A 72089-nucleotide genomic window follows, 5' to 3' on the forward strand; every position below is an offset into this window, starting at 1 on the left:
GGCTCCCCTGGTGATGGTGATCACACATAATGTGTAAGGGGAGTGCTTGAATGCTAATTGGCATGTAAAACGCAGTGTAAGGTGAGGGATTGATTTCTTCTTTTTGGGGGAATACTTATATAGATGTTTCTGTTGTTTCAGCGACAAGCTGAGTTTCATATACCTTTAGGACTGAGGGTACAGTATTGTTGTGACAGGATTTCAGCCCCATTGAGTAAGGGAATAGTAAGTGGTAAGCAAAGAGTTGAGTCCCTAAAGCCTCAACCCCCTTCAGGGCAGAACAAATATTGGAGGCCCTGTCCAGAGTGAATTGATACACCCACAGTTCGAGTCCAGGATGGTGGACTGACACACCCATCGCAGCAGTAGGTAGCCCATGTGACGGCGGGTATTTTCTCTCTCTCTCTCTTGGGAAGACCCACAGGACAAGATAAGGAAAGTGCAGACGCTTGTAGAGTCAGGCAAACTTGAAGTTTTGAAGTGTTGTACCAAAGAGCAGTTGAAGCAGACAGCGGAGAAATGGGGCATCAAGGTGAAGTTATCTAAAGTAGCCGGAATGAAGGATGAGATCCTCAGACAGTTGAGAGTAAGGAACGAAGTGGCAGAACAAGGAACCCAGAATGGTGCTGGAAGTGGAATGGGAGATGATGGACAAGATGAATTGAGTCCCCAAGGATCAAGTAGGAGTAACCGCAGTAGCAGGAACAGGGGATTAGAAAGGTTTCAGCTAGAGCTCCAGATGCAGCGTGAGGACAAAGAGAGGCAGTTCCATCTGGAGAAGTTGAGATTAGAACTTCACATGAAAAATGAAACAGAGAAAGAAAAAACTAAACTAGAGGTAGAAAAAGAGAAAGCCCAAGTTAAAAAGAGAAAAAGAGAGACCAAAACAAATGGAAATAGAAGCAAACAGAGCTTTGGCAGAGCAAAGGACTGAACGTGGGTTGCCAGACAGCACCACTCATGTTTGTGGAGCTGTTTGATCACTCACACTATCCACAGCACATGTTTGCGGATAATGCAAAAATTATGAGAAGAATCAAGATGGATGAAGATAGACTACAGGATGACTTGGACAAACTGGAGGAATGGTCTAGAAAATGGCTGCTAAAGTTCAACTCAGGCAAGTGTAAGGTAATGAAATTAGGCGAAGGGAGCAGGAGGCTGAACACAAGGTACCATCTGGGAGGTGAAATCCTGCAAGAGTCAGATAGAGAGAAAGATCTGGGGGGTTGATATCAAACCGAACCTGTCCCCAGAGGCTCAAACAAAAAGGATATCATCAGCGGCATATGCTAGACTGGCCAACATAAGAACTGCCTTTAGAAATTTGTGTAAGGAATCGTTCAGGACCTTGTATACCACTTATGCCAGACCAATTCTGGAATATGCAGCTCCAGCCTGGAGTCCATAGCTAGTTAAACACAAGACAAGGTTAGAGAAGATTCAGAGGTATGCCACCAGGCTCGTTCCGGAATTGAGAGGTATGAGCTACGAGGAAAGGCTAAAGGAGCTGAACCTCACGTCCCCTGGAAAACAGAAGAGCATGAGGAGACATGATAACCACCTACAAAATTCTCAGGGGAATTGATAGGGTGGACAAAGACAAACTCTTCAGTACGGGTGGGACACAAACAAGAGGACACAGGTGGAAAGTTAGTACCCAGATGAGCCACAGAGACGTTAGAAAGAATTTTTTCAGTGTCAGAGTAGTTAACAAATGGAATGCATTAAGTAATGAAGTGGTTGAGGCTGACTCCATACACAGTTTCAAATGTAGATATGATAGAGTCCAGTAGGCTCAGGAATCTGTACACCAGTTGATTGACAGTTGAGAGGCGGGACCAAAGAGACAAAGCTGAACCCCGGCAAGCATAATTAGGTGAGTACACAAACACACACACACACACACACACACACACACACACACACACACACACACACACACACACACACACACACACACACTCTGGCTCTGGCGGGACCAAAGAGCCAGAGCTCAACCCCCGCAAACACAACTAGGTGAGTACAACTAGGTGAGTACACACACTGTTATGATCCCAGGTAGCCGAAAAACGAGTCTCCCCTTTGAGAATTATTCCATCAAGCCTGACCTAACCAGAAGGTCTAAGAAATATAGAGGTGATAACCCATATGTAAAATAGTTGCTTGGATATGTATAACAATTTGAGATTATGGGCAATGAAGAAGAAAACAGATAAATGACTGGCTAGGAGATGTGGATATTTTGCTGGAGGCGTGAGGCTCGCTTCTGGAGGGGCTTTGACCTCACTTGAGTGCCAGACATCGCAGGGGAAAGCCGCGCTCCGTTAAGCTCCTGTCAGAAGGGAACCCCTAGTGATATATCTCAAAGAGAAGAGAAGTGTGCAGACGTACCAGCTGTGGAATCGAGCTGGGGACGTTGTGGTCTCAAGTCTTGGTCGAAGAGGAGAGTATTAAACCGACCAGAGGCATTATTGTGGGCCGTGGAAGCGCCCTGACCAAGCTTCGTCAGAGGGCGGAGCGCCCTCGACCAGACAATCTGTGGTAAGCACGATATACGCCAGTTCATAGTGATTGCTTGTAGTTGGTCATGTGCCCAGCGACAGTAGCAATGTTTATTGATAAGTTAGACATGTTTTAATAAGGCAGAAGGCCTGAAATAAGAGAGTGGAGAGGGAGGAACACGGAGCGACGTCCGTCCCCTCTGAGCGCTGGCCGGCAACTGAGGGAGCCAGCTCCTGACGGTGAAGGACCCTCCATGAGTGAGGACCGCCGCCGGGCGAGGTGGAGTATGGACCCGCCCAAAACGGGGGAGTCCACTCTCACTGTATGTACAGGACAGATAGAGGTTGGAGGCAAACATATTGTGTGATTATTTTTGTTTATGTGTTAAAGGGAAAACAATTTTATTGGAGTGTCGATGGGTTGCAGGTTTGTCCTTTGGGGAAGAAGTTGCTGAGAACTTTGATGCCAGCACAAAGGGAGTAGTTGATGAGACTCCAAGGTAGTGGAGCAGAGGACCTCGAGCTGTGAGGAGAAGCAGTGAAGAGGAGTGTCACGTGCTTCTGTTGAGGTGGTGAAGCACCATAGTTGCTCGAGGGAACTTCATGGTGTAGCAGCCAAGAGAGCTGTGGAGGACCCTAGCAGAAGGGTGAAGCTCCGTAGTTGCTCAAGGAAACTTCATGATAGCAGCCTGGAGGAGCTGCAGAGGATCCTGGTAGTGAAGCCCGGAAGAACCTGAAGATATCAGGATAGTGAACTTCCAGAGGTGGAAGGGAAGTTCTGGTGGATCACTTGTAGGGAGTTGATAGTGTTTGGTTGTCATTAGCGTGCAAGACGCAGTGAGAGGTGAGTGATTGTTGGTATTCTGATGTCAAGGAGTGTTTTATACTGAAGTTTAGAGTTGCAGGCGTAGGCTGGATTACCTACAGATGTATGCGTTCTAGGACTGATAGAGTGATCGATTGATCATTGTTGTGTATCAAGGAACATTTATACTGATATATGTTATTGCATTCACATGCTGATTTTCTTTGTACACATTTATAGATACATATATATATATTCTCTTGCTGATGGTGCAACGGTGTATGCAGACTTGATCTACATGAGGAGGTTGAAAGTATCAGGTGATGAATCAGAAGATAGGATACCACTTGGTAAACCGATAATAGAGATCTGATGGTGTTGGAGAGCAACCTGATTGTAATAGTATAGAGTATAGGATTCATTATTATTATGTGTGTGTATGTATTGTGTATGTGCTCTGTCCAGTAAATGTATTCAAATTTGCTGGTATTTGACCTTATCCTAGTGAGGCTTCCCATGAAATAGTACAGAAGGAGAGAGAGAGAGAGAAAGAACCAAGAACCACTGCTGTGGACAGGGTAGAAGGTAATACTAATAAGTCAAAGGGGGATTGAGGAGATCATATCACCTAAGGAGAGAGTGGGGAGTCACAGCGGCTCGAGTGGGTGTGTGCACGCGACAACGAGGCTGAGTGTTGGAGCCGCATCCCCTAAAAGTGTGACATTGAGCCCCTCTCCAAGAGCCAGAAGCGCCTAGTGTGATCTCCTAGAGAGGTATAAGCACTCTACCGAGTTGTGGGTTGGGTTGTCCGTAGAGGAGGATCAACGACGACAACACCAACAACCCACAAGACTATAATAAATTGGGGGCCTGTGTCTGGGAGAGTGAACTGACACACCCACACCCTGTCCAAGACTGGATTTGTACACCCTTGCTGAAATAGATAAACTGTGTGACCGCAGGTGTTTACTCTCTCTCTTGGGAAGACTCACAGGACAAGATGGATAAGGTGCAAGCGTTTGTGGAGTCAGGCAAGCCTGAGGACTTAGAACGTTGCACGAGGGATCAATTGAAACAAATAGCAGAAAAATGTGGCATTAGGTTGAAAGCATCTAAAGTAGCTGGGATGAAGGATGAGATCCTTAGACAGTTGAGAGCCAGAAGTGAAGCGGCAGAGCAAGGAGCCCAGAAAGGAGCTGAAAGTGGAAAGGAGGATGATGGGCAGGATGAAGTGAGATCCCAAGGATCGAGTAGGAGCAGCAAGAGTAGCCGCAGTAGCAGGAGTAGCCGAAATAGGAGCTTGGAAAGATTCCAGTTAGAGCTCCAGATGCAGCGTGAGGAGAGACAGTTCCAGCTGGAAAAGATGAAATTAGAACTCCAGATGAAAAATGAAGCCGAGAAGGAAAAAGAAAAAACCATGCTGGAAGTAGAAAAAGAGAAAACCAGACTGGAAGTAGAAAAAGAGAAAACCAGAGTAAGAGAACTGGAGTTGGAACAGGAGAAAGAAAAAGAAAAAGCCCAGGTCGAAAAAGAAAAAGAGAGAACAAAACAAATGCAGATAGAAGCGAATAGAACCTTGGCTGAGCAAAGGATTGAACATGGGTTGCCAGAGAGCACCACCCAGGTATCACACTCACCAGATGTTAGGGTTAGGGAGAAGGACATTCCCTTGTTTGTTCCCGAAGAGGCAGAGAGCTTCTTCGAGCATTTTGAAAAAGTAGCCAGTATCAAGGAGTGGCCACAGGAGGAATGGGCCCAGCTGGTCCAGTTAAGATTGACCTGTGCAGCCAGGGAGGCATACACCCAATTGTCACTAGAAGAGTGCCAGGATTATGCCACAGTAAAGAGCAGCATATTGCGCTCGTTTCAGTTAACCCCAGAAGCTTATAGGAAGCGCTTCAGAGAGATGATCAAAGTTGGAGCATGTACGTTTGCTGAGACAGCAAGGGATCTGGAAAGACGATTCCAGAAGTGGATTGAGGCTGCTGGAGTTGGATCTTACGCTGACCTGAAGCAACTGATGGTCATGGAGAAGTTCTTGGAGATGATGCATCCCGAAACAAAGTTCAAGATCCAAGAAGCAGGGATAAAGGAGGTGAAAGATGCCGCAGATAGGGCGGATATGATTACTGAAGCATACAAGAGCTTGAGGGAGAACAGAGTGAGAAGCAAGGCGAGACGCAGCAATAGCAGACCCAGTGGAGTCTGGGGAGGAAGACGTTTTGGGGGGCAGACAAGCAGACCAGCTAGTTTTAAGCCCCAGGAAGGAAAGTTGCCGAGTTCGCCTGCTGGAGGTAAGCAGGAAAATAAAAATGTGCAGAGGAGACAAGAGTCCAATGAAGCTCCACAGAGTATGAGTAGTACATCTGGCCCGAGGAACTCCAATACGAGTGGACAGAGTCAGAGCCACTCGGGGGCGTATAGGAGAGATTTCTCCCAAATGAGGTGCTACAAGTGCAGCAGATCAGGTCACATGATGCGGGATTGTCGGCAGGGCAAGAGAGTCGTGACCCTGACCACATGTGATCCCCGGAAGAAGTACGTTGATGTACAACAAGACAAACCACAGAAGGTAGATTTGATGAACGAGCGGTATAGGCCGTTCATTAGTAAAGGTTGGGTCGGCATAGAAGGTCAACCCGAGGTGGAGGTTAGTATCCTCAGGGATACTGGAGCCTATCAGAGCTTGATTCTGAGAGGCCTAATAAGAAATGATCGACTGTTAGCTGGCAGTAGGAGGATAAAGGTTCATGGGTTGTTGTCTAAGAGTGACATGCCCGTGTGTGCTGTCCAGTTGAAGTCAGATTATTTGTCGGCGGAGGTGATGATGGGAGTGTGCCCCAACATACCTGTTCCTGGAGTCCAAGTGATCCTGGGGAACGACTTGTGTGGGTCCAAGGTGCTGCCAGAGCTGATAGTAAAAGCTGTGCCGGAGGTGAACCAGAAGGACCGCGGTACAAGTGGAACGCCGGACAAGATAGATCTAGCCAGCATCCTTGAAGATGAGGCAGAGGACAGTCAAGTCATCGTATACCCGGCCTGTGTAGTAACAGAGTCGGACGTAGCCGCCGAGGAAGACATTGAAGATGATATAGCAGTGTCGACTCCACCAAGGGAGGAGGTCAACATGGACATGTCTTGGCTGTTCGATGAAGATCCAGCTCAGAAGAATGAGGATTCGAGGAGACAGGAAGTGAAGATGACCCTACCTGAAAAGTTCCGGGTGAACCGAGCGGACCTGATTAGGGCTCAGAAAGAGGAGTTTATAGATCTAATCAGGGAGGCAAAAGGGGGAAACTCTTGTCCGGAGTCCCCCGTGTATTACTACTTGGACGATGATGTACTAATGAGGAAGTGGCGACCGGACAAGGCCGGCGCAGATAAGGTATGGTTGGAGAAGCACCAAGTGTTAGTGCCGAAGGAGTTTAGGGCGGCCGTGTTAGAACTAGCCCACTCCGTAGATATGGCAGGGCACTTAGGGGTGAAGAAGACCTTAAATAAGGTGCAGGAGCACTTCTACTGGCCGAACGTGTGGAAGGAGGTAAAGAAGTATTGTAGGACATGTTTGGCGTGCCAACGTGCAGGTAAGCCGGCTCCGGCTATACCAAAGGCACCCTTAAAGCCCATACCGGCATTTAGCGAGCCTTTTGAGAGAGTCTTGATAGACTGTGTAGGTCCGTTGCCGAGGACCAGAAATGGCCACGAGTACTTACTGACCATAATGTGCACGGCCACCCGTTTCCCTGAAGCAATCCCCCTGAGAAGAGTGACGTCGAGAGCCGTTCTGGATAGACTACAGAACTACATTGCGTGGGTAGGAATGCCCAAGGTTATCCAGACGGACCAGGGGAGTGTCTTCCAGTCGAAGTTGTTTAGGGAAACTGTGAAAGGATGGAGGGTAGAGCAAGTGCGCTCGTCACCGTATCACCCTCAGTCGCAGGGAGCATTGGAGCGTTTCCATGGAACACGGAAGAGCTTGTTGAGGATATACTGCCCAGAGGAAGGGAGTAGTTGGGACGAGGCATTACCATCCGTGTTGTTCGCCATCAGGGATGCGGTAGTAGAATCACTCGGATTCACCCCATTTCAACTGGTGTACGGACACTCCGTGAGGAGCCCAGTGGGCGCGCTGAAGGAGCAGCTCACCTTGGATAGGCCTAAAGTGGACGTGGGACAATATGTGAAAACCTTTAAAGAGCGACTCTCTAGGGCCAGAGATTTGGCCAAGGAAAATTTGAGGACATCCCAGGCAGAGATGGTAAGGTACATGTGGGCATCGAAAAACAAAAGATCATCCACAAATAAAAATTCTAACAATGGAAAATAATTTTACTTTTCACCAAAACTCATTTAAGAAAAGCTTCTCTTTAGAGCAAAACTCATTTAAGAAAAGCTTCTCTTTAGAGCAAAACTCATTTAAGAAAAGCTTCTCTTTAAAGCAAAACTCATTTAAGAAAAGCTTTAAGAAAAGCATTTACTTCAATTTTTTTTAAAGAAAAGCATTTAAGTGAACTTCTCGTGCTCGGAAGAATATTATCACGTGTCATGATAAACACGAGTGTGGGGTATTTTCTTAGCAAGCAGTAATTTGCTTTTTATTCTGGATTTCTAGATATTACTTTCTTCAATATTGAATTACTTCAAAGTGGACTGTATATTAATAGTTATCCTGCTGGGTGTTTTACCTGATCACAAGTGGGGGAGGGAGGGTTAAATGTACATAGTTTATACCACAATTGGTGGTTATAAATAAGCTATATACATTTACTGTTTATATAGTTCATTAATTAAGTAATTGATAATTATAATAAGTTACTAATTAATGTTCTACTGTTTTAGTATTGTGTTAAAAATTATAGCTAAAATTGGGTTAATTATAATTGTTTATGTCTTAGCTGGGTTTGTTGTTATGGCCTGATTTGGCTGTGTGACAGAAAAGGTTCTTAAACATCAACTTTGGGGGTGCCACATGTGGTCCTGGACCAGGATTAATGGCATCTGTGGGTCTTTGTTAGAATAAGGAAGCGTCACAGGTTCATGTAGGTGATTAACAGCTTTCTGGGGGTTTCTTCTGTCACAAGCTTACCTGCCAAACGTTAGACTGTAAAGATTAACAATAACATATATAGTATACGTGTGACACATGAAATGAATGGTGTAATAATAATGAGGCTTACATATGTTGTTGCCTTGCCCCCTTGTCTTAACCGCAATGACTATCTAATATTATCAGGCCTTCTGATACTAGGCTAGTTAATGAAAACGGATACAAAGATTGCACCCAGTTGTTGGTGAGGTCGCTATGACAGTTTCACTGTTGGTCGATTTTTAATTTCGAGTCTTTGAAATGAATGCGTATCGCGAAAACCCCACCGGGAGAACACTCTCTGTTTACAATTTCTCAGTACAATGACTCGGCTGCCCTCCTTGTCGGAGCGGCGTCCCAAAAATTTGGTTCCTTCTCGGTCTTTATTTGACAATAAGAAGGAAGCCTTTGTGTTTATGGTATATTTCATTAAATTAAAGCATAGAAAACAGTTTTCTATTAATTCCTAATTTAAACTGGGGGTTTAAAGAAATGAGATGTGTTAAATATGTTTTTCATGGGCACCACACCAGAAACAAATACCTATTTGATATTCCAAGAGTGCGCCTTAACCAAACTAGAAATGCTCTACAAATCAAGGGACCCAGAATGTGCAGAATGAACCTTCCCAATCATGTTAAAGGCTGTACATCTCTCAACCAGTTTAAGAGGAAAACTAAGTTCTACCTAATAAACTCCATATAACCTACCTTACCCCCTAAATGTTAACCCATGCCTTGCTATTTTCAAACAATACTGTTTGTTGACCAAGTTGTATAATTGCTGATTTCTGCCATGCCCCCCCCCCTTTTTTTCTTTTTCTACACAATTTATACTTTAATCTCAATTAGTATTAAGCTTTAGTCTATGTGGGGTTTTGCCCCCCCCCCCCCCCCACACCTTGCCCGAAACGCTGTGCGTATTTGTGGCTTTAGATATTGTACGTACTAGCTCAATCGTTAAATCCAACATTATGTTTGTAAATCATCTTCCATGTACGTACTTTTACCTGAATAAAAATTTTTATTTTTTATTTTGGTGTTGTGAAGTGACGTCACGTACGTCCCATTCTCTATTCCCTTCAATACTAACTAATGTAAATTAACAACATCTTATGACGGTTACAAGTTAGTATATTAGTATGTTATCTGTCAGATTTCCGACAACGAGAATTTTCAATTTCTTTCTTTATTATGCACCCCATACCCATCCCGTGGGCTGTGGTGTAAAGGATTACAGAGGCACATAATCGGTTCAGGAACTGAACCCTCTAGTTCGTTTAGCTAAGCAAATAAATTTTTTTTACGATAGTTACAAAATTATTAATGTTATATACACATGAACACACTCTCATACATACATGTACATACATATATACGTATACATATATACATACACATACATATCTAATCACCCACACAAATACACACATCAATAATCTCGTGTCACAAGTGATCAACAAGAGGCTCACAACAGTCACTATACAAGGCACTTTACACCTATGATGAGTCACACAGTTACTAGTCTTGCTCCACACCCACCCAACTGGGCGGCAGCTTTACAGTCATGTGCTCCACACCCACCCAACTGGGCGGCAGCTTTACAGTCATGTGCTCCACACCCACCCAACTGGGTGGCAGCTTTACAGTCATGTGCTCCACACCCACCCAACTGGGCGGCAGCTTTACAGTCGTGTGCATGCATTACCTACAGTAAGCAAATTTTCGATACTTCGCTAAGATTTCGGGCAGCACATCATTATGAATGAAGTACTTACACATTTCTTGGACACTATTGATGGTGTTATCTCTAAATTCCGCGATTTTTTCACATTCCATTATATAATGACGCAAAGTATGCGAATAGTTCTGCTGACAGAGTTTACATTTAGTCAAATCTACATCAGCAAATGCTACAAACTCCCAGAGGTACTTGTAGCCGAGCCTAAGCCTAGCAGTGGTAACATCTAGAAGTCTGCTAACATTATTGGATGATCAATAGACGTGCGTTTCTTCCTGCATAATAAAATGATGATAGATGGAGGAACTGGTGTGAATTTCACTTTGCCTCAAGTCTCCGAAATTTAGTTGAAGTTCCTGGGATATTACTGCCCTCAGGCTGCTCAAAGGCAGTCCAAGTTGGTAATCAATTCCCTCTTTACGAGCAAAAGTCTTGGCTAATTCATCAGTTCTATTATGCATTCGGAGACCAATATGGGAAGGAATCCACAGGAGACAAACTCTGACTCCATCATTGATTATTTCACTATATCTGTGTCTAGCTTCAGAGATAAGCACGTCACAGTTATGCCTTGGGAAGCTGAGGGCAGTCAAGGATGACAAGGAGTCACTTACAATTAGCGTGTCAACTTTGGATTCATATACGCGCTCGAGTGCAAGGATTATGGCAACCAATTCTGTTTGAAGAGTGGAGGCCCAGTTACTGAGACGCGCTCCACACTCATGGGAGAAGGAACCATCTCTCCCTGTCACAACAACTGCACTTCCAGCTGCACCATGGGACTGATGCAAGGATCCATCAGTGTAGATAATCTGGGAAAGGGAGCGCTCTCTGACTAAAGCATCAATTTGGCTTAAGACATTGTACTTTGCTTCTTGTCGAAGCAAGGCTTGTTCTTTAATTAGCTTCTTGGGTGGGAAAGGGGGGACAGTAATTTGGAAAGGAGTGATATCCCATGGGGCAGGAAAGTGTTGTTGTTGTCTCTCTTGATAGAGGTGATGAATATTATACATTCTGAGCATAATGACAGTTTTGGTAATCCATTTGGAGGGATGCTGATCTTCAAGGAAGAAGGCTTGGAGGGCTTCAGTGCAGGGGTTAGGGTGGGCTAGCCTAAGCATCTTGATACCAATTAAAGCATTAATTTCAGTGATACGATCACATACACATGAAATATTGAGTTCCTTCCTCAAGTTTAGTAATTTAGTTGTACGGGGGCATCCGAGGATTATCCTCATGGCTTCGCTCTGCATCTTTTCCAGCCCTCCAAGCATTCTCTCAGGCACTAGAGCAAGCATGGGTGCAGCATAATCAATCAGAGACCTTATATATACATCATCATAGATGATGTATATATACATCATATATATATATATATATATATATATATATATATATATATATATATATATATATATATATATATATATATATATATATGAGATACATCATTTTGACAATTCTCACATTTGCGCCATAGCTTGGATGGTAGCCTGCCACAGCCTTGAGAGCACGGAGCCTCTCTCTACATTGGCGACCCAGTCTGGCTACAACATTGCGGTACAGTGGAACTTCAAGACCAAGGTATTTGTATCTGGTTACATAGTCGAGCAGAGAGCCATCATCCAACTTCATTTTACGAACGGCCCCACCCCGTCTGGGTGGGCGTCGGTTCAGGATCTTTGTGAACCGACGCCCACCCAACGAGGTGGGGCCGTTCGTAAAATGCAGTTGCATGATGGCTGACAACGAGAGAAAGACTTATTACTCACCCAAGATGTCTCATGGATATATACAAAAAAGGAGGTAATCAAGACATACACACCCAAGAGCGCAAAAAGTTACTGATTTGAACTACCATTAGTCTATAGGCGGACCTTAATTAAGAACAGATGCTTAACCTTGCAGGAACAACCTGCAAGGTTAAGCATCTGCAATCGGGTGAACACACTCGGGGTGTGTTCACCCGATTGCACCTGCATGGTTGAGCATCTGTGAGTATAGTGAATACATAACTAGGCGAGTACATATAAAATGATTTAAGAAGTAGATATGACAGCTCAATATGCTCCAGAACCTATATACCAGTAGATTAAAGAGTTCAGAGTCAGGAACTATCAGCAGATGCTCATTTACCCACAAGTACAAATAAGTAAGTAAAACTAGGTTAGCATACGTGCATAACTAACGAGACAGAACAAGCCACAATAACTTACAAGCCACCAGCAGCAGCAGCAGGAGGAGGAGGAGGGCGGAGGTGAAGGCCAGGGAACCCATCGTTGTCACAAGTCTTCACAAGGTGGCAGAACACAACCTTGGGAGAGAAAAGTAAGACATTGTTGACCCCCGCTGTTGCTACCACGACCTGAGACCCTTAGTGGCATGTTTGGTGGAGTGTCTACCACAACCACCATTACTGCTACCACGACCTGAGACCTTTACCCATGTTTGGTGGAGTGTCTACCACAACCACCATTACTGCTACCACGACCTGAGACCCTTACCCATGTTTGGTGGAGTGTCTACCACAACCACCATTACTGCTACCACGACCTGAGACCCTTACCCATGTCTGGTGGAGTGTCTACCACAACCACCATTACTGCTACCACGACCTGAGACCCTTACCCATGTCTGGTGGAGTGTCTACCACAACCACCATTACTGCTACCACGACCTGAGACCCTTACCCATGTTTGGTGAAGTGTCTACCACAACCACCATTACTGCTACCACGACCTGAGACCCTTAGAGGCATGTTAGGTGGAGTGTCTACCACCGTTACTGCTGCAGCTACCACTACCAGTATCGTCTTAACGCATGGGCACTCATGGTAGTTGGCCAAGCGCCACGTTATTCTAGGGGGCCCGATGCTGCCATAGTATTCATAAGAGATATTTTAGCAGAGTGGATAGTTATTCGACCTCTTGCTCGAAAGGCCTGGGATTCAAATCTTTTCAAATAACAAACATTCATAATATAGAGAATTTGTGCATAACTATCAGACCGTAATCCTGCATTTTTGCTGACGGGATAGGCCTAATCACCTGATGAGGGACCCCATTGGCCATCCCAGGGTATGTTAAGACTCTCCTGCCACCACCTCTACTAACTTGGACCAGTCACTCTTCTCTGTATACAAGTAAACAATTATCTTTAAAGTAGGCTAACGTTCGTGTTTTGTAGGGACAGGAAGCCTGTGGTTATAATATAAACATATTTACTCTGGGCTTGTATTGAGGTCCACCGCCCAAGGTCGAATTGCTGACCCTCCAAATGATTCAAATCCGCGACTGTTGACTAATTGTCGGGTACCTATTTATATCGATGTGAACAAACGCGTTCTTGATAATAAACGAGCCCAACCATTTCTATCGTGCCCTAAAATCTAATCCAGGAACCCCCTGTGAGTCGAGAACAAAGCCAACTGTACTAAGAGACCCTCAATGTTTAAACCCAAATGCAAGTCGGGGCCTCCTACGCTTGTGGACTACATCATTATCACAAAATTAAGTTCTCACCTTTTTTCTCCTCCAGTTGTGGCGGCACTGACGCTGGATAGCTGTTGTTGTTGTTGTTATAGATTCAGCTACTCGGAACAAATTCCAAGTAGCACGGGCTATGGTGAGCCCGTAACTTACCTGGTACAGGGGCGGGACAAGAAGCACGGGCTATGGTAAGCCTCGTGGACGGGAGATGTCTCCCGGGCGCTGGATAGGGGATTGCCCGCCTTTTATACCCACTCCTAATGCTGGGTTGTCAAGCCTCCAAACTAGCATTGATTGCAAATAGTGTTTAGGTTTAAGGCCCAACAACTTCTGGAGGGTTGTTGGGCCAGCACAAGAGTTACATTATAGTTGCTGTAAAATATTATAGGTTTCCTGATAGTTCACCGAGTGCAAAAGGCAGGATGTCATTTGCTTAAATTCTGCCAAGCACTTTTTCAGCTTATGTTTTTTTTATTTTTGTTTTTTAATTTGACTTGATGAACCGCCTGTGAAATCTTTCCTAGAATAACAGGTCTACAGGAGATTTTCCCGCGCAGTTCAGAGGGGACGAGAGCACACGAGTGTATGTGTGCTCACCTGAATGTGCTAAGAGGGACGAGCTGGGCTCCTAGGCCTGCCTTCCGTATACGCTTATATCAAATTGTGTATTAGTTAGCTACAGTGACTTCTTCGTTTTACCTAATCTTCTGATTGACGTCTCTTAATACTGTAAAAGAGTCTTTCTATCATGTGTCTCTAGGTTGCACCTATGACCAGGTGCAAAGCTTCTACAGTTTCCAGCTTTAAATAACACTTCCTTGTCTACTTTGTCAGTTCCCATTAGATCAGTTCAGTCCACTTTCTCGCTCCACCCATACTCAAGAATATTATTTTGATATAGATATATACCAAAGCACGTCGTACATATTATAACAATATATGCAGTGAGAAAATTCTCCCAAAGAATGTGTTATGTTTACCATATTTTTCTGGGTTTTAAAATAATGTCAAGGCCATGAAACTTTTTGATATACATGTATTGTTTAATTACGAAAATACTATTGGAAAACTATAAGTTAGAAACAGTCCACGTAGTGATAATTGTGTCATTTATAAAATACCTTGCAAAGATTGTAATAGATTCTACGTTGAGCAAACATCTAAAGATTTGAAATGTAGAATTTCGCAACATAAATACTCTGTATGAGATGGCCAATTATCTAATGCTATATATGTACATTTGTCAGAAAATTCTCACCAAATTGATTGAGAGATGGCTTCTTCAAAAACAAATTGTAAAATCACTTTCAATAGGAACATAATTGAATCTGCTTTAATACAGATTAAAAAATTATGTAATTTAAACATTAGCAGTGGTTTGTATAATTTCGATCCATTTTTGATTGATCAGTTAAAGGGCGATTTGAGTACAACCATTGATACACATTTGTCTCACTAATTTATTGTTAATATCCACTATCTTATGTGTTTAATATCAACGTATGGGCCTATTAGCCCATATTATGCAGCTCTTATTTATATCCACCCAATCCCATTAATATATTTATCATTGTACCTCACTACACTTCACCTCTCTCCTGCTTATATATGTCCAAATCTATTGACTTGTAAATCACCCTTCTGAAGATGTATTATTAAATACGAAAGTACTTAAGGAAATTACTGTTTCAATTCTTCCTTCGTGGTCTGACACTGTCACATTTTTCATCACGTGTTAATTTTCGTGATATTCACACATATAGATATATATATATATGTATATGGCTTGTATGAGTTGACACGTGTGACGCACTTCCTGTCTCTGTCATTTGTTGACCTTATCAATACCTGTAAGTATTTTGTATGTCGTATTTATATCCCTGGAAATCTCCACTTCTTTAGGTGTTAACTCTTATCTGATGCATCCTTTTTCTCTGCCCAGGTGTTTCCCTTTTTATAAATACCTTGCAGTAAAGTACCGCAATGGAGTTGAGTTGTGTGTTGTATATAAGAAAAATCCACATATATAAATGTGCAATGACTCTCCTTTAGAAACACTGCACATCGTGTGGCATCACGGCATGTGCATCAAGCTCAGCTGTTTGTTTCACCACATTTCTTCGTGATAAGTGTTTAAGAGTGAAAACTAACATTTCACAGCTTCTTCTTCGCAGATCTGATGATATATGTAAAGGTATCTAGCAATTGCAGGTTAACCGTTATGGATCAACAGATTTATTTTAAAACTAATTTTATTTATCTCTTGTCAAATGTCTTGGAAGCATCAAGAAACAGAGAACAGAGCTGTCATGTGTGTTGTTATACTAATTATATTCTCTTACAGCACAAACAGGATGGGCCCAAGGATTTTCTATTAAGAAACTCCACTTATTATATCATAATAATAATATTAATAATACAAATATTTGATAAAAAAATATGTATGTTTATTATTGGCTGTTTCACTACTCCCATCTGACATATCCGCTCTCAGTGTTAACTTCTTCTACAGGAAGATCTCCTTCAGCCAGTGAGTACCGCCCCTGACACTCCAGCCATTATCTTCACAGTGTACGTGAGCCCACAGTCAAGCACTGTATGGAAGGCCTTAGGAGTGTCAAGGAATATGCAGTCAAACCAACCTCTTCCACTTCATCTCTCTCACTCTATCATAGGAACCTGACAAGTTTTCCACCACCCAGCTTCCATGATGTGAGATTCAGTCTTGAGTAAATATTCCCAACATGGAACCCCAACTTGGAGAACCTCAACATTCCACAATACCAGTTCCTGAACCGAAGGGATTAAATTAAGTGGAATGACTGAAGGAACCGGGTGTTATAATATTGTATGAATGAATGCGCGTGAGAGGGAGGGAGGGAATCATCAGGGGAAAGCGCCAAGCCACCACGCCTATATAGCACTGGGAAGTCAGGTTAATCTTCTGCCAAACAGTCACAGAGAAACCACTACTTCACCATCTCCTGAAATGTGAAGCATCCAACGACCTTAGAAGAGCTTTAAGAATCTTGCAGGTGTCCAGCAGCTGGACAGCTGGACACCCTCATAAATACTGTCAAGCAGTATCCTTACCCGCAATAGAAGTCTGACGATTAAATGCGACCTCAGCCCACTGAATAGATTTACTGAACAAAAAATTGTACCACTTACGGGCTATTCATGCCCGTGCCACCTCTTGAGTGGCTTACTCTTTATCAATCAATCAATCAGGTTAAGGATTTGGAATAGGACGCGGGAAAGGAATGGTTCCCAACCACTTGGACGGTCGGGAATTGACCTGCATGACGCGAGACCGTCGCTCTACCGTAATGAGCGTAATAAACCACATGATCGTCACGTGACGATTTGATAAGGGTCCACGACGGACCGAAATGTCGTCACATAAGGGTCCAAGACGGACCGAAACGTCGTTACATAAGGGTCCAAGACGGACCGAAACGTCGTTACATAAGAGTCCACGACGGACTGAAACGTCGTCACATAATTGTCCACGACGGACTGAAACGTCGTCACATAAGAGTCCACGGCGGACTGAAACGTAGTCACATAAGGGTCCACGACGGACTGAAACGTTGTCACATAAGGGTCCACGACGGACTGAAACGTCGTCACATAAGGGTCCACGACGGACTGAAACGTCGTCACATAAGAGTCCACGACGGACTGAAAGTCGTCACATAAGGGTCCACGACGGACTGAAACGTCGTCACATAAGAGTTCACGACGGACTGAAACGTCGTCACATAAGAGTCCACGGCGGACTGAAACGTAGTCACATAAGGGTCCACGACGGACTGAAACGTCGTCACATAAGAGTCCACGACGGACTGAAACGTAGTCACATAAGGGTCCACGACGGACTGAAACGTCTTCACATAAGGGTCCACGACGGACTGAAAGTCGTCACATAAGAGTCCACAGCGGACTGAAACGTTGTCACATAAGGGTCCACGGCGGACTGAAACGTTACCTGGTTGGTTGATGGGGTTCTGGGAGTTCTTCTACTCCCTAAGCCCGGCCCGAGGCTAGACTTGACATGTGAGAGTTTGGTCCACCAGGCTGTTGCTTGGAGCGGCCCGCAGGCCCACATACTCACCACAGCCCGGTTGGTCCGGGACTCCTTGAAGGAAACACTCTAGTTTCCTCTTGAAGATGTCCACGGTTGTTCCTGTAATATTTCTGATGCTCGCTGGTAGGACGTTGAACAACCGTGGACCTCTGATGTTCATACAGTGTTCTCTGATTGTGCCTATGGCACCTCTGCTCTTCACTGGTTCTATTCTGCATTTTCTTCCATGTCGTTCACTCCAGTACGTTGTTATTTTACTGTGTAGATTTGGGAACTGTCTCTCCAGTATTTTCAATGTGTATATTATTTGGTATCTCTCTCGTCTACTTTCTAGTGAGTACATTTGGAGAGCTTTGAGACGATCCCAATAATTTAGGTGCTTAATCTCGTCTATGCGTGCCGTATATGTTCTCTGTATTCCCTCTATTTCAGCAATCTCTCTTGCTCTGAAGGGGGAAGTGAGTATTGAGCAGTACTCAAGACGGGACAACACAAGTGATTTGAAGAGTACAACCATTGTGATTACATTGTGATGAATGTAATCACCGTTGTAATTTACGTTGTCACATAAGGGTCCACGGCGGACTGAAACGTTGTCACATAAGGGTCCACGGCGGACTGAAACGTTGTCACATAAGGGTCCACGGCGGACTGAAACGTTGTCACATAAGGGTCCACGACGGACTGAAATGTCGTCACATTAGGGGTCCGCGACGGGCCTAAATGTCGCTTTTATTTCACTTCATGTATTAGGATTGGGTTATAGGTTTCAGTTCCGTTATAGTGACTTATTCTCTGATAACATTACACAGGTAGTAAAGGGAACAGTAATACGAGGAGACAGATGGAAACATGAGACACAGACGGAAACATGAGACACAGACGGAAACAAGAAACAGACGGAAAGACAAAGAATAAAACAAGAGACACAGATAAATCACAAAGATAATACAAAGAATTTCACCCACAAACTCTTAAATAATTCCTATTGTCGGGGACAGAAAGCCTGTATAGTTAGCCTTATGGCAATGCAGTAAACCACTAGTGAGTCCCAAGGCGGGGGTCAAGAGCTGACGCTCGATTCCGTACAACACATTTAGGGTAATACACAAACGCCTCATTACAGGGGCCGGCTTCTGGGGAAATTTCTCTCGCTTCCCTCACTCGAGGAAAGTTTCAGAAGCTGCTTTTAACCGTAAAAAAACGCTCCCATATAATCCTTATGTAACAAAACATTGAATGAATTTTAAGGAATTTCTGAAATCTGATGATGGTACAGCATGTCTTCTAGGTGCATATACACTTAAAGAGTTTGCTTTAGTCCTAGACATTGTTCAGGACTAAAGTATTATTGCTGATTGGTCGATAAACTAGTGTGGTTAATACGTCTTAATTCCAGTACAAAATCGTATCAGTGTTAGTTTCAACGTCTGGCAGCCCCGCATATGGCGAGGGTATAAAAGGCGTGAGAGCCACAGCCACACTGTCAGTCCCGCCGCCACAATAGGAGTTACAGGTAAGAAGTTGAGTTTCTGGACATTTGAAATCTACTTTGATAATGATGGAGTCGTCAAGCCTTTCATGCCCCTTACTTGCCTTTGCGTTTAAACATTAACTCACTATAAAACTAGCAAACACCAGACCCTAGTTTTAACCTTGGTTCTTATTATAGATAATTATATGTTCAGGTATTCTCAGTAACTGGTCCGGAGCAGTGGGTGATGGCAGATTCAGTAATGATGGTTGTGATAGCAGCAGAAGTGATGGTACCTAAGGTTCCCATGTCCCTAAGAGTGTCAGGTCGTGGTAGCAGTATCAGTGGTTGTGGTAGACGCTCCACCAAACATGCCACTAAGGGTCTCAGGTCGTGGTAGCAACAGCGGGGGTCAACAATGTCTTACTTTTCTCTCCCAAGGTTGTGTTCTGCCACCTTGTGAAGACTTGTGACAACGATGGGTTCCCTGGCCTTCACCTCCGCCCTCCTGCTCCTGCTACTGGTGGCTTGTGGCCCTCTAGTGTCCGCTAAACGTAAGTTATCGGAAATTTGTCGTTTGTTCATTCTTATGCTTAATATATCTGCAGCTTCTTTGTTGCTGAGTTTGCTTGCGTCGTCTAGCGTACTGCGTGTCATGCTAGTTTACTTTTAGAAGACAAATATTGGTTCTGAAACCAATTCTCTGTTAATTGTGTTCATCAATCTCATTCTAAGCTTTATTAGTATTGTTATATATTAGTGATAGTATTAATTTATCATGTTGGTCTTTATTATATAAAATTAAGCAGCAAATTGTATTACTGCAGATAAAATTAGGCTTTATCACTCTTGCATCATAAGTATTAAACTGTTTTATGGTATCATTTATTTTGTGTGATGAACTCAGGGTATTATACTCTGCTCAATCGTCCTGGATAAAACTACTTTATAACTGAGAAAATCAGTAGGTGACATGAGAAGGATTCGAACGTGCACAGTAGGTACTACCAAGCACACGTCTTAAGACCACCAAGGCGTGTGCTTGGGAGTGTACACAGCTTGTGCGGGCTCGGATCCTCCCCCCAATGGTTCCTGCTGATTTGATCATTAATACATCACGATAATCTTGATTTATTTGCTCATTTAAATTCATTGTTTTAAATTATTATTTTGGAATTATGCTGATATAACAATGTAATATTTATTACAAGAAAATAAATATTTTATACTAGAAGAGGGAGGGATACCGGCGTTGCTCGGGTGACGGAGGCCGTATCTACACTACACACGGCCTTTATTACTGTAACTATCTACACACGGCCTTTATTACTGTAACTATCTACACACGGCCTTTATTACTGTAACTATCTACACACGGCCTTTATCACTGTAACTATCTACACTACACACGGCCTTTATCACTGTAACTATCTACACACGGCCTTTATCACTGTAACTATCTACACTACACACGGCCTTTATCACTGTAACCATCTACACTACACACGGCCTTTATCACTGTAACCATCTACACCACACACGGCCCTCATCACTGTAACTATCTACACTACACACAGCCTTTATTACTGTAACCATCTACAGTACACATGGCCTTCATCGCTGAAATTCCCATCTTTTTATCACTACTACACTGCTTTCCACGTTGTAACCATCTCAACTACCCTGGGAGCTGTAACCATCTCAACTACCCTGGGAGCTGTAACCATCTCAACTACCCTGGGAGCTGTAACCATCTCAACTACCCTGGGAGCTGTAACCATCTCAACTACCCTGGGAGCTGTAACCATCTCAACTACCCTGGGAGCTGTAACCATCTCAACTACCATGGGAGCTGTAACCATCTCAACTACCCTGGGAGCTGTACCCATCTCAACTACCCTGGGAGCTGTACCCATCTCAACTACCCTGGGAGCTGTAACCATCTCAACTACCCTGGGAGCTGTAACCATCTCAACTACCCTGGGAGCTAACAAGTCACTAATACAACCAAATTACAACCGACTTCACTTTCTAGGACCAAGGCCTCGGTGCTCGGACGTGTGCACAGCTGACTACCGCCCGGTGTGTGGTACTGACGGCCACACGTACACCAACTCCTGTGCCCTGCAAATCAAAGCCTGCAATAACCCTCAACTCAAACTCAAAGTCGCTTATGAAGGAAGTTGTCGTGAGTTCTTATCTTCGTCAAATTGTATCTATTAATTTTTATTTCTATTTATATATTTTTCTTTGTTTCTGTGTATTGCACAAATTTTTCGGCTATAAATCAACCCGTTCTCGCTAATTCGTAAAGTCAATATTGACTTATTAACTACGTGCATAGGTGATATACTAAACATAATAGATACCCTTAAAAAGATTCATAGAAAACACCAACCTCACCTAACCTTGTTAGTATCTTAAGATAAGCATCTTATTGCTTCGTAATTACAATTATTATTTAACCTATACCTATTATAGGTTAGGTAATAATTGTAATTACGAAGCAATAAGATGCTTATCTTAACATACTAAGTAGGTTAGGTAAGGTCGGTGTTTTCTATGAATCTTTTTAAGGGTATCTATTATGTTAAGTATGTCACCTATGCACATATTTAATAAGTCAATATTGACATTAAATTTGCGAGAACGGGTTGTATAAATTTAGGTCATTTTGAGGTTATCGTAATTTATTTCTTGTATTGAGACTCACAAAGACAGACTAGTAGCAGAGTCCGTTTTGTTTAAAATGTATTTGTATATGTTCTTATTTAGATAAAATAGTAAAAAAATAATCAATTTGAATATTGTTATGAGTGTTTTTTTCATATTTGTTTTACATACGTTAGACAGAGTTGTTAAAATTTGAATATTTTGGTAAGATTAGCTTCCTAAATTACTTATGGACTAAAATAAACATTCTAACTTAGTCAAATATTTATCAATACGAAATATAATATTCGCGTAATGACTGGGTTCTCATAGATCTGCCATTGCACTTGCAATAATAGCCCAGGTTGAGTTACCCAAATAGCCAAAATAATAGAGAAAACTACACAGAGTAATGATCTCTTCCACTATGCTCTCGTAATCTTGCGTATGTAACATAACACTAGTTTATTACAAAACCTTATCGCTAAAACACATGGATCCTTCACGTTAGGAGAGAGAGTATCAGAGCTACAAAGGGAAAAACGGGCACACCCAGAATGAGGCGGGCCCACGGGGCTACAGTGTATAGAGTGACCTTGGTCTCAGCCACTTGCAACACGCACCGCAATGATTCTAACTGAAAACACTCATGATAAGTATTTGCCACTGGCAAAGACAAGGGAAATTGACCGATGACCGAATCACATACCAGAAGATATAGAAACGACTACGTTTCGGTCCGTACTGGACCATTATCATGTCGTGTGTGTGTCCAGGACGGAACGAAACGTCATTTCTTCATCCTCTGATATATTGTTTGGTCATATCTTCAGCCACATTATTGTGACATCTTCCGTAATAAACTGATATATAGCGGTATACTTATAACACCCGTCAAGCAAAACACGAACAAAACACAGTAGCATCTTATCATGGAACTGTAAAATATCAAAGTACACAACAATATATCAGAAATCATTGTAAGAGAATGTTCAATAATACATGAAAATTATGTCACCAAAACACTAATAATCACTGTTATATAACTGGTTCACTGACCAGCTATATAACATTTTAAAACCTAGTATGTCTAACATACTCTAGTCTACCCTTAGCCTGCGAATTAACACTTAGTACAAATCGACCCCTTGGTTTCGGGCGTCTTGACATTTCTGTAAAGTTTACCATAGTTTTATATATTCCGTTTCTTTGGATGAATTTTAACATTTAGTTTCCCATTATCTTTAAATAGTTCGCATCTTATATATACATATTTCTCGAGTTCCCTTCAGTTACAAGTTTTTTAAGTATATCGGTTATTATGCCATTTGCAGGCCTAAATGTTGATGCTCGTTTCTGATAAATGAATAATTCTGTCTGCTCTTCACGATTTATTATTTATACTATATTAATTTATTTACTATTATAATTCAAATATTATGTATTTGTTTCCTGAAGTTTTTTTTGTTCTTCAATACTTACGGTCTTTCAAACTTATGCTCTGACCTCTCTTCTTCCTTCTGGATTGTTCTAGACTACTCTATCCCTTGTTCAATTTCAAGTATGTTTATTGGGACAAGAAAATACATCTCAAAAGAATGGAGTAGCTTAAGCTATTTCTAGCCCCCCCCCCCCCCGTCAGCAATCCCTTGTTTCTGGCAACATCTCTCCCTGGGGATGGGTGGTCAGGTCGCAGACTTTGGCGTCCAGCCTCCCTCTGCTGCCCTTAGCCAGTCTGTTGCCAAGAAAGGCTCTGTCCAGCCGAAACGTCAACATTCACCTTTCCCATTTACATTGGGTTTTCCCGCATATATATTATACATTCTGTATATAACATCTTGTTGAACCTGCAACGACTGCTAGTAGGATCATCGCACATCATTGTCTCTGTGCTACAAGTGACTTCATTTTCCAGGCCCAGCAAATCAATGCCCGGGTGCCTGCCCATATAACTACGACCCTGTGTGTGGCACAGACGGGAAGACTTACGGTAACGCCTGTGGCCTGGGAGTCGAAGCCTGCAAGTTCCCTCACCTTAATCTCAAAGTTGATTACAAAGGAGAATGTCGTAAGTTCTCACCCTCGTCAGCTTGAGTCCACATTTTCTATTGGTGTATCTATTTTCTATGAGTGAAATTACGTTTAATATATATATATATATATATATATATATATATATATATATATATATATATATATATATATATAACCGAAAACTCACACCCCAGAAGTGACTCGAACCCATACTCCCAGGAGCAACGCAACTGGTATGTACAAGACGCCTTAATCCACTTGACCATCACGACCGGACATAATGAGGTGATAGCCGAGGCTATTTGAACCACCCCACCGCCGGCACTCGGATAGTAATCTTGGGCATAGCATTTTACCAAATCACCTCATTCTTTGGGGCACACGTGAGGAACACAAATGCAAACAAGCCTGAATGGTCCCCAGGACAATATGCAACCGAAAACTCACACCCCAGAAGTGACTCGAACCCATACTCCCAGGAGCAACGCAACTGGTATGTACAAGACGCCTTAATCCACTTGACCATCACGACCGGACATAATGAGGTGATAGCCGAGGCTATTTGAACCACCCCACCGCCGGCACTCGGATAGTAATCTTGGGCATAGCATTTTACCAAATCACCTCATTCTTTGGGGCACACGTGAGGAACACAAATGCAAACAAGCCTGAATGGTCCCCAGGACAATACTATCCGAGTGCCGGCGGTGGGGTGGTTCAAATAGCCTCGGCTATCACCTCATTATGTCCGGTCGTGATGGTCAAGTGGATTAAGGCGTCTTGTACATACCAGTTGCGTTGCTCCTGGGAGTATGGGTTCGAGTCACTTCTGGGGTGTGAGTTTTCGGTTGCATATTGTCCTGGGGACCATTCAGGCTTGTTTGCATTTGTGTTCCTCACGTGTGCCCCAAAGAATGAGGTGATTTGGTAAAATACTATGCCCAAGATTACTATCCGAGTGCCGGCGGTGGGGTGGTTCAAATAGCCTCGGCTATCACCTCATTATGTCCGGTCGTGATGGTCAAGTGGATTAAGGCGTCTTGTACATACCAGTTGCGTTGCTCCTGGGAGTATGGGTTCGAGTCACTTCTGGGGTGTGAGTTTTCGGTTGCATATTGTCCTGGGGACCATTCAGGCTTGTTTGCATTTGTGTTCCTCACGTGTGCCCCAAAGAATGAGGTGATTTGGTAAAATGCTATGCCCAAGATTACTATCCGAGTGCCGGCGGTGGGGTGGTTCAAATAGCCTCGGCTATCACCTCATTATGTCCGGTCGTGATGGTCAAGTGGATTAAGGCGTCTTGTACATACCAGTTGCGTTGCTCCTGGGAGTATGGGTTCGAGTCACTTCTGGGGTGTGAGTTTTCGGTTGCATATTGTCCTGGGGACCATTCAGGCTTGTTTGCATTTGTGTTCCTCACGTGTGCCCCAAAGAATGAGGTGATTTGGTAAAATGCTATGCCCAAGATTACTATCCGAGTGCCGGCGGTGGGGTGGTTCAAATAGCCTCGGCTATCACCTCATTATGTCCGGTCGTGATGGTCAAGTGGATTAAGGCGTCTTGTACATACCAGTTGCGTTGCTCCTGGGAGTATGGGTTCGAGTCACTTCTGGGGTGTGAGTTTTCGGTTGCATATTGTCCTGGGGACCATTCAGGCTTGTTTGCATTTGTGTTCCTCACGTGTGCCCCAAAGAATGAGGTGATTTGGTAAAATGCTATGCCCAAGATTACTATCCGAGTGCCGGCGGTGGGGTGGTTCAAATAGCCTCGGCTATCACCTCATTATGTCCGGTCGTGATGGTCAAGTGGATTAAGGCGTCTTGTACATACCAGTTGCGTTGCTCCTGGGAGTATGGGCTCGAGTCACTTCTGGGGTGTGAGTTTTCGGTTGCATATTGTCCTGGGGACCATTCAGGCTTGTTTGCATATATATATATATATATATATATATATATATATATATATATATATATATATATATATATATATGTCGTACCTAGTAGCCAGAATGCACTTCTCAGCCTACTATGCAAGGCCCAATTTGACTAATAAGCCAAGTTTTCATGAATTAATTGTTTTTCGACTACCTAACCTACCTAACCTAACCTAACCTAACTTTTTTCGGCTACCTAACCTAACCTAACCTATAAAGATAAGTTAGGTTAGGTTAGGTAGGGTTGGTTAGGTTCGGTCATATATCTACGTTAATTTTAACTCCAATAAAAAAAAATTGACGTCATACATAATGAAATGGGTAGCTTTATCATTTCATAAGAAAAAAATTAGAGAAGATATATTAATTCAGGAAAACTTGGCTTATTAGGCAAATCGGGCCATGCATAGTAGGCTGAGAAGTGCGTTCTGGCTACTAGGTACGACATATATATATATATATATATATATATATATATATATATATATATATATATATATATATATATATATATATATATATGTTGTACCTAGTAGCCAGAACGTCGTATTCGGCCTACTATGCAAGGCCCGATTTGCCTAATAAGCCAAGTTTTCCTGAATTAATATATTTTCTCTAATTTTTTTCTTATGAAATGATAAAGCTACCCATTTCATTACGTATGAGGTCAATTTTTTTTTATTGGAGTTAAAATTAACGTAGATATATGACCGAACCTAACCAACCCTACCTAACCTAACCTAACCTATCTTTATAGGTTAGGTTAGGTTAGGTATCCGAAAAAGTTAGGTTAGGTTAGGTTAGGTAGGTTAGGTAGTCGAAAAAACATTAATTCATGAAAACTTGGCTTATTAGGCAAATCGGGCCTTGCATAGTAGGCAGAGAAGTGCGTTCTGGCTACTAGGTACGACATATATATATATATATATATATATATATATATATATATGTCGTACCTAGTAGCCAGAACGCACTTCTCAGCCTACTATGCAAGGCCCGATTTGCCTAATAAGCCAAGTTTTCCTGTAATTGTATATTTTCTCTAATTTTTTTCTTATGAAATGATAAAGCTACCCATTTCATTATGTATGAGGTCAATTTTTTTTATTGGAGTTAAAATTAACGTTGATATATGACCGAACCTAACCAACCCTATCTAACCTAACCTAACCTATCTTTATAGGTTAGGTTAGGTTAGGTTGCCGAAAAAGTTAGGTTAGGTTAGGTTAGGTAGGTTAGGTAGTCGAAAAACAATTAATTCATGAAAACTTGGCTTATTAGGCAAATCGGGCCTCGCATAATAGGCTGAGAAGTGCGTTCTGGCTACTAGGTACGACATATATATTGTTGGGGTTTCACCTCTCTTCTCTCTAGTCTGGGGTGAGCAATAGTTATGCCCAAGGTAACTCACCGTAGCCCTGCGGGTCTTCCCTCGATCCTCACGGCGCCACTGCACGCCAGGAGAGTCTCCCAGTCAATCTTAACGGCCTCTTATTAAGAAAGAGTGAGAACACGACTCGTTCACATCGACTGTCGTGTGCCCTCCCCAACAATAGGGCTCTACGGTTAAACACAAGGTCGCCAACTGGTGTTTTTGGTGGCCAGTAACACCATCAGTGGACTGGTGTATTTAGTGGTAGCCTTGGCAAGGTCACACTCAAAGATCAGGAATTAGGCAGGTACTTATTGTTATCACTCTATGTTTACCAGTATAATATAGCCACAAGATCAATGGAGGGGATGATAAAAACACAAAGAGAGTTTTGTATTTTACTTAAAATGTATGAAAGATATCACAAGGCCACACAATAATCGATAAATCAACTGATCCTGACTCGGCCGGTAATTCCCACGGATATTATGCGATCACTAGAGGGCAACACTCTCCCCTCCTCATCAAGTGTCAAGAACAGCTGATCGCAATGGCCTCTCCGCGCGAACTTGGCTTGTTTCCTAGATTCACGCGAGCTGTTTCTTTAAACTTTCCAATATTACTAGAACTCGCACACTCGATATTCGCTAAATAAACCGTATTACTCAGTTACACTGTACTCAGGCTCAAACAGTCTTTTCTACAATCAATGCTATAATGATTCACTGTAATGGCTTTACATTGTTCTTCACTCAACCATATATTATGAAATATTAACACTGGAGTTTTCAGTACTTTCTCTCGTGGGCGATAACGCAATAATTCACTGTACTCACAAATGATTATTCACTGAATGAACATAGACATATATATGGTATATAAATCAATCATCAATACATGGAAAATAAATAGTTTCTGGGCACATAGCCTAACCTCCAAATACTGGCATAATATTATATATAATTTACCACTATATGTTCATATCAAAAATCTATAGAAAGATATACACAACACAGTAAATTTATCACTGGTTCCTGGTGCCTGTACACACCAATAATCAACATGAATATTACAAGTACTCTTGATAGTACTGTCTAGCACACTGGTGCTTTATCGTGACATGGGTGAGACTTGCTCACGACATATAAAATCTTCAGGCTAGATAATATAGCCAAATAATATAGCTAACTAAAGGGGAATGGGGAGGGAACTAGAACCACCTACTTCACCCTATCCTCCGATGAGAGTCGAGATGTAGCTCCTGGTCCTCGTGTCGGGAACGCCCCCACACTACACGTCGTCGTGTCCTACCATCGTCACACCGTTTAGCGCGTCGTCTCCGTGCCTCCTCACTGCAGGTCCGTCCTCCTTCTTAACTTCTTGAAGGTTGGAGTCGGTCTCCTGGCCGTCGTCTTCTCCCAGCAACGGCTGTCGCCTACGTCTCAGCTACAGTCGTCCGGTTTCCCCAAATAGTCCTCTCTTCCTCAGCTACCCAGTGGCTCTGTCAGCCACTACGCTGTCACGAACTGGTGAATTGCCACAGACGTCAACATACGTCACTGCACGGCTTCACTGCTACTGGCACAGTACCTGACTGGAGCACTTGTTGCTCAAATAACCGTCAATTCCCTCTTCTGGTTCAACACATGAACTAGGGAAGACTTCTCAGAGTACTGGCGGACTTCCGGTGACGCGTAAATCCACGGGAGCTGGAATAACTGTCCGACTGACAGGACCACTCGTCGCACGTCCGACCTCTATGACGTGTCGTGTCTGACTGCTGGCGCCAGCTCGGCGCGCTGGCCGGACCCCCTTCCTTCGTGACGTCACTTTTACTATGGGAGGTTTTCATTGGCTCCCGGTGCCACACTGCTGTCGGTGACCAATCCGGTGCCACTGACGTCACACGGTTTTGGCGGGAGATCAGGGAGGTACGAGCCATCTTGGCTCCCTAAAGGGCCTATACCACAGGCCAAAATATTACTATTTCACAAATTTCTCGGCTCTCCGAGAACACTTCACCCTCTCCCATGTATCAAATTGTAGCCTGCAACGTAGAGAACGCTTGGGAAAAGTAGACATGACTCTTACTGCAGGCGTGGGAGAATTATAAGGGGGGGGAACTCCGTCACATACCCCTCCCCTTAAAATAAGAGTCATGTCTGTTTAGTGTATGCGGGATAGGGCATCCGCTACTACGTTGTCCTTCCCCTTGATGTGTTTGATTTCCAGCCGGTATTCTTGCAGTAACAACGCCCACCTCGTTAGACGTTGGTTGGAATTCTTCATCTTGTATAAAAATGTGAGAGGGTTGTGATCGGTGAATACTAAGACAGGTCTCGCCCCTCCTCCCACGTACACATCAAAGTGCTTCAGGGCCATAACTAGCGCCAATGCCTCCTTCTCAACGGTGCTGTAGGCCCGCTGGTATTTTACGAACTTCTTCGAGTAGAAGGCTACTGGCCTATGTACTTCACTTCGTTCTTGAGCCAACATGGCCCCTATTCCAACGTCGCTGGCGTCCACGTACAGAATAAAACCGGCTGAAAAATCTGGAGATATCAATACTGGGGCCTCCGTCAACAATTTCTTGGTCTTTTCAAAAGACTCTTGGCAGGCCCCTCCCCATCTCCATCTTACATTCTTGGAGAGTAGCTCGGTTAGGGGATGCGCTACCGTGGAGAAATTCCGGCAGAACCCACGATAGTACCCTATCATTCCGAGGTACCTGAGCAACTCCTTGCGCGTCTTGGGCACGGGGTATTCCTTTATGGCTGCAACTTTGTTATCAACTGGAGTGACTTCACCTTGGCCGATGACAAAACCGAGGTACTCTAAGTGAGCTTTCCCGAACTCACTCTTGGCCAAATTTACAGTCAGGTTAGCCTCCTCTAACCTTCTGAATAATTCCCCAAGTCTCTCCAGATGCGTCCCCCAATCGTCGGCGTACACGACGATGTCATCGATGTAAACCGTGCATCCTGCTGCACCCCTTAACAGCTCGTTCATCATTCGCTGGAAGCAGCTGCCGCTGTTTTTCATGCCGAAGGGCAACACCTTGTACTGGTACAGCCCATCAGGAGTCGCGAAAGCTGATATCTTCCTGGCCTCAGGAGTCAGGGAGATCTGGTAGTACCCCTTGAGAAGATCGACCTTGGATACATACCGTGCACTGCCCACCTGGTCAATGCAGTCACTCACTCTTGGCATGGGGTGAGAATCCGCCACAGTGATGGAGTTCACCCTCCTGTAATCTGTACAAAAGCGGTATGTTCCGTCGCTTTTCCTCACCAACAGGCACAGGGAACTCCACTCACTTTTGCTGGGCTCCGCAAGGTCGTTCTCAAGGAGGTACTCCACCTCCTTTCTCATCAGCTCTCGCTTCTCTGGGCTCACCCTGTACGCGCTCTGTTTGACGGGCCTGGCGTCCCTCACCTCCACCTCGTGCGTCACACTCCTGTGTCGTCGGGGCACGTCGGTGAAGAGGGAGGCATTCTTTCTCAGTAGGTCCGTCAGGTCCGCTCTCTGTTGCCCTTCCAGATGTGACAGCTTGTCCTTGATGTTTGCCAGACTCTCAGTGTTGGTGAGACGGGTGCCATTCGCCCTGGACCACTTTCCTTCCTCCTCCGGGAGTTCTTGGTCCACCTGTACACATAGAACTGTCTTCTGCTGGGGTTCCCGGGTCATCGTTCCTTCCTGCCTGGCGGTTCCTCCTTCCACAGTGAAGAAGGGCTTCAGGCGGTCCACGTGACACACCTGTTTCTTTCGGGATCTGTCCGACTTCCCAATTTCGTACGACACCGGACCCAACCGTCGCAGCACTCGGTATGGTCCCTCGAACCGTGACTCGGTCACCCTACCTTTACCTGGAAGCAGGACCATTACTTGGGACCCGACCTGGAAATCCCTCTGTGTAGCTCTCTTGTCGTACCACTCCGACATCTTACGCTGTGCCTCCTTCAGGTGCTTCCCAGCCAGTTCCTTCGCTAGAGTGAGACGTTCTTTAAACTTCTGGACATATTCGTTCACCGTTCCCACGGTCGCTGCCGGTGCCCATTGTTCCCTCAGCATGGACAGGGGACTTCTCACCTCGTGTCCATACACTAGCTGGAATGGTGAGAATCCTAGTGATTCTACCACCGCGTTGCGTATGGCAAATAACGCGGGGTATATAGCCTCATCCCACTCAGCCCCCTGTTCTGCGCAGAACACTCTCAGCACAGTCTTCAATGTGGAGTGGAATCTTTCGATCGCCCCCTGCGACTGCGGTCGGTAGGGCGACGATCGAATCTGAGTCACTCCCCATCCTGCCATCGTCTGTCGGAACCACTTCGACTGAAATATGCTTGCGCAGTCTGTCTGGATCTCTTTGGGCACCCCCACCCACGAGAAAAATTGCTGCAGTTGGCTGGCGACTCCTTGCGATGTTAAACGTCGCATCGGGACGGCTTCCGGAAACCTGGTGGATGTGCACATTATTGTCATTAGGTAGGTGTTCCCTTTCTTCGTCCTTGGCAAAGGACCCACTCCATCAACTAGCAGACGCTCGAAAGCAGGCCCAAACGCTGGAACAGGGATCAGTGGGGCCTTCGGTATCGCGGACTGGCTCTTCCCTGCCCTCTGGCATGGTAAGCATGTCTTACAATAGCGCCTCACCTCGGCGTCTATACCTGGCCAGTAAAAGTAATCCCTGATCCTTCGCAGCGTCTTAGTCACTCCCAGGTGGCCTGCAGAGTCCACGGAATGCGCTAGGTCCAACACGGCCGCTCTGCACTGGGCCGGCAACACTACCTGGCGCTTCGTGCTTAGGGACTCTTCCCCGGCCTCCACCTTCACAGGTCTCCACTGCCTCATCAGCATTCCGTCTTGAAGGTAAAAATGAGTAGCCTTCTCAGGGCCAACACGTCCTCCTTGGGCCTCACTAATCAAATCGGGGAACTCCTCCTGCTGCAACTGTTCAAGACGAGCGCGGTCTACCCCTAGAGAACTGGTGAGGGTCACCTGCAACTCACCACTTGGGCTGTCTCCGCCCTCCGCTCGTTCTCCGGGTCCCACGAAGAGGTGATCTATTCCCAGGCTGTCAGTCGTCTCCTCAGCCCCATCAGATCCACAACCTCCTTGTCCTTCGCGTCGTCTTGGTATCACAGCACAAACTGGGAACGCCACCGGTGCAATTCCCTTCTCGCCCCCACAGGCGTTCCACTCTCCGCCTGCCTCCTTGTATTGTTCTAGGCATTCTTCGCCTTTCACAAGATTCGGAAGGACATATCCTCCACACGCGTCATTCCCCAAGATGACCTGCGCTTCCATCTTGGGCATTGATGTACAGACTCCCACCACTAGGGTCTGGCAGCCATAGTCGGAATCTAAAGTTACCTGGTGTAGGGGCATCCTCACTGGGCCTCCCACAGTGGTCACACTTGCCACCCCCACACTGGTACGAAAGTACCATTGTGGGGGTGGCAACCCTCGGGGAACAAAAACCCTCGGGTGGAATTCATTCGGGAAAAAAAAATTCCCCGAGGGTGGAAACCCTCGGGGAACAGGGTTTCACTCACCAGGGTAAAATCGGCCCCAGTGTCTCTTAAGATCTTCACGGGGATGGGGTCTGCGTCCCCCATCCTTACGGTTCCTTGACACACGAATGGGTGAACTTTCTTCTCCCCACTCAGCACGGGTTCATCCCGCACTCTCTCGGCCCCCTGGTCCTCGAACATCACTAAAGCAACGTGTCCCCGCTGCTTAGGGCGTCTGCACTCCCGCGCGACGTGTCCGGGTATTCCGCAGTTGTAGCAGCGGCCCCTTGGCGGAGACCATCCGCCACCGCTCGCCTTAGCACTGCCTCCAGAGACCGTCGCACCCTGTGTCTTGCCCGAACCGCTTGTTGACTCCTTGGTCGCAGCAACAGCTCCCGAGCTCTCCGCTTGGTTCTTCTTGATCGGTTCTACAGCACCTTTTGATCCTCGAGTGTTCCAACTTGAGAGGTGGGATTTGGGAGAACTCGCTCCTATCCTCCATCCATCCGTCCTTCTATAACTCCTATCGTTTCCGACGTATGCGGGTGGTCGGTTCTGTCCCTCTCGGCGTGGGCGTAGGGCTTCTTCTAACATGTCGGCCTGGTCGGCTGCGGCCCTCAGGTCCTTTATGTCCGCCTCCTTTATCCTCATCCTGATCTCAGGAGAGAGCACGGACATAAACTTTTCCATGGCCATTAGTTCCTTGACCTCTTCGACCGACCTTGCTTCTTCAGAGTCCAGCCACTTAAGGAGCTTTCTTTCTATGTCCCTCGCCGTCTCCGCATACGACTTTCCTGGCAACCAGGTACATTCTCTAAACCTCTTCCGGTAACACTCTGGCGTGAGTTTAAAGGAACGGAGCACAGCTCGTTTTACCGCATCGTAGTTAGTGCATTCTTGGAAGTCGAGCATAGTGAAGGCTTCACGAGCTTCACCTGTGAGCCTCCCTTGGACCAACTCCGCCCACTCCTCCCTCGGCACCTCTTCATAGCAGCAACTCTCTCAAAGTGATCGAAGAAACTTTCGGCTTCACTAGGCACAAAGACCGGCAGGTCTCGTTCCCTCACTCGTCGGTCTTCCTGTGGCGGGGCAGGGGCACCTAGTCCCAGTTCAGCTCGCTTCAGCTCCACCTCCTGGTTGGCTTCTATTTCCATTTGTCTCAGCCTAACTTCTTGCTCTCGTTCTTCCCTGCGTAGCTGTGCTTCTCGTTCTTGCTCTTCCCGGCGCAGCTGTGCTTCTCGTTCCTCACGCTTCGTCTGTGCTTCTCGCTCCTCACGCTTCACCTGTGCTTCTCGCTCCTCACGCTTCATCTGTGCTTCTCGCTCTTGTTCTTCTCGGCGCAGTTGTGCTTCTCGCTCCTCACGCTTCATTTGTGCTTCTCGCTCTTGCTCTTCTTTGCGCTGTTGTGCCTCTTCTCTCCTCAGCTGTGCTTCTGCTTCTCGCTCTTCTTTGCACTGCTGTGCTTCTAGCTGCAGCTTCATTATTTCCAGCTTAATGCTGTGCCTGCTGCCGCTGGATCCCCTGCTGCTTCCACCAATACTCAAGTGTTCACCCTCACTGGCAGGTGTTTGGGGCCGTTCCTCCCCCAAAGCTTCGTCTCGAGCCTTTAGCTGAGCCATTATCTCTAGTCTTCTTTCACCAACTCGGGCAGATTTCAGCTTTATTCCAAAATGATCCGCTATAGCCTGTAACTGTGCCTTGGTGCACTCTTCCAGCACCTGTTCGTCTCTAGAGTCAATAAACCTCGCTACTTTATCATCCTCCATCTTGTGCTATGAGTGATAACCTTCACCTGATCTCTAACACCACTGCCAAGTACCACCACTGCAACCTTTACTCCGACCTATATCCTGGCAAGGTCGCCAATGTTGGGGTTTCACCTCTCTTCTCTCTAGTCTGGGGTGAGCAATAGTTATGCCCAAGATAACTCACCGTAGCCCTGCGGGTCTTCCCTCGATCCTCACGGCGCCACTGCACGCCAGGAGAGTCTCCCAGTCAATCTTAACGGCCTCTTATTAAGAAAGAGTGAGAACACGACTCGTTCACATCGACTGTCGTGTGCCCTCCCCAACAATAGGGCTCTACGGTTAAACACAAGGTCGCCAACTGGTGTTTTTGGTGGCCAGTAACACCATCAGTGGACTGGAGTATTTAGTGGTAGCCTTGGCAAGGTCACACTCAAAGATCAGGAATTAGGCAGGTACTTATTGTTATCACTCTTATGTATCACTGTTATGTTTACCAGTATAATATAGCCACAAGATCAATGGAGGGGATGATAAAAACACAAAGAGAGTTTTGTATTTTACTTAAAATGTATGAAAGATATCACAAGGCCACACAATAATCGATAAATCAACTGATCCTGACTCGACCGGTAATTCCCACGGATATTATGCGATCTCTAGAGGGCAACACTCTCCCCTCCTCATCAAGTGTCAAGAACAGCTGATCGCAATGGCCTCTCCGCGCGAACTTGGCTTGTTTCCTAGATTCACGCGCGCTGTTTCTTTAAACTTTCCAATATTACTAGAACTCGCACACTCGATATTTGCTAAATAAACCGTATTACTCAGTTACACTGTACTCAGGCTCAAACAGTCTTTTCTACAATCAATGCTATAATGATTCACTGTAATGGCTTTACATTGTTCTTCACTCAACCATATATTATGAAATATTTACACTGGAGTTTTCAGTACTTTCTCTCGTGGGCGATAACGCAATAATTCACTGTACTCACAAATGATTATTCACTGAATGAACATAGACATATATATGGTATTATATATATGGTATATATATACCATATATATATATATATATATATATGGTATATATATACATATATATTTAAATACTCCGAAATTACTATCTCTTTTAAGGGTCTGAGCGGGTGGTGGAGCGGGTTAAGGCGTACCTGTTATGCCAGTTGCTGGAAGGCTTCTGTGCTGGCTAGGGTTCGAGTCTCCTGGTGGGAAAGTGTTCTAAAGTTGTATACTTAACTCTCGTGTTTAGGAGAGTTGTGCCTTAAGCAGAGACACTGTGTCTTCCCATATTAACAGTGACTTGATGAAATTAACGTCTAAATGACCCCTCACTTGCTCTGGTGCTCTTGGGAGGTGTTGATCTTTGGGGTATTTAAATACTCCGAAATTACAATCTCTTTTAAGGGTCTGAGCGGGTGGTGGAGCGGGTTATAGCGTACCTGTTATGCCAGTTGCTGGAAGGCTTCTGTGCTGGCTAGGGTTCGAGTCTCCTGGTGGGAAAGTGTTTCAAAGTTGTATACTTAACTCTCGTGTTTAGGAGAGTTGTGCCTTAAGCAGAGACACTGTGTCTTCCCATATTAACAGGGACTTGATGAAATTAACGTCTAAATGACCCCTCACTTGCTCTGGTGCTCTTGGGAGGTGTTGATCTTTGGGGTATTTAAATACTCCGAAATTACCATCTCTTTTAAGGGTCTGAGTGGGTGGTGGAGCGGGTTAAGGCGTACCTGTTATGCCAGTTGCTGGAAGGCTTCTGTGCTGGCTAGGGTTCGAGTCTCCTGGTGGGAAAGTGTTCTAAAGTTGTATACTTAACTCTCGTGTTTAGGAGAGTTGTGCCTTAAGCAGAGACACTGTGTCTTCCCATATTAACAGGGACTTGATGAAATTAACGTCTAAATGACCCCTCACTTGCTCTGGTGCTCTTGGGAGGTGTTGATCTTTGGGGTATTTAAATACTCCGAAATTACCATCTCTTTTAAGGGTCTGAGCGGGTGGTGGAGCGGGTTAAGGCGTACCTGTTATGCCAGTTGCTGGAAGGCTTCTGTGCTGGCTAGGGTTCGAGTCTCCTGGTGGGAAAGTGTTCTAAAGTTGTATACTTAACTCTCGTGTTTAGGAGAGTTGTGCCTTAAGCAGAGACACTGTGTCTTCCCATATTAACAGGGACTTGATGAAATTAACGTCTAAATGACCCCTCACTTGCTCTGGTGCTCTTGGGAGGTGTTGATCTTTGGGGTATTTAAATACTCCGAAATTACCATCTCTTTTAAGGGTCTGAGCGGGTGGTGGAGCGGGTTATAGCGTACCTGTTATGCCAGTTGCTGGAAGGCTTCTGTGCTGGCTAGGGTTCGAGTCTCCTGGTGGGAAAGTGTTCTAAAGTTGTATACTTAACTCTCGTGTTTAGGAGAGTTGTGCCTTAAGCAGAGACACTGTGTCTTCCCATATTAACAGGGACTTGATGAAATTAACGTCTAAATGACCCCTTACTTGCTCTGGTGCTCTTGGGAGGTGTTGATCTTTGGGGTATTTAAATACTCCGAAATTACCATCTCTTTTAAGGGTCTGAGCGGGTGGTGGAGCGGGTTAAGGCGTACCTGTTATGCCAGTTGCTGGAAGGCTTCTGTGCTGGCTAGGGTTCGAGTCTCCTGGTGGGAAAGTGTTCTAAAGTTGTATACTTAACTCTCGTGTTTAGGAGAGTTGTGCCTTAAGCAGAGACACTGTGTCTTCCCATATTAACAGGGACTTGATGAAATTAACGTCTAAATGACCCCTCACTTGCTCTGGTGCTCTTGGGAGGTGTTGATCTTTGGGGTATTTAAATACTCCGAAATTACCATCTCTTTTAAGGGTCTGAGCGGGTGGTGGAGCGGGTTAAGGCGTACCTGTTATGCCAGTTGCTGGAAGGCTTCTGTGCTGGCTAGGGTTCGAGTCTCCTGGTGGGAAAGTGTTCTAAAGTTGTATACTTAACTCTCGTGTTTAGGAGAGTTGTGCCTTAAGCAGAGACACTGTGTCTTCCCATATTAACAGGGACTTGATGAAATTAACGTCTAAATGACCCCTCACTTGCTCTGGTGCTCTTGGGAGGTGTTGATCTTTGGGGTATTTAAATACTCCGAAATTACCATCTCTTTTAAGGGTCTGAGCGGGTGGTGGAGCGGGTTAAGGCGTACCTGTTATGCCAGTTGCTGGAAGGCTTCTGTGCTGGCTAGGGTTCGAGTCTCCTGGTGGGAAAGTGTTCTAAAGTTGTATACTTAACTCTCGTGTTTAGGAGAGTTGTGCCTTAAGCAGAGACACTGTGTCTTCCCATATTAACAGGGACTTGATGAAATTAATGTCTAAATGACCCCTCACTTGCTCTGGTGCTCTTGGGAGGTGTTGATCTTTGGGGTATTTAAATACTCCGAAATTACCATCTCTTTTAAGGGTCTGAGCGGGTGGTGGAGCGGGTTAAGGCGTACCTGTTATGCCAGTTGCTGGAAGGCTTCTGTGCTGGCTAGGGTTCGAGTCTCCTGGTGGGAAAGTGTTCTAAAGTTTTATACTTAACTCTCGTGTTTAGGAGAGTTGTGCCATATATATATATATATATATATGTTAATATATGTGTTAATATATATGGTTAATATATATATATATATGTCGTACCTAGTAGCCAGAACGCACTTCTCAGCCTACTATGCAAGGCCCGATTTGCCTAATAAGCCAAGTTTTCATGAATTAATTGTTTTTCGACTACCTAACCTACCTAACCTAATCTAACCCATCTTTTTCCGCTACCTGTTTTGTGTTTGCCTTAATAACCCTCCAGACGTTGATACACTGGGGAAATATAGACCAAAATATACATCTACTTATTAGTGCACACAAACTAAGGGTTTACATTAGTCTTGGACTATGTTCAAGACAAAAGTACAATTGTTACTTGGTCAGTAAGTTTGTGTGTGGCCTTAATAACTCTCCAGAGATTGATAGACAAGACCAACAGCAAACCGAGACTTACCTTGCGATGATCTCGGGGCTCAACGTCCCAGCGGCCCGGTCCCCGACCAGGCCTCAATGTTGCTGAACTGGTCAACCAGGCTGATGGACGCGGCTGCTCGCATCCTGACGTATGAAAAACAGCCTGGTTGATCAGGTATCAAAGACGTTAGATATTGTTCTTTAGCTTTACCTCGACAATGTTAGGGCCGAAATAGACTGTTCAGCTCAGTTTTCGTCTCAGTATTAGTGGAGACAAGTTCACTTGAATGCATACAGACAAGGGTTACAAAGTTAATCCTTATGAAAGGAGATTAAGAGAGCTTCACTACATTCCCAAAGAGAGACAATGAGTAGGGGTGACAAGATTAAAATTTGTAAATAGGTGGAAGTGTATAACAAAGAGATACAGAAAAGTTATATTAATTTAATGGTATTATTAAGGCAAGACGTTTGTAAATACTAGTTTGCATAACATGACGGACCTGCCTAAATCGCTGTAGTGTTTCAAGTGCAAGTTAGACATACATGAAAGAGTTTGGAAGGATATAAATAGGGACTACTTCGTATGGGCTAATAGGTTTTCTAAAGTTTTTATCATGACAAGAATATATGTTTATAGTCTTCTTATGTTAGGCTATTCCAAAATCTAAGATAACAGAGTAAACAAAAATATTCACTTGGACTTAAACTATTGCCTTCGAACTTTCAGGTTAGATTCAGGCCAGCCTTGAGAAGACTTCCAGAGATCGTCCTGTCATTTCCGGCAATTATCGGAGAAGACTTACAGATTTACCACCACTGTGAGAGCTTTGGCCACAACTCCTCAGTAGCCGTCCACCACCTCGTCTCGGCACCGGCACTCTCTGCAACGCCAGTAGCACCGCTCTGTGTACCACTTTGTTAACTGTATCACTATTTTGATTCTCATTAATTATGTTAATAAAACTGGAATACTGGGCATTATTTAACTGTGTCCTAACCATGCCTTTTGTGTTGTTGGTGTTTTTACTCTCTGTCTCGGTCTTGCATTTGTCATGTCCAGTCATGTGTTTGACCGCGTTCCTCGGCTAGTACTCTGATCATATGATTAGTTAAGAATTCACTAGCTCGTCTTGGGATGTCTGACGGGTATTAGCTTTGCTGGTAAAGTCCAGGGAAATCCCCACAGAAGGATAGAAACATCTAGGTCGAGTGACGTAAATAAGACCTATATTTACAAATAAATAACATAACAGGGAATATTATTCAGGATAAAACTTTCCCTATTCTTCATGTACCTTAACAAGTATATAATAATAATAATAATCAATCACCAATATGTTTTACCATTCACCAAGAGCATTAGCAATATCTCAAACCTAAATACTTTAATCTGATAATTGTATGTTGAAGGAGAACCCACACTGCAATAATATTTACCAGACACACATGAATATACTAGGAAACCTGGACTCTTTTGTCGGAAAATCCGACACCATTTAATATATCATACAGACAGATAATAGCTGTGTTGTATAAACAAGTTAACCCATAGAAAACGTAACTTGTAGTGGAATTACCGTCTAAAGAAAACGGGATATCATCACCACATACTATTATAATTCACCAGCTATTCTGCTGGGAATTATTCTTAAATACATTAGTCTTTGGACTTTACCATCATAAAACATCTTATATAAATTAACTTAATTATCAATATTAAAGTAGAGTAAATGTGACCCTTCTATCACTTTCTGACATGTGGACAATGTAAGCCAGGCGTCAGAGGGAGGAAGGAGGGCAGCCATTGTTTTATTGAGACCAGAGGCTCACACGGGAGCAAATTCGGCTCCTGTTAAATTTACTTGGACGTAGTGTTATGGAAACCAAAGGTGTACCATTGTCAACACGCTGTCTACAAATTCAAGTTAAGTGTCTATCCGAAACCCGTTTATCATTCATTTATGGCCATTAATGTCAGGATATAGGGTGTCCCGGTTAGATCACGTGGAAGCCTCATACTAAAGGTAATTAAGCCAGGTCTTTATTGTTCCATGTACTGTATAGTGTTTTCTCTGATATAGCTTGTCATATATAGGATTCTGGCTTCACAGCTAGCACACTTTTGACAGGTCAAGACGAGAAAGATTTTGTGCACCAGTTACTGGGTGATGGAAGCTACCTCAAAGAGGATAATTTGGTGTCTACACCCTAGTTATACTTGGTGGACTAACCTGCTGTACTATAAGATAAGGAACCTCTTCAATGTTTAATAGTATGTAGTCTATTACTGTAGTTTGATTGGCTGCATATATATTAATTTAATAACCCCCCTAATGTGTAGAGGATCGATTTGTGAGATTATGACATTATTGCAGAAATACAGTCCACTTATCATTATACAAATTGCTATCGAAGTATATAAATTAACGTAAATATAAATTCATATAAATTAAATAAATATAAATCTCACAGGTCGGTTCCCACATTATTTGGTCATCTTCGAACCGGATGACGGATTATTTGATCCTTTGAACCCACATTTGGTCATCTTAGTACCGGATGAACCAGTTAACCAGTGGATTCATTAAATATACTAGTGCAGTGTTATTTAAACAAAGGCCAGCCAGTCAAAGACGGAAGCGTAGCCTCGAGGGAGCTCAGGAGCCTCCCTCAGTTCAGATCAGCCTTAGTCAGCGGTTTCATGCACACCCACAGATTTGGTGGCGTGTTATTCTGTGAAATGACAGCGCTAATATAGAAGCCAGCCAAATTAGTGACTGTGTCGCGAGATTGTTCACGGATTTCGTGGTGTTACATTTCGCGAGAGATTATCTACGAATTTTGTGGAGTTTATTTCGCGAGGTCACTAATAATATTTAATACTTCTTGATAATATTAGAAATATTATAGAGGCTAATTAAGAGGCTATTATCAATAATTGTATATATTATTTCTCCAAAATAGAGAATTATTTAATATATATTGCACTAGTGATCACAGTATAATATTTACTAATTGCCAACCCACAACAGGGTAGGATATTTACCATTGACTAGTTGAACTATTATTGCTCATCCTAGTCCCATTATTACCATAGTCAGTTGTACTATATTGAACAACCTAACACCATTAATGAATGGTGCTGACTCTATTTTGGGTGTAATTTTTATCAACTCGAGTTGAGTTGTGTATATATAATAATTTACTTATGATCATTACACCTTTGAGTGATTAATTAGTGTCTCTACCATCCTAGGGTGATATAGAAGAGCTAACCTAAAGGTACTTCCAGTGACACTGGTTTATCACTCAAATCATTAGTGTGTATGATTGTATATATATAATGTGTATTAATTTTAAGTGCTAACCTCTAGTAGAGGTAGGATTATTGCCTAGTGAGTGCAGAATTTACCCTAGGCTACCATTAGAGCTTGTTCAGTATTATGAGCAGCCCAAGTACAAGTCCCCACAAGGCTTCACCAACGAGCCAGTATGGATAATGCAGGGAGAATGAAAAGAACCCTTGCTGGTCTTAAAGGCCACTTAACAAGACAGATCAAGAAATGTGAAGATTTGTCACAATAATCTCAAGTTGATTATGCTGACCTGGAAAGCTATTATCAAGCAGCTGCAGGTAAATTTGAGCAAATCAAATGCCAAATAGCAACATATGTGGCTGAACTTGCCAACACTAATTTATCAGAAACAGAAATAGACGACATTATGGTTGATCTAGCGAATTATGAAGATCACACTCAGGCCACGTTACAGCCTTATGTCAAATTAATTGCCCAGAACAAGGCAACAGCAACAACAACAACAGTTGCATCTAATACGAGTCAAGCAGAAGCTCGACTCCCTCCAATTAATTTACCCACTTTCTCAGGAAAAGATGAGGAAGATTGGGATGAATTTTGGAACAAATTCGTTGACCTTGTAGACTCAAAACAATCTTTACCAAAGAGTAGTAAATTCTCTTATTTGCAAGGTCAATTATCAGGTGAGGCTAAAACAGTAGTATCCCATCTGAGATTAACTAATGACGGCTATGATCTGGCAGTAAAACTCCTCAAGGATAATTATGCTGATCCAGAAGTAAGAACATCACATTTAGTTCATGAGCTGTTGCATTTACCCCCACCGGAGGCTTCAGCTGATTCACTCCAAGTCTTCAAGCTGGAGGTAGAATCATTGATCAATGCCCTCAGCCTGACAGCAGATACAAACGGGGCTGAGTGGGTCTTGAAAATAATTGTCCAGGAGAAAATACCTAGGGACATATTGAGACAAATGAGTGCTCATTACAATAAAAGCATCTTATCCATGAATGAAATATCTGAAGGTTTAAAGTCAGTAGTTCATCAATTACGAACACATGACAAATTAAAACCACCAAGTAAACCCTCAGAAACCAATAATAGTAAACCACAGAGTACCAAAGGTACTCCAAATCAATCTAGACAATATAATTCAACACCAAAGTGGAACAGTGGCAGTGTGGGCGTATATGCAGTGGGACCCTCCAAGCCTATAGTTACTGTGTCATCCAAGAACGTGACACCAAAGGGTACTGGAAGCTATGGAACATGTTTGTTCTGCAATGAGAAACATTCAATGTACCACTGCTCTAATTTTCCTGATAGTGACGCCCGTGTTGAGCGACTCAAAGATTTGCAACATTGCACGAGGTGCCTCAGGAAACATAACATCAAGGATTGTGATACCCAATTATACACCTGTAATAGGTGTAACAAAGGTCAGCACCATGCAGCATTGTGCAGAGACACCAAAACAACGTCTCCAAACCCCAAGGTGGAAGATAGCATTCCCACCACAGTACAGTACTGCAAGGTGCAACAAACAAAGAGTGTCCAATCGGCAAAGTCTAAAGGTAATACGACTTTGCCTACTGCCCAAATTACCATCCTGAATAAGAGGGACAAGGTCCATACCCGTGGGTTGTTTGACCAAGGATCCCAGAGAACATATATTACTAAAAAGCTGGCAGATGAATTACAATTAAGGCCTGTAGCCCAGATGTCATTCAACATCTCAGGGTTTGTAACAGATGCAGGACCTCAAGTCTACCAGGTGGTACAACCATCAGTACGTTTAGGCAGGTACGTCTGTCGAGTACAAGCCATTGTGGTGGACAAAATACCAGTAGACCTACAAGTTCAAGGTCTGAGAGCAACAGCCAAATTCCTGAGAAATAGAGGAATAAAATTGGCAGATAATATTAAGTCTGATCACCTCACCGACTTCGGTCTCCTTGTAGGGACAGACTATTGTCATCGATTCATCGGTAGCCCTACTAAATATCAGGGTATAACCATGTTAAACTCTGCAGGGGGTAAATTACTCTCAGGCCCAGTATCAAGCCTGGGGAGACCTATGCCTGCAGATAAACAATACCAGTAGAGATCTAAATTTGTCAGCTGATTATATTTCTCCAGTAGCATTATACTAAGGAGATTACAGCTGACTATACCAACAGAGGTTGATGTTAGTATCATCATTTAAAGCTGAAGATGAGTTCATGAGGCCTCAGTGGCAAATCAGTGAACAGTAGCCTAAAACAGCTACAAGTCACTGCGACCAATGTCACTGAACCCACTGCAGTCTCAGAACCATACTTTACTTTAATGATGAGCTATTCAATCCTCTGAATCAATTAATTAAATTAAACCCTAATAAATCTGATGACTGATTTGATACATTTATTATTTAATCAAGATGTATTCCATGGGCCTCAGTGTTTATATATCAGTGACCAGTTACCTGAAGAAACTTCAAGTTATATCTAATGTCACTGATCTCACTGCAGTCCCTGAATCATACTTGACTGTAGTACTTGATCACATCCAGTCTTCTGGGTTAAATAATATGTAATAAGGCTTGAATATTAGCCTTTCAAGAGTTGACAGGGAAATGAAATTGCATTAGACTTCTAACCCCTGCAACTCTAGTACGGGACATCCGTCTTGTACGAACAGACACATAAATGTGTGATTACTAACTACTAACATCAAATTAATCTAATAATTCGAAGGAGGAGTATCGGTGTTCGCCTGTTCTAATTAGGACTTCGACCCGTGAGCAGCCCCTGGGGAATTATGTCGGAAAATCCGACACCATTTAATATATCATACAGACAGATAATAGCTGTGTTGTATAAACAAGTTAACCCATAGAAAACGTAACTTGTAGTGGAATTACCGTCTAAAGAAAACGGGATATCATCACCACATACTATTATAATTCACCAGCTATTCTGCTGGGAATTATTCTTAAATACATTAGTCTTTGGACTTTACCATCATAAAACATCTTATATAAATTAACTTAATTATCAATATTAAAGTAGAGTAAATGTGACCCTTCTATCACTTTCTGACATGTGGACAATGTAAGCCAGGCGTCAGAGGGAGGAAGGAGGGCAGCCAATGTTTTATTGAGACCAGAGGCTCACACGGGAGCAAATTCGGCTCCTGTTAAATTTACTTGGACGTAGTGTTATGGAAACCAAAGGTGTACCATTGTCAACACGCTGTCTACAAATTCAAGTTAAGTGTCTATCCGAAACCCGTTTATCATTCATTTATGGCCATTAATGTCAGGATATAGGGTGTCCCGGTTAGATCACGTGGAAGCCTCATACTAAAGGTAATTAGGCCAGGTCTTTATTGTTCCATGTACTGTATAGTGTTTTCTCTGATATAGCTTGTCATATATAGGATTCTGGCTTCACAGCTAGCGCACTTTTGACAGGTCAAGACGAGAAAGATTTTGTGCACCAGTTACTGGGTGATGGAAGCTACCTCAAAGAGGATAATTTGGTGTCTACACCCTAGTTATACCTGGTGGACTAACCTGCTGTACTATAAGATAAGGAACCTCTTCAATGTTTAATAGTATGTAGTCTATTACTGTAGTTTGATTGGCTGCATATATATTAATTTAATAACCCCCCCTAATGTGTAGAGGATCGATTTGTGAGATTATGACATTATTGCAGAAATACAGTCCACTTATCATTATACAAATTGCTATCGAAGTATATAAATTAACGTAAATATAAATTCATATAAATTAAATAAATATAAATCTCACAGGTCGGTTCCCACATCTTTATGTATACCTATTCAACAGCTTCTCGAACTACTCTATGGTCTCCAGCAACTTGAATAAATACATAATTGTGGCTTATCTGGACATCTGGCAGACTGTAACCCTCAAAACTTCACGACCGTCAGTTAATAGCCTCCAGCGCCCACCGTCATGTTCTTTTACTGTCCATGCAGGTTTACAGGTCACCCGCCCCTTGATACCAGGACGTCCATTATTTCTGATTAATCTTAAAATATTCCCATTTACCCGTATTCTGTTTGTACATTATATAAAAAAATCAATTTTTCCTTTACAACAGATGTACATAGAGTCTTCAAGTAATTCCTAATAAGCCTCTGACTCCCGGAATTAGTTTCATGGACCGTGTGATATCATGGCTCTACGGCCTCCTTGCCCCCCCCCCCCTTCTATTGCACCTCGTTCTCACCTCCCAGCACTAAAGGAGGTCCCCGTCCTCCATTCCCTAACCCTTCCACCCAATCACATTCACCATAACTTCTCTCAATGTAACTGTAAAATAAGAAATAAATAAAATAAGAAAAGGAAAATAAGGCCCTTCCACTTCATTCTCCAGCAACTTACTAACTCTCCTCCAACTCACCAAGATGTTCCGTACCTGTGACAACCTACTTCCAGCTCTACGCACAGCAGTTCCTTCCTCTCTGCCTAAGTCATCTGCAGTTCCCAGTAACCACTTTTTCTTGCAATAACCCTTCCAAATAATGGTGAAGACTAATAATAACAATAGTCCTTCCAAATAACACTCCCCGCCACCAACCCCCTACCATACACAGTAACCTCTCACAAAAGTGGAATGGTCACGGGTGAATGGGAGAGTGCACAGAAAAAAGGAATCTTTAAAGTTCACAAAACAGACAGAATTACAAATAAAGTTTACTTAAAGAAAATTCACACTAAGAAAACCCAGATGTCATATTGCTGGAAGAAGCAAACGTTTTCAGGTGTCATATCTAATGCCAGAGTTTCCTCTGACTACCATTTGGTCACGAAGGACAAGAACAAGATAAAGAAGAGGTAACTTGCCTCCACTGATCAAAAAGGACTGGAATTTTTAGGAGATGCAGGTCCAAGGCTGTGAAGGCTCTAGACTATGAAGGTCCAAGGCTGTGAAGTCTCTAGACTATGAAGGTCCAAGGCTGTGAAGGCTCTAGACTATGAAGGTCCAAGGCTGTGAAGTCTCTAGACTATGAAGGTCCAAGGCTGTGAAGGCTCTAGACTATGAAGGTCCAAGGCTGTGAAGGCTCTAGACTATGAAGGTCCAAGGCTGTGAAGGCTCTAGACTATGAAGGTCCAAGGCTGTGAAGGCTCTAGACTATGAAGGTCCAAGGCTGTGAAGGCTCTAGACTATGAAGGTCCTAGGCTGTGAAAGTCCTAGCCTGTGAAGGTCCAAGGAACTAAATAAAGGAAACGAGGATATTGGGAGGATTCCTTACACTGTGTATAACATTTAGTTTTTTCCTTGGGAAGAAAGTGCTATTTGCTAATTACTTGTGGCTATAGGACAGAAAATGGTTATTATTCCCCCTCAAACTTTTATCTGACCCTTTGTCTTAAAACAGCTTAGGGAAGATGTCTTGAAGGTTACTTTAACACTGTCGAATCGTTATCTAGAGCTGTGACAAACCTTGACAAACTGTATACTGTAAAGGGAAGAGGAGTATGAAAGAGACTGTTGTGGGAAGCAACCTGTGAGATTTATATTTATTTAATTTATATGAATTTATATAGAATTTATAGTTACGTTAATTTATATCTTTCAGTAGCAATTGGTATGATGTTAAGTGGACTGTATTTCTGCAATAATTCTCACAAATCGATCCTTACACATTAGGGTGGGTTTATATTAAATTTATATATATGCAGCCAATCCAACTAAAGTATTAAACTACATATATTAGTATATAAATTGAGGACGTGCCTTATCTTATTGTGCAGCAGGCTTAGTCCACCAGGTATAACTAGGATGTAGACACCAAATTATCCTCGTGAGAGGCTAGCTTCCATCACCCAAGTGACTGATGTACCAAGATTAATTCTTGCTTCCTCTTCTTGTTCCTGTCAAAGGGCACTAGCTGTAAAGCCGGAATCCTTATATATGACAGCTGTATCAGAGAAAACACTCTATATTATTAGATAAAGACCAAGGCTTAATTACCTGTGTTTAGAGAGTCTTTCTCGTGCTAACTGGTTCGCCCTTTATCTACCTAACATTAACTGGCCAGAAATGATTAGATAAACGGGTTTCGGTAAGACACTTCCCTTGTTTATGTTGACTGTGTGTTGATGATGGAAGAGCACTTATTTGATCTCCATAACACTTTGTCCAAGAGAATTATAGGAGCTGAATTTGCTCCCCAGCGCCTCTGGTCTTAACAAACAATGGCTAACTTCTCTCACTACTGACGCTCCTGGCTCACTTTGTCCAGATGTCAATATGTGGTAGAAGGGTCACATTTACTCTATTTTGATACTGATAATTAAGTTAATTCAAATGAGATGTTTTTATGATGTTATAAGTTCAAAGACTACAGTATTTAAGAATAATTCCCAACAGAATAGCTGGTGAATTTATAGTAGTATGTGGCAATGATATCCCGTTTTCTATTGATGGAAAATTCCACTACAAGCTACATTTTCTAAGGGTTAACTTGTGTATACAACAGCAGCAATATTATCGGCATATTGCATGTAATATTATTAAATTGTGTCGGGTTTTCCGACAACTGTGCCATAATTTATAACGTTGCCTATGAGTTCCAAGACTTTGTATTGGTTATAAATATGCAATTCTCATTGTAGAAATAGAGAATAATAAATATTGTGAAAATAATTTTGAGGTAATGGGGTGACTTGAACTGGCGTTCTGGTGATTCCTAGCCACCTGTTACCACCACTATCCTTAACTCCTTGTCTGGCCCTCAGTGGTGACAGATGTGTCGCTGGCTCAGGGTTGAGAGCATTTGGTAGTGGGTGCTGTTTTGGGGACGTGCTGGCCAGTGGTATGGGGGTGCCTTTGTCCCTGTCCAGCGGAAGGATACAATTGGCCTGGAATTCACCGGACAGGCCTCTTTCCCGGCAGTTGAAGTTGTGCTGGTGGACCTTTTGCGATTGAATGTGTCTGTGGTCTGTAGTGTACAGTTTGTTGCTCTCTTTGTTTGTTTGTTGTTTGTACCTCTATACCCTCGTTAGTCCAGCTTATGGGTTTCTGTGTCCGGGTGTTTTATGCTGGCCAGCCCTGGACTTGTTTCCGATTTGGGTTGTCGGGGCACCAGGCTGTGGATTGCGGTGCTGGCAGTGTACGCCCTGTGAACCTCTTCCAGGAGGAGGACTTCCTCCCCCTTCCTCTCCCTCAGGAGGCCCCAGAGTCCTCTGAGTGTGCCGGGGTCTATGTGTCTGCGATCTTGGGTGATCCTGGGGGTGATACGTGCTGGCCTTGGGTCTGCTGATCCCCTGGCGACCGGTGGGAGCATCGCGGAGGTGGTGAGTGTAGTCTCTCCCACTGCTTCCCTCACCCGGACTGCCTCCTCCTCCGGCCGGTGTATCCTCGGCGGATTGTGGCGATGTGTTGCCTGCTGCAGTGTGTGTCCTTGTTGACGTCCACACGGTGTCGAATCCACAGGTGTGCGGTCCAGTTCCCCCCGGTGGTCAAGGCGGATGCTTTGTTACAGGATCGTATGATGCGTGCCCTAACGCGGCCTCCAGGGAGTTCTACTGCAGTGCTTCGGGTGGGGGGGGGGGGGGGGACCAACAGTTCCGTTGACTTGTGCCCAGTATGGAAGCCTTCACGACGGGCTCTCGGTTTGTCTTCCCCTCGTGGTATTGCCTGGACAGGCATGGATGACTCCATGAGGTCGTCGCCAGCCGACGATGGTGGTGTTGGTGTGCCTGGGGCTCTTCTGTGGTATGTTGATGCTTTGGGGAGGTGAGGGCGAGTGTCCCAGGGGTGGCGGTCACTGAGTTGGGGCCAGTTCCTGGTGTGGGGGACCATGTTGCCTGTTACTACTTCCTCCCCTGTGTCCCCTGGGTCCACTGTTGCTGGTTCCCCAGGCCTGGGGGGGGGGGGGGAATTGTTCCTCCAGTTCAAGTGAAGGGTGTAGGGCGAGATTTCGTCATCGTCCTAAAGAAGAAATCTGTGTGAGTGGCCCCCTGTGTCGAGGCCCTCCATGCCGCAGCCCCTCGTGCTCCAGCCGCCTGTACTTCAAGCCCTAGTGCAGCCGCCTGTACTTCAAGCCCTAGTGCAGCCGCCTGTACTTCAAGCCTTAGTGCAGCCGCCTGTCCTTCAAGCCCTAGTGCAGCCGCCTGTCCTTCAGGCCCTAGTGCAGCCGCCCCCTGTGTTTCAGCCCTCCGGGTAACCTCCTGTGTTGCAGTCTGCCATGCTCCAGCCCTCCATGCAGCGGCCCTCAATACATCTGGCTTCTGTACTCCTGTCTTCTGTGCAGCACCGCCATGTGCTGCAATACTCCATGCTGAAGGCCTCTGTGTTGCAGTTTTCTGTGCTGCTGTATGTCCTGGAATTCATGCGACGTCCCAGTCACTCGATTGCTGGGATCGCTTCCGAGGAGGAGTGGGCTGTTACGACCCTGGGTTCCTTAGTTGGAAACCAGAGGCCAAATTGAGCTCTAAATAATTGCTTTACATTAATTCATAGAATTGGATCATGTGAGAAGGATATTTAATTACAATAACATTTATATCATGGCTTCTTAAACCGGGGATATGCGTTATTCCCGCCCTTGCCAAACGTAAGATGAATCTTGTTTCTCACAGAGCATTCAGACTCTGAGCTGGTTGTTGATTAAAATATAATATTGAACTAATTATCAGCTATTCTTAGAACTATTAAAGTAACTAGTTACGAAGGCCTATACTTGTATTGGTTGTAGCTGTTGTAGCTGAAGACTTGTATTGGTTGTAGCTGCACAATCAGCTAGGTATCTTTCCGGCTACAACTTAAACACAACAATGAGGATAACTGCACGTGTAAGAATGGTACCGATAGGATCATGTGGTATGGTATATCATGGTATATAAGATGACCAAACCACACGTCAGAAGAAGAAACGACGACGTTTTCATCCGTCTTTGACCATTATCAAGTCGTGTGTGTGTCATTATCACGTCATTACCACACACCACTTGATAATGGTCCAGGATGGACCGAAACGTCGTCGGCGTTTCTCCATCTTCTGACGTGTGATTTTGTCATCATATCTTCAACCACGTTACTGCGACTTTTCGTCTGCACATGGTCTATAAAATCGTCTGGTATAAGCATGGTGTATAAGATTGTTTGGTATAAACTGTGGAAAGTGGCACTTGAGCAGAGTGCAGTCTCAACACATTAGGACTCCAGAAGTCAAATATTATCAAGTCGTGTCCTTCCACCCCCTCCCCCCCCCCACTCTACACTCAAGTAATTTCTACCCCTTAGTCTACATGTCAGTCATGTTCTCTCTCTCTATCTCCCCCCCCCCCCCCCCGTCACTCTACATCTAAGTCACGTCTCCCTTACTCTACACCTGACTGAAAAGTAAAAATTATGTTAATTTATCTTCACAGAGTTCATAATTCACAGTACTAACTTTGCAGTGTATACAGTATAGGAGTTTACACTGCACCAAAATCTTTACAGCATAAAGCAATTAGCGCCAGACAAGGCCAAGATACAGCTGAAGGAATACAGCACAGCTTGTTACAGAAGGTTCTACATATTAATATCCTTACCTTGAGGTTACCTTGAGGTGCTTCCGGGGCTTAGTGCCCCAGCGGCCCGGTCATCGACCAGGCCTCCTGGTTGCTGGACTGATCAACCAGGCTGTTGGACGCAGCTGCTCGCAGCCTGACGTATGAATCATAGCCTGGTTGATCAGGTATTCTTTGGAGGTGCTTATTCAGTTCTCTCTTGTACACTGTGAGGGGATTGCCAGTTATGTCCCTTATGTGTAGTGGAAGCGTGTTGAACAGTCTCGGGCCTCTGATGTTGATAGAGTTCTCTCTCAGAGTACCAGTTGCACCTCTGCTTTTCAACGGGGGTATTCTGCACATCCTGCCATGTCTTCTGGTCTCATGTGATGTTATTTCTGTGTGCAGGTTTGGGACCAGCCCCTCTAATATTTTCCACGTGTAAATTATTATATATCTCTCCCGCCGATTCCTAGAATCGACTTATGAATAAATTTACGAATAATTTGATTGGTTTCGGATCATCTTGACTTACTGATCCGTTCTACAATTAGAGTTAATAATGTCGTGAGAGTTTGTGATTTCTGTGATCCCTCTCATTTATTTTCCTAGTTTTAGATTCTTACACAAATAAGCACTTTAGGGAACACTGGAAGTTACGACTAATAATTTAATGTTGTCGGGGGGACAGGAAGCCTGTTGACGGGGGGAGGGGAGAGGAAACCCTGTTGTCGCGGGACAGGAAGCCTGTTGACGGGGGAGGGGAGAGGAAACCTGTTGTCGCGGGACAGGAATCCTGTTGTCTGGGGGGGGGGGAGAGGAAGCCTGTTGACGGGGGAGAGGAAGCCTGTTGACACGGGACAGGAAGCCTGTTGACACGGGACAGGAAGCCTGTTGTCTAGGGGAGAGGAAGCCTGTTGACGCGGGACAGGAAGCCTGTTGACACGGGACAGGAAGCCTGTTGTCTAGGGGAGAGGAAGCCTGTTGACGTGGGACAGGAAGCCTGTTGACGTGGGACAGGAAGCCTGTTGACACGGGACAGGAAGTCTGTTGACACGGGACAGGAAGCCTGTTGACACGGGACAGGAAGCCTGTTGACACGGGACAGGAAGCCTGTTGTCTAGGGGAGAGGAAGCCTGTTGACAGGGGGAGAGGAAGCCTTTTGACGCGGGACAGGAAGCCTGTTGACACGGGACAGGAAGCTTGTTGTCGAGGGAGAGGAAACCTGTTTGTCTTATCGAGGTCTATTTACTGCTGAGTGAACAGAGGCATCGTCTTGCCCTCGAACCGTTATATGACCATTCAGTTGTGAGCCGACTGTGTAGACCACTATGCTACCGTTAATTAATAACAAGTTACTATAGCTCCTCGAAGGTAGGACTGAACTGTGATACGTCGACATTCAGCATAAGTACAGGAATTAACAATCACAAACATCTAGATAACTGTGTAGGTTATTTGAGGTGGGTGTGGCTTATTATGGTAATGGATGTCTACGTTCATATATATCTCTAACACACACACACCCAGGAAGCAGCCCTTAGTAGCTGTTTAACTCCCAGGTACTATTTACTGCTAGGTGAACAGGAGGCACTGTTGCGAATCCATATATTTGATTCTAACGATTATCATGATAAATATGTATGTCTATTATTGTTTTCCTCAGTTATTTAAATAAAATATTGTATCCAGTTGTGTTGCAATATATATATATATTATATATGTGTATATATATATATATATATATATATATATATATATATATATATATATATATATATATATATATATTTATATATATATATATATATATATATATATATATATATATATATATATATATATATATATATATATATATATTAAAGCGTCCTGTAGATACCAGTTGCGTTGCTCCTGGCAGTATGGGTTCGAGTCACTTCTGGGGTGTGAGTTTTCAGTCGCATATAGTCCTGGGGACCATTCAGGCTTGTTTGTATATATATATATATATATATATATATATATATATATATATATATATATATATATATATATATATATATATATATATATATATATATATATATATATATATATATATATATATATATATATATATATATCAAATAGTGTGTCTGTGTTAAATATTTTGTTAATGCTATTGCATGTTCATTCCTGTGGGGGAAGACCGTGGCGTCTCATGGGGGGATGACCATATTTGGGATGTTCCAGTATGCGTGCAGTGTATCAACCTAGCGTCACTGATTCACCCCTGTAATTATTCCTGTTTATTGATTGTACTTAATTTCTTATTTACACCTTAGCAGTGTTATATACATATAAGTTTAGTTATAATTATGTTCTTAAGTATTACTCTCTGATAGCAGAGTATCTAGAGGTTTCATGTAGGTTTTAGTTGGTAACTTGTAGAGACCACGCCGTGCATGCTCCAGCAACGCCAGTCGCGTGGGTGGAGCTGGCTGGCGTGGACTTGTTGGGAGATAAGTCTGTGGTACCGGTTTATTGTTTAGTAACATGGCTAATTTCCTGGTTAGACCATTATGTGCATACCCATCTATCTATTTAAGTTTTAAAATAGTGATCAGTGCTTATATAATGATATTGTGTTATTGTAGTCTGGTGCTCTAATATTTCTGGTTCTCGGTATTTCCATTTATATATTAGTATGTTCTTTGTTACGCTTACTTTAAGTATATTGCTTTGTTGAGTAAGCAGTTGAGTTATTTACCCTAGACACTTTAGTAGGCAAGGCCGTATTATTGTATATTTTTTAACAACTGCAACAGAGGAACCATACCCAGAGGTCAAGGGTCGTAACAAAATGAGGGCCTATGTCCGGGAGAATTAATTCCCATAATTTAATGTACTAAATAGTGGTGCATGATATTAATTGTTAATGCCTTCCTAGGTACTGTGTGGTTAACTAGTGATACCTAACCAAGCCTGTGTACCATTTCTCTGTTCATTCTGAGCTGCTTGTGGAAGTTTTCTCAACACTTCACGATTGAGGTAAGTGTACAGCTTGTGCCAGGGGGCCAAGCAAACCTTCAGTGTTGTTGTAATTGCCAGAGGTGTTAATTAAACTGACAATGGATGAACAAGTTGCTGTGTTGGTGGAGCAGCCAAATTTTGGTGAAATTAAAGTCTTGAAGAAGTCTGGTTTGCTGTACATGGCTGAAAAATTAAAGCTGACAGTTTCCAGGAGAATGTTAAAGGGTCAGCTAGTAAGAGTCATTGTCACACACTTGGTGGAGGAGGAGAAACGTGACGAGGAGTGGTTAGAGGAATTAGGAGAAGAGTCAAGTAACCAGGTGGCAATTCTAAAGTTAGAGATGGAATCTAAGCTAGAGATGGCTAAGTTAGAAGCAGAGAAACAGAGGTTGGTGATGCAGAATCGCCAAAAACAGCTGGAGTTGGAGACTCAGCAGCAGATGCTTGAGGCTCAGAACCAGCAAAGACAACTTGAGATTGAAGCTCAAAAACAACAAAAGCAAGCAGAACTAGAAGCACAGAGCAGAAGAATTGAAGCCCAGTTTTAGAGGAAGTTAGGCGGCAGCAATTGCAAATTCAACAGAGTATGGCAATAAATAATTACAGACTAGAGGAACAGAGAATTGCAGCAGGTCATGGTGACACTAGTAATCATACAGATAGTACTGATCGCTCTTTAAAGTTTAGGAAAAATGTAGATTTACATCAATTCAATGAGGAAGATCCAGAAATATTCTTTTTGCATTTCCAGAAGTTAGTAGTCAGTATGAATTGGCCTGTGGATCAATGGGTTGCCATTATGCAAGGACAATTTAAGGGGAAAGTCCAGGAAATTTTTTCATCTCTTCCTGCCGCTAATTCTTTTGACTTTAAATTTGTCCAACAGAGCATCTTAAATGCATACCAGCAGATCCCAGAGGCCCATAGACAGAAATTTAGAGGTATAAAAAGAGCACATGATCAGACCATTTCTGATTTTGCAAGAGTTAAAATTAATCATTTTGATAGATGGGTAAAAGCACTTTCCATTACAGATTTTGAAACTTTGAGAAACCTCATAGTGACAGAGGAGATTTTAGGTTGTCTACCAGATAAATTAGCCTTGTTTATAGCTGAACATAAACAGACCAATAACATTATGAAACTAGCCATGCTAGCAGACGAACACGAATTACTCTCTAAGGTGCCTTTTCGAGCACAATCAAATACTTATAATTCTAAGAGTAATTATCATGTTCCTAAATCTCATGTTTTCCAGGCCAGACCAGCTAACTCACCTACTCCCCTGAACTCTTCTCCTGTAAAGCCAAAGATTGAGAAACAACAGACAGGGTTGTCACCTTCAAATAATGTAGTGTCTAAACCTGCAGTTGGTTCGGTTGTTACGACCACTGGCAGATATTGCACTCATTGCAGGAGAAGAGGTCATGTGGTTAATTCCTGTTATTCCTTGCACCCTGAGGTGAGACCTACCGGTCTGATTATGAGACGGGGGTTGCAAGCAATTAATTCTAATGTTGTTCCAGTCATGCCCAATTGGATGGCTAACTTTAAACTGTACCTATAGTCGGGTACCTTACTTTGTACCAGTGGAAGCTGGAAGCCAGTGCAGTTATTGAGGAACACTGGTGCTTCCCAATCTCTAATCTCTCACCGTGCCCTTGCTGATGTCAGCACAGAAGACACTGGTGTAGTAGTATTATTGCAAGGTATTGGAGGTCATGTCCAGCGAGTACCATTAGTTAAAATTCACCTGAAGTCAACTGTTACACCGGGTTGGTGCACTGTAGCAGTTAGTGAGCAGTTGCCCATCCCTGGGGTTGATGTTATTGTGGGTAATGAGTGTGACAAGTGTTAAGTTAGTGGGACAGAGTGTCCTATCATGTTTACTAACCCTAGTTGTGTGCTGGCTCAACCGGATGCAGATGATGGTGTCATCTATCCAGCCTGTGTTGTGACCAGATCCATGGGTAAGCAGGGTGAAGTAAATCCTGTGACTTCCAAGGTGTATGTTTTCGAGGCCAGGACCCCTTCAGACAGGGAGGTGGAGGTGGACGTTGAGGATACATTCTTAGCTCACGCGGATGTCGAGAGTGAGGCCGGTGCCAAAGCCCTAATTTATTCTGACCCAGATGGTCTGGAAGAGGTGGCCCAGGTACCGGTTCCTTGCCGCTCGCTCCAGCTGTTGAGTCCCAGACCTTGAATGAGTTGCAGAGTACTGATCCCAGTCTTGCTGAATGTTATACAGAAGCAGCTGACACTATTGATACCTTGGATGAGAGCACGGGTTGCTTCTTCAATGATCGATGTTTGATGAGACGATGGAGACCCCCAGGAACTCCCTTAGCAGATGATTGGGAGTCTAAAACCCAGCTCGTTGTGCCAACAGATTATAGGAAGCAGGTATTGCAAGCTGCCCATGATGACCTGATGGGAGGCCATCAAGGCATTACCAGTATGTATCATAAGATCTGTAAACTTTTCTATTGGCCAAAACTCAAAAAGGATGTGGTCATATAGTGTCACAATTGTGTTGTATGGCAAACTGTTGGTAAACCTAACCAGAGTGTTCCACGAGCACCCTTACACCCTATTGTAGTGCCAGAGGAGCCTTTTACACATGTGTGTTGGATTGTGTCGGTCCCTTACCCCGAACTAAATCAGGAAATATGTTTATGTTTACTATCCTATGTACGACCACCAGGTTCCCTGAAGCATATGCCTTGCGTAATATTAGGACTTCTACACTCATAAAGCACTTGGAACGTTTTTTCATTATTTGGTATGCCTCCGTATAATTCAAACTGATAATGGGAGCAATTTTTGTTCCACAACCTTTAAAACTTTTTGTAGTTCTTTTGGAATTCAACATAACTTTTCTAGTCCTTACCATCCTCAGAGTCAAGGGGGGATCAAGCGGTTCCATCAAACCCTCAAACAGATGTTAAAAACAACCGGGGAAGATTCACCCAGATATTGGGATGACAATTTACCATTTGTACTTTTTGCTGCCAGGGACGGGTTGCACACTGCCCTAAGCTGCTCCCCATTTGATCTTGTGTTTGGACATCAGGTGAGAGAACCTTTAAAAATGTTGCAGGAGAAAATGTTGGGAGATGTAACAGCTAGGCAGAGTGAACGATGCCTGAAGGATGTGAAGAGCAAGCTGTCTCGAACGAAGGAGTTGGCGTTACAACATCTGGGCGAGGCACAACAGGTAATGAAGGAGCGGCATGATAAGCGGTTTGTTACGACCCTGGGTTCCTCAGTGGAAACCAGAGGTCAAATTGAGCTAAATAAATTACTCTTTTTATTTGGTGCGCTTGTCGAGGTTCATTCCTATCTTCCTTGCCAAACGTAGGACGAATCTTGTTGCTCTTAAAGCATTCAGACTCTTGAGCTTGTTGTGGATTAAGTATAACATTGTAGTAATTATTAACTATCCTTAGAACGAGTAAAGTAAACAATATTGTACATCGGTGAAGATTTTTAATGTGTATAGATGCACGATCAATTAGGCTCTTCCCGGCACCACAACAACTCGGGAGCCCTGGGACGGGACGCTGGATGCGGCCTTCTCTGTGCTGGCGCCGTGGTGGAAAGAACCTCATCCCCTTCCTACTACTTGTCCTTATCTTTTTCTGTGCCTAGTTTACTAAGTTAAGTATTGTGTACAGTATTTAATTGTGCCTACTCTGGTATTGTAAGATTGGTGTAGACCTGGGGTAGTATTTGCCAGTGTTTTGGGTACCCCTAAGTGTTGTGTTGTGTTAGGGTACCACGTGGTCTCACTACCCCTAAGCTGCTTCAGGCTTCAGGTTCTTCACTAGTAGTACTTTACCCCTAGCTTGTTCTCAGTGTAAACCTTGTATCCTGCTTATGTGGACCAAGGCTTTTAACGTAAGATAGTGTGGTAAAGTAATTATTGTAATTGGTGTGAATGTATATGGGGGGTTGTTATGGGGTTAATAAATAAGTAAGTTAGTTTTTAAAGGAGTATCCATTCTTCCTGTGTAGGAGATCAATGATCTACCTCTCGGCTGACAATTGCAGTAATAAGCCACTGTAAGTTTACCCTTGTATGTTTGTTGGGGGCCGGGCCTTTTAGATCTCCCATACTTGATAACTCTTAATTCTAACTACTGCCCCTACATCCATTTAATACTAGATCCCCCATAGTACAACCCACCATTTATAACACGGTTCAAGGCCAAACTCGGACTTTTTGAATCAGGAGATTTAGTAATGGTCTTGAAGCCATGTATGGGAACTTCTATGTCACACAAATTTGGAGGACCTTATCGCGTAGTAAAACGTCTTGGTGAACTTAACTATAAAGTCTGTAACCCCAAACATACCCGTCAGTCAATGATTGTGCATGTGAATCCTTTGAAGGCTTATTGTAGGCCCAGTATTGTGGCTTGTTGTGTAACTGAGGAGGTAAACCCTGAGGAGACAATTGTTGTAGGGGAAGATGGTAATCCTCTTTTATCTAATTCCAGTTCCGGGGAAGAATTGTTGTGTCATTTGCAGGATGAGCAGAGAGCAAAGTTCCAGGACCTTTTGAAGACGTTCTCCAACTTGTTTGGGGAGGTCCCCACTCAGACACCTCTCATTACTCATGATGTTCAGCTGACAGAGATAACTCCAATTCGGCTACACCCTTATCGAGTGACCCCCGAGAAACGACGTGTCATCCAGGAGGAAGTTGATTATCTTCTTTCACCATGGTTTCATTCGACCCAGCCAGAGCTCTTGGAGTTCACCGTGTTTAGTGGTACCAAAACCCAGATGGAAAATGGCGGTTAGTAGTGGACTACAGGAAGTTAAACAAGGTAACTGTAGTTCATTTAGACCCACTACCTTTACTAGAAAAGTGCATTGACCAGATTGGTCATGCTAAATATGTATCAAAACTAGACTTATCTAAGAGGTATCACCAGATACCACATACTAACTTTGTTAAGGAAGTGACAGCTTTTATCACCCCTGATGGAGTATTTGAATTTAATGTGATGCCATTTGGACTGAGAAATGCCCCAGTAACTTTTCAAAAGTTGATGAATTCTTTGCTAAAAGATGCGCCAGATTGTAGAGCATACTTAGATGATATTGTGATTTTTAGTAAGTGTAGGGAAGACCATATTTCTAGTTTGAAACAATTATTTGCAGTTTTACGACATACAAACTGTAAATGTAAATAAATGTAACTGTGCTAAGGGAACAATAATTTACTTGGGACATGAGGTCGGACAAAGTAAGACAAGACAAGATCCAGACAATTGTGGATTACCCAGTACTAATGAGCAAGAAATCCGTGCAGAGGTTTATTGGGATGTGTGCATATTATAGAAGATATTGTAAGAATTTTTCCATTGTGGCTGCATCTATAACTAATCTTCTTAGAAAGCAAGTAAAGTGCAAGTGGACACAGAAGTGTCTGAACTCTTTTCAGAAGTTGAAAGGAATTCTTTCAACGTCTCCTGTATTAGCCAGTCCACAATTTGATAAGCCACTTATAATGCACCGAGATGCTTCGGATCTAGGACCAGGTGCGGTTCTTTTCCAGGGAGGACCAGATGATTTAGAACACCCTGTATACTACTTTTCTCGTAAATTTGATAATGCACAAACTAATTATTCTGTGGTAAAGAAGGAAGTTCTTTGTTTGATTTTGGCGGTTAAGAAGTTTGAAACATACTTGTCAGGTAATCAAATTGTCAGTTCAATTATTACCAGGCACAGATCATAATCCTCTGACATTCATTAACTCCATGAAATATAAGAACCAAAGAATTCTTAGGTGGTCTTTGATTTTACAAGAGTTCAACATAGTAATTAGACATATCCCTGGACATATCTAATATTAGACATATTAGACATATCCCCAGAATGTAATTCTGATGCCTTTTTCATGGGATTCCCCATTGCAGTGCCTTAATGTGAATTGTTCCATACATAAGGATGTCTTTACCTTTTGGTTATTTCATATGTTTAATTTCATTGATTGTTTTATACATTCATTTTGTGTTGTTGGAGTACTCAATGCTAAACTCTCATGTAGTCAAAAAATGAAATTAACCTTCAGTTAATTTCATTTTTCTTTAAGGACAGGGAGGGATGTTACGAATCCATATATTTGATTCTAACGATTATCATGATAAATATGTTTGTCCATTATTTCTTTCCTCAGTTATTTAAATAAAAAATTGTATCCAATTGTGTTCCAGTATATATATATTTGATTTAAATGCAGCATGCTGTACTGTGTCTGTGTTAAATATTTTGTTAATGCTATTCCATGTTCATTCCTGTGGGGGAAGACCGTGGCGTCTCATGGGGGGATGACCATATTTGGGATGTTCCAGTATGCATGCAGTGTATCAACCTAGCGTCACTGATTCACCCCTGTAATTATTCCTGTTTATTGATTGTACTTAATTTCTTATTTACACCTTAGCAGTGTTATATACATATAAGTTTAGTTATAATTATGTTCTTAAGTATTACTCTCTGATAGCAGAGTATCTAGAGGTTTCATGTAGGTTTTAGTTGGTAACTTGTAGAGACCACGCCGTGCATGCTCCAGCAACGCCAGTCGCGTGGGTGGAGCTGGCTGGCGTGGACTTGTTGGGAGATAAGTCTGTGGTACCGGTTTATTGTTTAGTAACATGGCTAATTTCCTGGTTAGACCATTATGTGCATACCCATCTATCTATTTAAGTTTTAAAATAGTGATCAGTGCTTATATAATGATATTGTGTTATTGTAGTCTGGTGCTCTAATATTTCTGGTTCTCGGTATTTCCATTTATATATTAGTATGTTCTTTGTTACGCTTACTTTAAGTATATTGCTTTGTTGAGTAAGCAGTTGAGTTATTTACCCTAGACACTTTAGTAGGCAAGGCCGTATTATTGTATATTTTTTAACAACTGCAACAGAGGAACCATACCCAGAGGTCAAGGGTGTAGGGTGAAAGAAACTCCGTCCATTTGTTTCTGCCTCTGCCGGATATGGAACCCGAGCCCTTAGGACTAAGACCCCAGAGCGCAATCCATTCAGGCGTAAAGAAAAAACAAATATATCTATACTTGCTTTAATGACAAATTTAGTGAGGAACCATTAAGTTATTATTAGTTAAGTGTGTGGTAGAGAGAGCGTCCATCAGGACGTGTGGGCTGGTGGAGGGTAACCTGGGCCGGGAGCCACAACACCACCAACGGAGAAGTGTTCTTCATTTGTCCGAAATAAGTCCGAGTCCTAGGCTGGCATCTGATCTGAAATTATAGGGAATAATATCTTAAAATTCTCTGAGAGAGAATTCTCTCTCACTCTAAGAGAGAGAGAGAGAGAGAGAGGGAGAGAAAGTATATATGTGGGCCCTGCCAAGCATGAGGCACTAGACCTGCTCCAGTGTGACCTAATTATCATGTTGTTGAACACTTGAACCAACGTAGTGATGACGTAACTCTGGTGACAGTGGGTTCCGTAGTCGTCACGTACAGTAGCGCCTAGCGAGTACTGTTTGGGTTACTAGTCGTTACCTTCATTGAGATCACGTCTCACTCTGTCGATCTTATCAAACTGTCTTAAAGTCAGAATTGGAATTAATGAGCAGACACTTAAGACTTTCGCAAGGATATGAATGGGAAACTAGTAAACCATCGACCAGTGAACATAATAACACAAATGAAGATTGTAACAAAGAAAATTAATTGGAAATATGCCATAAGTGAAAGCCGCCTTCGCTGCTCTACAAGACGAATTCGACACGAACCAAATTGTCCAAAATCATCGAAGGGGAAAGACTGTGGCACCGACACTTAAGACAGAACAGCTCACTTGTTAAAACTGTCGGATAGTTACCTAGACCCCAGTTCTTAAGACAATTACTTCTTGATGAACTTAAGTGTTCTGACTAACGTTTCTTGTGTATAATCATTAAAATGAATTATTACCATCGTTAAAAAGATTATTACTATTATCATTAGTATATTGTAAACATTAATTACATTGATTATATCCTTACGGTTGTATTATATTTGTATTATGTATTAACATTCGGGTTCTAATGCATGAATGCGGGACGATCTTATTAATAGCCAAGAAAAACTTTTCATAGAAGATACTCATTACTCTAATTTTTGGAATACTTTCCGCCAAAGTCATTTATTGCTAACAAAATGAACAAAAAAATCCCATAGATATACTCACTACAAGGGCCGTCGTGTAGCTTCCTGATGTACCAGTTGCTGTTGCAAGCAGCAATACGCAAAAAGCAGTCGTTGTCGTACGTCACGCCGTTAGAGCCACAGACCGGTTGGTAAATTTCCCGGGCACCCTTGAGGGCATCTGGACGTGCCCGCCGCCGCTGTGGGGGGGGGGGGGAGGATAATGTACATGTGGGCACCGGAAAACAAAAGATCATACCCAAATAAAATTCCTAACAATGGAAAATAACTTTACTTTTCACTAAAACTCATTTAAGTAAAGCTAACAGTGAACTTCTCGTGCGCTGAAGAATATTATCACGTCCCATGATGAACACGAGAGAAAGACTCATTACTCACCCAAGATGTCTCATGGATATAAAACAAAAAACGGGGCAATCAAGACAGACACATCCAAGAGCGCAAAGTTACAGATTTGAACCACCAGTAGTCTATAGGCGGAGCATAATTAAGAGCAGATGCTCAACATTGCAGGTACATCCTGGTGAACACACACATACAAACACACATATAGTGAGTACATAACTAGGTAAGCACATATGAAGTGATTTGAGAAGTAGATATGACAGCTCACTATGCTCCAGAACTTATATACCAGTAGATTACAGAGTTTAGAGCAGGGAACTCATTTACTCGAAAGTACAAATAAGTAAGTAAAACTAGCTTAGTATACGCGCATAACTAACGAGACAGAACAAGCCACAATAACTTACAAGCCACCAGCAGCAGCAGCAGGAGGAGGAGGAGGGCGGAGGTGAAGGCCAGGGAACCCATCGTTGTCACAAGTCTTCACAAGGTGGCAGAACACAACCTTGGGAGAGAAAAGTAAGACATTGTGGTCATTGTTGACCCCCGCTGTTGCTACCACGACCTAAGACCCTTAGTGGCATGTTAGAGTGTCTACCACCATTACTGCTGCAGCTACCACTACCAGTATCGTCTTAACGCATGGGCACTCTGGGTAGTTCCCCTGCTCTTCTAAGACCACCACCACTAGCCTTGGACCAGTCAGTCAATGTTCTTTGTATACGAGTAATAAATTATCTTTAGAGTAGGCCAAAGTTAACATTAGTGTTTTGTATGGAACAGGAAGCCTGTGGTAATAATATAAACATTTACTTTGGGCTTGTATCGAGGTCCACCGCCCGAGATCGAATTGCTGACCCTCTCCACGATTCAAACCCGCGTTGGTTGACTAACTGTCGGGTACCTATTTATATAATTAAATAAATTATATAAATAAATAAAAATTTTATTCAGGTAAAGTACATACATACAAGGCAAGATACAAAGTTGATGGATTTATAGATAGAGCTAGTACATACAATGCCTAAAGCCACTATTACGCAAAGCGTTTCGGGCAGGAAAAACATTAAAGACTAAAACTTAATACTAATTGAGTTTAAAGTATAAAATGTGTTGAGAAAAAATAAAAATAAAAATAAGAAAGCGGGGAACATGGCTGAAAAAGCAGCACAAATACAATTAGGTCGACAATAAGCGTTGTTTAAAAAAACAGACATGGGTTGACAATATAGGGGTAAGGTAGGTTACAGGGAATTTATTAGTTAGTGCTTCGTTTTTATCTTAAACTGGTTGAGAGAGGTACAGTCTTTAACATGGTTGGGAAGGTCATTCCACATTCTGGGTCCCTTGATTTGTAGAGCATTTCTAGTTTGATTAAGTCGTACTCTTGGAATATCAAAACTGTATTTGTTTCTGGTGTGGTGCTCATGGGTTCTGTTACAACCTTCAATGAAGCTTTTGAGGTCAGGATTGGCATTACAGTTCAGCGTTTTATATATGTATAATACTGCTCAACTTTAACCACTGGACTGCGCCAACCAAGAAAACTCTGATTTTTACGTACCCATTCAAAATGTGTAACCTAACCTAATCTTATCCAGGATTTCCCATTGTGACTCAAGAACCCAAATAAACCCAAATCCCAAATAAATCCCAAATTAGCACCCTTTAAACCCAAATGCAAGTCGGGGCTTCCTAGACTTGAGGACTACATCATTGTCACAAAATTAAGTTCTCAACTTTTTTCTCCTCCAGTTGTGGCGGCACTGACGCTGGGTAGATTGATTGATGAAGACTAAGCCACCCAAAAGGTGGCACGGGCGTGAATAGCCCGTAAGTGGAGGCCCTTTTGAGCCATTACCAGTATCAAGAGCTGATACTGGAGATATGTGGAGGTGCGACTGCACCCTGCCTGACGGGAGATGTCTCCGTGCCGTAATTGCAGATTGATAGATGAAGATTAAGCCACCCAAAAGGTTGCACGGACATGAATAGCCCGTAAGTGGAGGCCCTTTTGAGCCATTACCAGTATCAAGAGCTGATACTGAAGATCTGTGGAGGTGCGACTGCACCCTGTCTGACGGGAGATGTCTCCGTGCCGTAATTGCAGATTGATTGATGAAGATTAAGCCACCCAAAAGGTGGCACGGGCATGAATAGCCCGTAAGTGGTTGCCCTTTTGAGCTATTACCATTGTCAATAGATGATACTGGAGATCTGTGGAGGTGCGACTGCACCCTGCGTGACGGGAGATGTCTCCTGTGCGCTGGGTAGATTGATTGATTGATAAAGATTAAGCCACCCAAAAGGTGGCAAGGGCATGAATAGCCCGTAAGTAGTGGCCCTTTTGAGCCATTACCAGTATCAGGAGATGATACTGGAGATCTATGGAGGTACGACTGCACCCTGCGTGACGGGAGATGTCTCCCGTGTGCGCTGGGTAGCTGATTGCCCGCCTTTTATACCCACTCCTGATGCTGGGTTGCTAAGCCTCCAAACTAGCATTGATAGGAAATAGTGTTTAGGTTTAAGGCCCAACAACTTCCGGAGGGTTGTTGGGCCAGCACAAGCGTTACATTACATTTGTTGTAAAACATTGTAGGTTCCTTGATAGTTCACTGAGTTCAAAAGGCAGGAAGTCATAGACTTATATTGCGACAAACACTTTTTTCCGCTTAAGTTTTATTTTTGTTATCATTTTTTTTTTTATTTTACCTGATGAATCGCCTCTGTGAAAATTTCCCAAGAATAACAGGTTTAAAGGAGATTTTCCCGTGCAGTTCAGAGATGACGAGCGCGCATATGTGTAATTACCTAAGTGTAGTTACAGGATGAGAGCTACGCTCGTGGTGTCCCGTCTTCCCAGCCCTCTTTGTCATATAACACTTTCAAACTACTGACGGTCTTGGCCTCCACCACCTTCTCACCTAACTTGTTCCAACCGTCTACCACTCTGTTTGCGAAAGGGAATTTTCTTATATTTCTTCGGCATCTGTGTTTAGCTAGTTTAAATCTATGACCTCTTGTTCTTAAAGTTCCAGGTCTCAGGAAATCTTCCCTATCGAATTTATCAATTCCTGTTACTATTTTGTATGTAGCGATCATATCACCTCTTTTTCTTCTGTCTTCTAGTTTTGGCATATTTAATGCCTCTAACCTTTCCTCGCAGCTCTTGCCCTTCAGTTCTGGGAGCCACTTAGTAGCATGTCTTTGCACCTTATCCAGTTTGTTGATGTGCTTCTTAAGATATGGGCACCACACAACCGCTGCATATTCTAGCTTTGGCCTAACAAAAGTCGTGAACAATTTCTTTAGTATATCGCGATCCATGTATTTAAAAGCAATTCTGAAGTTAGAAAGCGTGGCATAGATTCCTCGCACAATATTCTTTATGTGGTCCTCAGGTGATAGTTTTCTATCTAGAACCACCCCTAGATCTCTTTCTTTATCAGAATTCTTTAAAGATTTCTCACATAATATATAGGTTGTGTGAGGTCTATGTTCTCCTATTCCGCATTCCATAACATGGCATTTATTAACATTAAATTCCATTTGACAAGTGGTGCTCCTTATACTTATTTTGTCCAGGTCATCTTGAAGGGCATGACAATCATCTAAGTTTCTTATCCTTCCTATTATCTTAGCATCATCAGCAAACATGTTCATATAATTCTGTATACCAACTGGTAGATCATTTATGTAGACAATAAACATCACTGGTGCAAGAACTGAACCCTGTGGTACTCCACTTGTGACATTTCTCCTGTCCGATACATTGCCTCTGATCACTGCCCTCATTTTTCTATCAGTCAGAAAATTTTTCATCCATGTTAGAAGCTTACCTGTCACCCCTCCAATATTTTCCAGTTTCCAGAACAACTTCTTATGTGGAACTCTGTCGAAAGCCTTTCTTAGGTCCAGATAGATGCAGTCAACCCAACCATCTCTTTCCCGTTATATCTCTGTGGCTCGACCATAGAAACTGAGTAAATTCGATACACAGGATCTTCGAGATCGAAAACCATACCGTCTGTCTGATATTATATAATTTCTCTCCAGGTGTTCTACCCATTTAGTTTTAATTATTTTTTCCAATATTTTGACTCTGACACTTGTCAATGATACAGGTCTATAATTAAGGGGGTCTTCCCTGCTTCCACTTTTGTAGATTGGAACTATGTTAGCCTTTTTCCACACATCAGCTACAACTCCTGTAAACAGGGATGCCTGAAAAATCCGTTGAAGTGGAATGCTGAGCTCAGGCGCACATTCTCTCAGAACCGATGGTGCAACTCCATCTGGACCAACTGCTTTGTTCTTATTTAGCTCCTTGAGCATTTTTTCCACTTCGTCTCTAGACACCTCTATGTGCTCTATGTTGTTCTCGGGAATTCTTATTGTATCTGGTTCCCTGAAGATTTCATTTTGTACAAACACACTTTGGAACTTTTCGTTTAATGTTTCACACATTTCCTTTTCATTTTCCGTGAATCTATTTCCCATTTTCAACCTCTGAATATTATCCTTAACCTGCAATTTGTTGTTTATGTGTATGTGTGTGTGTGTGTGTTTGTGCTCACCTGAATGTGACGTCAGTTACAGCCCCGCTCCTGTTCCAGGTAAGTCTACTACGGGCTCACCATAGCCCGAGCTACTTGGAACGTTTTGTTCCGAGTTGCTGAAGCTAAAACAACAACCTGAATGTACTGACAGGGACGAGCTGGGCTCCTAGGCCTGCCTTCCGGAGCCGGTCGGCCGAGTGGACAGCACGCTGGACATGTGATCCTGTGGTCCTGGGTTCGATCCCAGGCGCCAGCGAGAAACAATGGGCAGAGTTTCTTTCACCCTATGCCCCTGTTACCTAGCAGTAAAATAGGTACCTGGATGTTAGTCAGCTGTCACGGGCTGCTTCCTGGGGGTGGAGGCCTGGTCTAAGACCGGGCCGCGGGGACACTAAGAAGCCCCGAAATCATCTCAAGATAACCTCCGTACACTATTATTTCAAATTGTGTATTAGTTAGCTACAGTGACTTCTTCGTTTTACCTTATCTGCTGATTGACGTCTCTTAATACTGTAAAAGAGTCTTTCTATCATGTGTCTCTAGGTTGCACCTATGACAAGGTGCAAAGCTTCTGCAGTTTCCAGCTTTAAATAACACTTCCTTGTCTACTTTGTCAGTTCCCATTAGATCAGTTCAGTCCACTTTCTCGCTCCACTCATACTCAAGAATATTATTTAGATATAGATATATGTATATGTATATGTATATGTATATGTATATGTATATGTATATGTATATGTATATGTATATGGCTCATGTATGTGTTCACACATGTGACGCTCTTCCTGTCTCTGTTATTTGTTGACTTTGTCAATGTCTAAGTATTTTGTATGTCGTATTTATATCCCTGGGAATCTCCACTTCTTTAGGTATCACCTCTTATCTGATGCATCCTTTCTCTCTGCCTCAGGTGTTTCCCTTTTATATTTAAAAATACCTTGCAGTAGAGTACTACACTAGAGTTGTGTGTTGTATATAAGAAGGACCCACAAATAAAGATGTGCAATGTCTCTCCTTTAGAAACACTGCACATCGTGTGGCATCACGGCATGTGCATCAAGCTCAGCTGTTTGTTTCACCACAATTCTTCGTGATAAGTGTTTAAGGGTGAACACTAACATTTCACAGCTTCTTCTTCGCAGATCTGATGATATATGTAAAGGTATCTAGCAATTGCAGGTTAACCGTTATGGATCAACAGATTTATTTTAAAGCTAATTTTATTCATCTTTTGTCACATGTCTTGGAAGCATCCAGAAACAGAGAAGAGAGCTGTCATGTGTGTTGTTGTACTGATTATTATTATCTTACAGCACAAACAGGATGGGCCCAAGGATTTTCTATTAAGAAACTCCACTTATTATATCATAATAATAATATTAATAATACAAATATTTGATAAAAAAATATGTATGTTTATTATTGGCTGTTTCACTACTCCCATCTGACATATCCGCTCTCAGTGTTAACTTCTTCTACAGGAAGATCTCCTTCAGCCAGTGAGTACCGCCCCTGACACTCCAGCCATTATCTTCACAGTGTACGTGAGCCCACAGTCAAGCACTGTATGGAAGGCCTTAGGAGTGTCAAGGAATTTGCAGTCAAACCAACCTCTTCCACTTCATCTCTCTCACTCTATCATAGGAACCTGACAAGTTTTTCCACCATCTAGCTTCCATGATGTGAGATTCAGTCTTGAGTAAGTATTCCCAGCATGGAACCCCATGAAACTCAGCATGCAACAATACCAGTTCCTGAAGGAACTGAAGGAACCGGGTTTCATAACATTTAATGAATGAATGAGCGATAGGGAGGGGGGGGAATTATCAGGGGAAAGCGCCAAGCCACCACTATACAGCACTGGGAAAGGGTCAGGATAAGGATTTGGGATGGGACGGATCGCCACGTGACGATTTGATAAGGGCTCCAGGACGGACCGAAACGTCGTCGCATAAGGGTCCACGACGGGCTTTAACGACGTCACATAAGGGTCCAAGACGGGCTAAAACGTCTCTTTCATTTCACTTCATGTATTAGGATTGGTTTATAGGTTTCAGTTCCGTTATGGTGACTTATTCTCTGATAACTTTGCAAAGGTAGTTAAGGAGAACAGTAATTCGAGGAGACAGACGGAAACAAGAGACACCGACGGAATCAAGAGACACAGATGAATCACAAAAATAACACAATGAATTTCACTCCAAAATTCTTAAATAAAATTGTAACATGACCGTGTCTGAAGCTAGACAGAGAAAACACAACATTATTAGTGATGGTAACAAAATCCATTTCAAGTGAATTCCATCTTCGTTGGTTTCCGAAACTTAAGGATTGGTCCGGAAAATAACTACAAAAGTTTAACTCAAGTGTGAAGATACTTAAGTTGACACTTAGATACTTTCAGTAAGTGTAAAGATAAGTGCTGACAATACTACCTTCATTTGTTCAGACCCCAGTCCAAACGCACTAAATAATAATGAAAATAACAGATTTATAAAGTCCACTCGTGGATATAAATCAACAAACACACTTTAAACATGGAAAAGACCGACTACATTTTGTTTGAAAGTAAATCCACAAACCAAATTCAACTTCAGGTAGACAATGCTAACATTAGCATAAAAATTATGGAAAGTTCCTTGAGCTATACATAGACAAGAGACTGAACTTCAGCATCCACATACAACACATATGTGGGTGTTGTATGTGGGTGCTGAGAGAGAGAGAGAGAGAGAGAGAGAGAGAGAGAGAGAGAGAGAGAGAGAGAGGGAGAGGGAGAGGGAGAGAGAGAGGGGGAGAGAGAGAGAGAGAGAGAGAGAGAGAGAGAGAGAGAGAGAGAGAGAGAGAGAGAGAGAGAGAGAGAGAGAGAGAGAGAGAGAGAGAGAGAGAGAGAGAGAGAGAAAGAAAGAGAGAGAGAGAGAGAGAGAGAGAGAGAGAGAGAGAGAGAGAGAGAGAGAGAGAGAGAGAGAGAGAGAGAGAAAGAGAGAGAGAGAGAGAGAGAGAGAGAGAGAGAGAGAGAGAGAGAGAGAGAGAGAGAGAGGGAGAGAGAGAGAGAGAGAGAGAGAGAGAGAGAGAGAGAGAGAGAGAGAGAGTGAGAGAGAGAGAGAGAGAGAGAGAGAGAGAGATTGTGAAAATATACACTGATGACAGGCAGCTTGTGCATGTCTATTCGTTAGGCATATATCGAGGTCCACCTCCATGGTCTAACTACTGATCTTCTACACATTCACCTGGGCACTAGAAGTCTTGAACCACCAACCCCAGCAGCAGTAGCACCACTGGGATGGTGAATACGAGACTTACTTATAATTTTTCTCCCACCTAAGAGGCAAACTCTCTTTTTTTATTATTATTAATAGTACATTAGGTACATTTAGCTACCCTAGACTATATGAAGAGGAGTACAGTGTGTCAAAAAGCTAACTACGTGATGCTAAAAAGTCCCCATCACACAGGATGGTTAGTCATACAGAGGCATGTGATCAGTAATCTGCACTGACAGACTCTAGGTGCATTATGAGGATAACATGAACACAAGAGTGAATAAGGTAGCAGCAGTTGTGACCGGACCGCACTTGAGTGTTGGCGTTCTTGGCGTCCGCTGCTTGGTGGGAAGTGAAGTATTTCCCCACACTCTTCGTTTTTGTACGTGGCTGCTACAGCTGGATACTGTGAATTTATTCTCGATTATTGACAGTGCCTTTGAGTGTCGAGGAAATGGCAGAGGCGGTATGCCTAAGTGATAGTGAGGAGGGCAGACAAGATAATATCAGGCCGTTTGAAGTAGTAATGAGCAGAAATAAACGGCGAAATATTCACAGTCAGCGAGACAGTGAGAGTGAAGATGAAATAACAAAGAGACCAAAAAATGAAGGCTTACTCAGCAGGACGCAAGAGAAGCAATTTAATAAAGGGAAGAGGCTGTTGTTCCCTACAACATGCCAATTGAACTTCCACCAAAAGCTTGAGTGGACGGTACGTCTGGCTCAGGAGTGCTTGGAATATGAACCACTCTTCAAGGAGGGTCTTCACCGGCCCTACATAACAGTTGGGACAGGAAAGGCCGTGGAACGCCTAACGACGGTTGGTTTTGAGAATATTGTAATGGTTACTCTGGAAGAATGCATTATGCACACCAAGGTCATAGTTTTTAAGTATCCAACTTATTTCGATCCTGACTGTCTTCTTCTCAACAATGATAGTGTTGCATGGGGAAAGAGGAAGAGTGTTCGTGGTGACAAACAAAGCCAGGTTTGATAAAGGGTGAGGCTCCGGAAAGAATGTTTGTGCAAGGACTAGGCTACAGGAAAGTTGCAAAATACATTGAGGAGCCCATATTATTCATGAAGTGTTCACGTTGGGGACATATGGCATGGAAATGCCAGTTTGACCCCAGGTGTCGGTATTGTGGTAAGAAATACGACTCGCGAGAGTGTAGAGTCAAGATTGAAAGAAGTGAAAAAATCGTCCCATTTTGTTGCAACTGTCGAGGCATCCACAATGCTGGATCCTATCTATACCCCATGAAGCCTCATCTGAGAGAGACTAGGACGGGTCCTACAAGCAGGATAGATGTATCCTCGAAGGAAGGAAAGATTGTGTAGCAGGAACATGGAGGAAACAGCTGGAAGCCAACGACAGCCCCTATGATCAATGTGTGGGAGAAAGGAAAGATAATTAAGGCGAGCCTAGGGAAAGTAGATAATGCAGTTGAAAAACTGAAACCTTGTGAGGACAAGG

General features: G+C 43.2%; 2 protein-coding genes and 1 non-coding gene across 3 annotated transcripts; 2 read left to right on the forward strand and 1 right to left on the reverse strand.

Moving 5' to 3' along the window:
• The first annotated feature begins 19129 nt into the window (after window positions 1–19129).
• LOC123751600 (four-domain proteases inhibitor-like) lies at window positions 19130–39394 on the forward strand. Its single transcript, XM_069328209.1, has 5 exons — window positions 19130–19229; window positions 19629–19741; window positions 21223–21375; window positions 23755–23907; window positions 39148–39394. Exons 2-5 carry the CDS (start codon window positions 19666–19668, stop codon window positions 39150–39152), a joined length of 387 nt encoding a protein of 128 aa, XP_069184310.1. The 5' UTR covers window positions 19130–19229; window positions 19629–19665; the 3' UTR covers window positions 39153–39394.
• A 14302-nt stretch (window positions 39395–53696) lies between these two features.
• On the forward strand, window positions 53697–59889 carry LOC138367019 (immunoglobulin G-binding protein H-like). Its single transcript, XM_069328421.1, has 2 exons — window positions 53697–57465; window positions 57767–59889. The coding sequence occupies exon 1, from the start codon at window positions 54347–54349 to the stop codon at window positions 54794–54796; it is 450 nt and encodes a 149-aa protein (XP_069184522.1). The 5' UTR covers window positions 53697–54346; the 3' UTR covers window positions 54797–57465; window positions 57767–59889.
• Window positions 59890–61332: 1443 nt separating this feature from the next.
• Window positions 61333–65201, reverse strand: LOC123747588 (uncharacterized). The gene is made up of 4 exons (XR_011229290.1): window positions 64979–65201; window positions 63195–63292; window positions 62465–62621; window positions 61333–61527 (listed from the first exon to the last, which is right to left on the reverse strand). It is a non-coding gene; the product is annotated as an uncharacterized protein (transcript).
• Window positions 65202–72089: the final 6888 nt, after the last annotated feature.

Source organism: Procambarus clarkii, chromosome 21 (genome assembly GCF_040958095.1).
Source record: "Procambarus clarkii isolate CNS0578487 chromosome 21, FALCON_Pclarkii_2.0, whole genome shotgun sequence".
NCBI classification, from domain to species: Eukaryota; Metazoa; Arthropoda; class Malacostraca; order Decapoda; family Cambaridae; genus Procambarus; species Procambarus clarkii.

Bases quoted from the DNA above. Each gene is read 5' to 3' on its own strand.
- LOC123751600 (XM_069328209.1), top strand. From the start codon at position 19,666: ATGGGTTCCCTGGCCTTCACCTCCGCCCTCCTGCTCCTGCTACTGGTG. The intron at 19,742-21,222 runs GTAAGTTATCGG...TTCACTTTCTAG, and splicing joins CCCTCTAGTGTCCGCTAAAC to GACCAAGGCCTCGGTGCTCG. The intron at 21,376-23,754 runs GTGAGTTCTTAT...TTCATTTTCCAG, and splicing joins CGCTTATGAAGGAAGTTGTC to GCCCAGCAAATCAATGCCCG.
- LOC138367019 (XM_069328421.1), top strand. From the start codon at position 54,347: ATGGATGAACAAGTTGCTGTGTTGGTGGAGCAGCCAAATTTTGGTGAA.